Source organism: Hyla sarda, chromosome 1 (genome assembly GCF_029499605.1).
Source record: "Hyla sarda isolate aHylSar1 chromosome 1, aHylSar1.hap1, whole genome shotgun sequence".
Lineage (NCBI taxonomy): Eukaryota > Metazoa > Chordata > Amphibia > Anura > Hylidae > Hyla > Hyla sarda.
In genome coordinates, this window is record NC_079189.1 from 175,011,820 (window position 1) to 175,083,908 (window position 72,089).

Consider the following 72,089-nt stretch of genomic DNA (forward strand, 5'->3'; position numbering starts at 1 on the left):
TATTTCTGTACTCAGGAGAAATTTCGGTACAAATTTTGGGGGTCTTTTTTTCCTTTTAACGCTTGTGAAATGAAAAAGTATGGAGCAACACCAGTATGTTAGTGTAAATTTTTTTCTTTTTTACACTAACAAGCTGGTGTAGCCCCCCAACTTTTCCTTTTCATAAGGGGTAAAAGGAGAAAAAGCCCCCCCAAAATTGGTAGTGAAATTTCTCCCGAGTACGGAAATACCCCATATGTGGCCCTAAACTGTTTCCTTGAAATACGACAGGGCTCCGGAGTGAAAGAGCTCCATGCGCATTTGAGGACTAAATTAGGGATTGCATAGGGGTGGACATAGGGGTATTCTACACCAGTGATTCCCAAACAGGGTGCCTCCAGCTGTTGCTAAATTCCCAGCATGCCTGGACTGTCAGTGGCTGTCCAGAAATGCTGGGAGTTGTTGTTTTGCAACAGCTGGAGGCTCTGTTTTGGAAACACTGCCATACAATACGTTTTTCATTTTTATTAGGGGGGACAGTGTAAGGGGGTGTATATGTAGTGTTTTACTCTTTATTATGGGTTAGCGTAGTGTAGTGTTTTTATGGTACATTCGCACTGGCGTGTTACAGTGAGTTTCCCGCTAGGAGTTTGCACTGCGGAGAACAATTTGCCGCAGCCCAAACTTGAAGCAGGAAACTTACTGTAAACCTGCCCGTGTGAATGTACCCTGTATGTTCACATGGGGGGGCAAACCTCCAGCTGTTTCAAAACTACAACTCCCAGCATGTACTGACAGACCGTGCATGCTGGGAGTTGTACTTTTGCAACAGCTGGAGACACACTGGTTGGAAAACCTTCAGTTAGGTTCTGTTATCTAACTCAGTATTTTCCAATCAGTGTGCCTCCAGCTGTTGCAAAACTACAACTCCCAGCATGTACTGATCGCCGAAGGGCATGCTGGGAGATGTAGTTATGCAATAGCTGGAGGTACGCAACTACAACTCCCAGCATGCTGGACAGCTGTTTGCTGTTTGGGCATGCTGGGATTTGCAGTTTTGCAACATTTGGAGGGCTACAGTTTTAGAGAACACTGCAAAGTGATTTCCAAACTGTGGTCCTCCAGCTGTTGCAAAACTACAAATACCAGCATGCCCAGACAGCAAACAGTTGTATGGGCATGCTAGGAGTTGTAGTTTTGCAAGATCTGGAGGGCTATACTTTAGGGACCACTATATAGTGGTCTCAAACTGCAGCCCTCCAGCTGTTGCAAAACTACATATTCCAGCATGCCCAAACAGCTGTCTGGGCATGCTGGGAGTTGTAGTTTTGCAACATCTGGAGGGCTACAGTTAGAGACCACTGTATAATGGTCTCAAACTGTACCCTCCAGATGTTGCTAGGCAACTCACCGGCTTCCGACGGATCCAGCTGCACGACATCGCCGCCCGCCGATCTCCGTCGCTCGCAGCCTCCGTCGCTCGCCCAGATCGGTTAGTGGATCTTCGGCGGCGTTCCCCGTCGTTTCCCCATCCTTCCCCGCCTATTGTGGGTGGGCAGGACGGGGAAAACGAAAGTTAGCCCCCCCGCCCCCGATCTGCTATTGGTGGTCGCGTCTAGACCACCAATAGCAGGGATAGGAGGGGTGGCACCCCGTCCACCTCACTCCTATCACTTCAGGGGGATTGTGGGTGTCTTAGAGAACCATGATCCCCCTTATATTCCGGGTCACCGGGTCACCATAGCCCCGTAATGACCAGGAATTGCACAGGGGCCGGAATTCTCCATGACGTACGCGTACGTCATGGGTCCTTAAGTACCAGGGCGTCATGACATACGCGTACGTCAAGGGTCCTTAAGGGGTTAATACAGGTACTACTACTCCCATCATGGAACAGTGTGTTCCATGCTGGGAGTAGTAGTTCTACCTAAAAAAAAATGTAAAAAATAAAGAAAAAAAATTTAAAACACACTACATTTTTATTATTGGCATTTTTTTCCGATAAAATTGTGGCATTTTTCTCCCATAGAAGTCTATGGGAGTAAAATAAAAAAAAACGCCTAGAAAAACACCATGTGGGTTTTAAATTTGGTGTTTTTGCAGGCTGTTTTTATTCTTTTTTGGACTTTTGCGTTCCAAAAAAGTGATGGAGATTTTTTAATAAATTTTCGTAGGGTATCATTAAAAAAAATAATAAAAAAAGACAGTAGTGATGGAAATGTATCTTTTTTATAACATCCTTTTTATAAATTTTTAAACAGGGATCAATTTATGTGGGCGGGCAGGGCACTAAAAATGTAGCCGACAATAATAAAAATGTAGTGTGTGTGTGTTTTTCACTTTTTTTTCTTTACTTTTTAAATTTTTTAGGTATTACAGAGTAGTAGTACCTGTACTTTTTGACAGATCTCCCCGGGTCCATTGCGATCCTCCTGTATAATGTATAGATGCGGCCGCTCTTCTATGGTCCCCTGCACTGATGTATATATACACCTATTCATATTTCCCGCAGAGAGCTGTGATTGGCCAGATGGTTCCAGCCAATCAAAACTCTCTGCAGGAAATATGAATAGGTGTATATATATGGCAGTGCAAGGGACCAAAGAAGAGCGTCCAGACGCATCTATACATTATACAGGATACACTCCTGACACTCGATGCGATGGTCCTATCTATAGCAGAGATGCGGAGCGGCTCTCTACAGCGCTTGCATCTCTGCACTATACTCTGGCCGGCCACTCACTCATTCATATTTCCCTCTGAGAGCAGGGATTGGCTGCAACCATCTGGCCAATCCCCACTCTGAGCGGAAAATATGAATGAGTGCTGTTCTATTCACATCACTGGCCGGCTGGAGTACAGAGCAGAGATGCGAGCGCTATATAGAGGATGATCGCATCGGGTGTCAGGAGTGACAACCAGGGCGATATGTCTATTAGTACTAGAAAAGTCTGTTCCATGCTGGGAGTAGTAGTACTAACTAAAAAATTTAAAAAATAGAGAGAAAAAAAAGGGAAACACGCACACACTTTATTAAAAATTAATAAAATTGTTGTTATAAAAAATAAAATTTTGTTAAATACATTTTTTCCCCATCCCTACTGCATCCAAATTTTTTTATTTATTTTTTTGGTACCCAACTATTTTTTTTTTTTTAACATCAAAGGGGCCAAAAATGCAATTTCCACTCAAATGCAAAAACGCCAGATAAAATGTCAGATGCAGGAAATTGCACTGGGAGTTTTTTCTGGCACAGGAAAAAAAAAAGTGGAATCCTAGCCTTAGGGAGGAATTTCTCACCTGTATGGCTTCAGATGATGCCACGCCTTCTGAGGAACACCCCTTCCCAGTCTGTGGAGCTGACTGAGACAGAGCAGAATATATAGCACAATATCAATGTAGAAAACTAAAAAAATAATAAAAATAAAGGCAAGTGGTGGTTTATTATGATGGGGTGTGAACTGGGAGGATTAAAAAAATGTATTAGGATAATGACAGGTACTCTTTAACCCCTTAAGGATGCAGCTCTATTTTGCAAATCTGACCACTGTCACTTTATATATTAATAATTCTGGGATGCTTTTAGCTTTCATTTTGATTCCGAGAATGTTTTTTCGTGACATATTCTACTTTAACATAGTGGTAAATTTTAATCATTACTTGCATCCTATCTTGGTGAAAAATCCCAAAATTTCATAAAAATTTTGAAAATTGAGCATTTTTCTAACTTTGAAACTCTCTGCTTGTAAGGAAAATGGATATTCCAAATAAATTATGTCTACTTTATGTTTGCATCATAAAGTTGACATGTTTTTACTTTTTGAAGACATTAGAGGGCTTCAAAGTACAGCAGCAATTTTCAAATTTTTCACAAAAATTTCAAAATCAGAATTTTTTAGGGACCAGTTCAGTTTGAAGTGGATTTAAGGGGCTTTCATGTTAGAAATACCACATAAATTACCCCATGATAAAAACTGCACCCCTCAAAGTATTCAAAATGACATTCAGAAAGTTTCTTAACCCTTTAGGTGTTTCACAGGAATAGCAGCAAAGTGAAGGAGAAAATTCAAAATCTTCATTTTTTACACTCGCATGTTCTTGTAGACCAATTTTTTGCATTTTTACAAGGGGTAAAAGGAGAAAAATCCCCCTAAAATTAATAACCCCATTTCTCTCGAGTAAGGAAATACCTCATTTGTGGATGTAAAGTGCTCTGTGGGTGCACTAAAGGGCTCAGAAGGGAAGGAGCGACAATGGGATTTTGGAGAGCAAAAAAAGGAATGTAACAAGGGGTAGAGTGAGCCTTAACACCCCACAGATGTTTCACAACTTTTTGTTAAAGTCGGATGTGTAAATGAAATTTTTTTTTCACTAAAATGCTGGCTTTTCCCCAAATTTTACATTTTTACAAGGGGTAATAGGAGAAAATGCCCCCCAAGATTTGTAACCCCATTTATTCTGAGCATGGAAATACCCCATGCGTGGACTGCGGGTGCACTACAATGCTCAGAAGAGAAGGAGTCACATTTGGCTTTTGGAAAGCAAATTTTGCTGAAATGGTTTTTGGGGGGCATGTCACATATAGGATGCCCCTATGGTGCCAAAACAGCAAAAAAAAAAAAAAACACATGGCACAATATTTTGGAAACTACACCCCTTAAGGAATGTAACAAGGGGTACAGTGAGCCTTAACACCCCACAGATGTTGACGACTTTTCGTTAAAGTTGGATGTGTAAATGAAAAAAATGTTTCCAATAAGATGCTGTTTTTTCCCCAAATTTTACAAGGGGTAATAGAAAATGTGCCCCAAAATTTGTAACCTCAGAAATACCCCATGTGTGGACATCAAGTGCTCTGCGGGCGCATTACAATGCTCAGAAAAGAAGGAGCGCCATTGAGCTTTTGGAGACAGAGAGTTTGTTTGGAATGGAAGTCGGGGGCCATGTGCGTTTACAAAGCCCCCATGGTGCCAGAACAATGGAAACCCTCCCCACATGTGACCCCATTTGGAAACTACACCCCTCACAAAAATGTAATAAGGGGTGCAGTGAGTATTTACACCCCATTGGCATTTGACAGATCTGTGGTACAGTGGGTTGTGCAAATGCAAAATTACATTTTTCATTTTCACGGACAACTATTTCAAAAATCTCTCAGACACCTGTGAGGCATAAATGCTCCCTGTACCCCTTATTACATTACATGAGGGGTGTAGTTTCCAAAATGAAGTCCCGTGTGGGGTTCCATTGTTCTGGCACCATGAGGGCTTTGTAAACACTCGTGGCCTTCAGTACCGGACAAATTTTCTCTCCATAAGCCCAATGGCGCTCCTTCTCTTCTGAGCATTGTAGTGCACCTGCAGAGCACTTTACATCCACATATGGGGTATTTCCATACTCAGAAGAAATGGGGCTACACATTTTGGGGGGCTTTTTTCCTATTTTCCCTAGCGAAAATGAAAAATTTATTTTTTTCATTTTCCCATCCAACTTTAACGAAAATTCATCAAACACCTTTGTGGTGTAAAGGTTCACTATACCCCATGTTACATTCCGTGAGGGGTTTAATTTCCAAAATGGGGTCACATGTGTGTATTTTTTTTTTTTTTATTTCAAACCCGCTGTAAAATCAGCCACCCTTGTGCAAATCACCAATTTAGGCCTCAAATGTACATAGTGCGCTCTCATTCCGGAGCCATGTTGTGTGCACGCAGAGCAATTTATGTCCACATATGGGGTATTTCCGTACTTGCATTACAAAGTTTTGGGGTCTTTGTTTCCTTTTACCTCTTGTGAAAATGAAAAGTAAGGGGCCACATCAGCATGTTAGTGTAATTTTTTTAAATATTTTTACACTAACATGCTGGTGTGGACCCAAACTTTTCCTTTTCATATGGGGTAAAAGGAGAAAAAGCCCCCAAAATTTGCAAAGAAATTGCTCCCAAGTAAGGAAATACCCCATATGTGGCCCTAAACAATTTCCTTGAAATACGACAGGGCTCTGAAGTGAGAGAGCGCCATGCGCATTTGAGGAATAATTTGGGGATTTGCATAGGGGTGGACTCGGATGCAAGCGTTACAATTGGATCCGCAATCAAAAATATTCTACGCCAGTGATTCCCAAAGAGGGTGCCTCCAGCTGTTGCTAAACTCCCAGCATGCCTGGACAGTCAATGGCTGTCCAGAAATGCTGGGAGTTGTTGTTTTGCAACAGCTGGAGGCTCCGTTTTGGAAACACTGCTGTACGATACGTTTTTCATTTTTCTTAAGGGGGAAGGGGGGGACAGTGTAATGGTGTGTATATGTAGTGTTTTACCCTTTATTATGTGTTAGTGTAGTGTAGTGTTTTTAGGGTACATTCACACGGGCGGGGTTTACGGCTCAGACTTGAAGCAGGAAATTCACTGTAAACCCGCCCGTGTGAACAAGTGTCCCTCCAGCTGTTGCAAAACTACAACTCCCAGCATGTACTGATCGCCCAAGGGCTTGCTGGGAGTTGTAGTTATGCAACAGCTGGAGGCATGCAACTACAACTCCCAGCATGCCGAGACAGCCTTTTGCTGTTTGTGCATGTTGGGAGTTGTAGTTTTGCAAGATTTTGAAGGCTACGGTTTAGAGACCACCGCACAGTGATCTTCAAACTGTGGCCCTCCAGATGTTGCAAAACTACAAATCCCAGCATGCCCAGACAGCAAACTGCTGTGTGGGCATGCTGCGAGTTGTAGTTTTGCTAGATCTAGAGGGACACAGTTTAGAGACCGCTGCACAGTGATCTCCAAACTGTACCACTCTAAATCTTGCAAAACTACAAATCCCAGCATGCCAAAACAGCAAACAGCTGTCCGGGCATGCTGGTAGTTGTAGTTTTGCAACATCTGGAGGGCTACAGTTTAACCCCTTAAGGACCAGGGGTTTTTCAGTTTTTGCACTTTCATTTTTTCTTCCTTAAATTAAAATCATTGTGTGACAAAATTGATGAAAAAACACCATTTTGTAATTCTTGGGGGCTTCCGTTTCTACGCAGTAAATTTTTCGGTAAAAATTAAATCTTCTCTTTATTCTGTAGGTCCATACGATTAAAATGATACCCTACTTATATAGGTTTGATTTTGTCATACTCCTGATCTGAAGATTTTAGGGGTACAATTTTTGCATTGATCAGACTTTTTGATCGCTTTTATTCATTTTTTCATGATATAAAAAGTGACCAAAAATACACTATCTCGGACTCTGGAATTTTTTTGCGCGTACACTATTAACCGTGCGGCTTAATTAATTATGTATTTTTATAATTCGGACATTTTCGCACGATGCCACATATGTTTATTTTTATTTACAACGTTTTTTTTATGGGAAAAGGGGGTGATTCAAACTTTTATTAGGGAAGGGGTTAAATGATCTTTATTAACTTTTTTTTCACTTTTTTTTTGCAATGTTATAGTTCTCATAGGGGGCCATAACACTGCACACCCAGATCCTTTACATTAATCAATGGTTTCTCATAGGAAACCATTGATCAATGATTCTGCCGCTTGAATGCTCATGCCTGGATCTCTGGCACTGAGCAGTCATTCAGCGATAGGACACCAGGAGGCAGGAAAGCGGACCCTCCTGCTGTCCTACAGCGGTTCGGTATGCCGCGATTTCACCGTGGCGATCACGAACAGCCCGCTGAGCTACACGGGGGTAGTTTAATTTCCCTTTAGATGCGACGAACAACTTTGAACAGTGCGTCTAAAGGGTTAATAGCGTTCGGCACTGCTATCAGTGCCGTGCGCTATTAGCCACGGGTCCCGTTAGAGGCCGTGGCCCCGCGTTATAGAACAGGAGCGGACTCAGGGCATACAGGTACGCCATTGGTCCTTAAGGGGTTAAAGACCACTGCACAGTGGTCTCCAAACTATTATCCTGAAGATGTTGCTAGGCAACTACTCATTTCCTGCAGCAGGATCGCCCCACGCCGTGCAAGCTGGAGGATTGCCGCCGCTGATCACTGCCCGGTAAGGAACCCCCCTGCCCCCGATCTGCTATAGGTCAGTCGCTTCTAACCGACCAATAGCAGGGATGGGAGGGGTGGCACCCCTGCCACCTCACTCCTATCCCTTCATGGGGAACGGGGGTGTCTTGGACACCCCCTGATCCCCCTTATTTTCCGGGTCACTGGTTCATTGAATTCACTGGCAATTTCTGGCGATCGCTGACATGAGGGGTCTCAGGACCCCCCTCGGCGATGTGTCGGGATGCCTGCTGAATAATTTCAGCAGGCATTCCGGTCCAGTCCCCGACTGGCAGGCGGCGGGGACGGAAATTCCCACGGGCGTACCTGTAGGCCCTTCGTCCTTAAGGGCTCATGATGGGGGGTGTATGGGTACGCCCTGCATGCTGACTAGGTTAATGCTAAAGAGTACTTATTTTATAATTTGATGGTTGGTTATGATGTTATGCATTTCTCTTATGATGCAAACAAATCACTTTTAAAGGGGTACTCCGATGCCCCAGTATTCAGAACATTTTGTACTGAATGCTTGGAGCGGGGGTGGGGGTCATGATGTCACGTTCACGTTTTCGTGTTGTTACGTCATGCCCCCTTAATGCAAGTCTATGGGATTGGGCGTGGCAGCTGCCATGCCCCCTACCATAGACTTGCATTGAGGGGGCGTGGTGTGACAACATGAGGGGCGTGGCAGTGATGTCACAACCCCGCCGCCCGCACCCAGTGTTCTAAACGAACGTTGGGTGCTGCAAAGAGATCGCAGGGGTCCCAGTGGCGGGAACCCAAGGATCAGACATCTTATCCTCTATCCTTTGGATAGGGGATAAGATGTCTAGGGGTGGAGTACCCCTTTAAGCCTAACTTTGGAAATGTTTCTGTTATATTTTCTTTTGCAAGACTTTAAAAAAAAATTACAACTTAAATTAAAAAAATAAATAAAAAAAAACAAAGCCGTCAGTTTCAATATATAACAGCAGGTTAAAAATGCCAAGGAGTCTATTCAAATATTAGACTCTACAGGGGTGGGGTTATTTTTATTCATGTACTTTGACAAGGACCAAATGAATATTAGTCCCTACTGTTGAACAAAAACATTCCTCTATACTAGGAGGTAATATTATTATTCGGTAAGTCTTGGAGAGTTCAATAAGTTTGAATTGCTAAAGGGCATTGTGTAATCTCACTGAAAGAAAGAAAATCTGCTAAATATTGGTCTCAAGGAATGTTTATTTCAATAGCTTTTGATTTATTTGCTCAATGATATAACATCTGTAGCCCACAGCTAAAGGCTGGGTTCACACATTGTAAAACAAAAACAAAAAAAGGGCAGTGGAATAGGTATTAAAAAAAAACTGCAGTATTTTTTTTTTTTTATCTAATAATGTTTTCTATTAAAGGGGTAGTCCAGTGGTGAAAAACTTATCCCCTATCCTAAGGATAGGGGATAAGTTTGAGATCGCGGGGGGTCCGACCGCTGGGGCCCCCTGCGATCTCTCTGTACGGGGCCCCGGCTCTCCGCCGAGATAGCGGGTGTCGACCCCCGCACGAGGCGGCGGCCGACACGCCCCCTCAATACATCTCTATGGCAGAGCCAGAGATTGCCGAAGGCAGCGCTTCGGCTCTGCCATAGAGTTGTATTGAGGGGGCGTGTCGGCCGCCGCCTCGTGCGGAGGTCGACACGCCCCCTTCCAGCGGGCTGTCGGAGCTCCGTACAGGAGATCTCGGGGGGCCCCAGCGGTCGGACCCCCCGCGATCTGCAACTTATCCCCTATCCTTAGGATAGGGGATAAGTTGCTCACCACTGAATCACCACTGGACTACTCCTTTAAGGTTAATGGAAAAGCATCTGTCAGTGCACTCATTGTGTAAAAAAAACTGTTTCAAAACAAAGTGTGCTCTTACAGCCGCTTTCCATAGAGCACATGTTAACTGCAGCTTTATATACCTATTTCACTATGTGGACCCAGCCAAAATCTGAGGGCTTAGAAATGAGAAATTTTGTATTATTATATGCAAATATTATATGCACTCTTTTTGGTGTGGTTGGGTTACACTTACTCAATACCCCGCCAGCGGCTGTCCTATCTTAGCACAAAGAAATACCACTTAGCCAATCAAGGCCTGAGGAGGCTAAGTGCTTTGGCTACTAAATGGCCAAGTGGGCATCTTCTATAAGTCTGTAAAGGACCATGGAGTAGTTAGAACAACAGCAAGTGAATGGCAGCCTAAACAATGCCTTTAAAGGGGAATTCCAGGCCAAAACTTTTTTTTATATATCAACTGGCTTCGAAAAGTTAAGCAGATTTGTAAATTACTTCTATTAAAAAATCTTAATCCTTCCAATAGTTATTAGCTTCTGAAGTTGAGTTGCTGTTTTCTGTCTAACTACTCTCTGATGACTCACATCCTGGGAGCTGTGCAGTTCCTATGGGGATATTCTCCCATCATGCACAGCTCCCGGGACGTGACATCATCATTGAGCAGTTAGACAGAAAACTTCAGAAGCTAATAACTATTGGAAGGATTAAGATTTTTTAATAGAAGTAATTTACAAATCTGTTTAACTTTGCGGAGCCAGTTGATATATATAAAAAAAGGTTTTGCCTGGAATACCCCTTTAAATTTGCAGCCGCCCCAGAACATGTACAGTACAACTAAATTCAATGGGAGTAAAAAAAAAAAATTTGTAATTATGGTCTAACTAGTGAAAGGTGCAGTAAACCAAAATGTTAGACTTAAAGGGGTACTCCGGCCCTGAGACATCTTATCCCCTATTCGAAGGATAGGGGATAAGATGTCTCACCGTGGGAGTCCTGCCGCTGGGGACCCCCGTAATCTTGTATTCGCCACCCACCTGTTTGAGCTGCACGCCGCGCTGCCAGCTCACAAACAGCCGGGTGGCGACCACGGGGCCAGAGTATCGTGACGTCATGACTCCGCCCCGTTTGACGTCACCCCCCGCCCCGCTATGCAAGTCTATGGGAAAGGGTGTGACGGCGTGGGTGGCGAATACAAGATTGCGGTGGGACCCCCGCGGTGAGACATCTTATCCCCTATCCTTTGGATAGGGGATAAGAGGTCTCAGGGCCAGAGTAGCCCTTTAAAGAAAATGGTCCTAGACAGACAAAAGGAATCTTTCCTGCTATATCATATTCTCCCATTTACTAAACTGTCTGAGGCTTTTCGTTTCAGAGCCTGATTCCAGAATGAAGGATCAGGTAATCCTTGACTGCTCAGGGTGGGTGGAGTTTTATTAGTTGATCGGGGGATCGAGGTAAATGAGAATGAGGTAGATCGAGGTAGATGAGAATGTCATGAAAGAATGCAAGACAGTTCCTGACACAGACAGGGATGTCAGCAGAGAGCACTGTGGTCAGAAGGAAAAGAACAACTCAACTTCCTGTGAAGCATACAGCAGCTGATAAGTACTAGAAGGATTAAGATTTATGAATAGAAGTAATTTACAAATCTAGATATAGTTGCAGGTGTGTAGAAAAAAGTCGGCCACTCACCAGTCTTCTTATTTCAGCAAAATTATTTTATTTAGCACATACTCACAACCATGTTGCCCAGGGAGAAGACATAGATGGTAACAAACGGGGGGGGGGGGGGGGGGGGGGCATACCACTGAGAGGCTGAGCACCACCTGCTTCTAAAATGTATGCCGCTACAGTGCTTACTACCCAGGGATAACTAACCAAGCTGTGCCAAACTACCTTTCTCTATCTAATTTACAAATCTGTTTATCTTTCGGGAGCCAGTTGATATGAAAAAATATGTTCTCCACCTGAGAACCCCTTTAATGAATACAATGAATACACAAATTGGAAGGAAGGCAGATTTGTCACTGTCATGCCGAGCGCTCCGGGTCTCGCTGCTTCCCCGGAGCGCTCGCGGCGTGCTTCTGTATGCAGCGCTCCGGTCAGCACCGCTGACCGCGAGCGCTCTGCTTCCATGTTCTCGGAGGGGACGCGATCCGAGGTGCGGGACGTGCCCGCTCTCGGATCACGTCCCATGTCTCTCACCCACCACGTCCTCCTTCACTGCCCTTCTGGCGCGCGCGGCCCCGCTCTCTAGGATGCGAGCGCGCCGGCTCTATGAAATTTAAAGGGCCAGTGCACCACTAATTGGTGCCTGGCCCAATCAGTTCTAAACATATAAAAACCCACTTCCCCTTCCTGTCCTTGCCAGATCTTGTTGCCCTAGTGCCCTGAGAAAGCGTTTTGTGTATCCCAAGCCTGTGTATCCAGACCCTTGCCGTTGCCCCTGACTACGAACCATTGCTGCCTGCCCAGACCTTCTGCTCCGTCCGACCTTGCTCTTGCCTTATCCTTGTGTACCGCGCCTGTCTCAGCTGTCAGTGAGGTTGAGTCGCTATCAGGTGGAACGACCTGGGGGTTACCTGCCGCTGCAAGTCCATCCCACTTTGCGGCGGGCTCTGGTGAAAACCAGTAACCCCTTAGATTCCGTTCCCCTGGTACGGCCCACGCCATCACCTCACTGACACAGAGGATCCACCTCCAGTGTCCTCTCTGCATACCAGTCCGGATCCTGACAGTCACATTCTCTTTTGTGGCATCCCTCTTCCATGGCTATTTGATTTTATATTTTTGTTACAATAAAGAACACAAATTCAGTTACGGTATTTCTTCTTTCTTTGTAAATATCCTCATAGGTTATTCTGAAATTATTTGAGGAACTGGCAGGAACACATACAGAAAGTTTTTTGTAATATCAAAAAGGTCAGTACTTTATTTGATTATTCTTAAACAATCTGTTTTTTTGGTATGAAACAAGAGGTATGCATGCAGCCAAGAGAGAAGTACAATGAATTTAACACTTTGGTTGGTTGTAAAAACATATGCCTCTTTATATCCTTCATGAAAGAACATGCAAGGCATCAGGGATTTCTCAAGATAAACTCTGCAGAAAGGAGTGAAATGAAATTGAGGTAAGTCACCTAGGTCAGACATGTCAGAAATTTCAACATTTCACACTAAATGCAATTTCCCCCTCAGCTTAACAGAAAAACAATGTATTACGTAAATTGTTTATATAAAAGTCACTTCATTCTGCAACTCAAGATTCTTCTTTTTTAACAAGTTAACTTTATTACTTAATAAAAGAGAGGTGTCTGGATTTAAAGGAACTGAGCTTCTGAAAGAAATCCAATCACACAATGCTTACACAATATACTCAATAAACATACATAAATATATACTTAAGTAAGGACACGGTGTACATATTATTTAAAGGGGTCAACTTAAGATTAAATATTCCATTTCTCAGTTATGTTAACATTTTACAATCATAATCATTAAAAATGCTGTAACATACTTTTTATGGTGCCCTTTGCTGATCTCATGATTTCCTCTTAGAATGTCCAGCACATAAATCTAGTTGGGGTGGACACACAGGGAAGAAGTAAGCGGTCAGACCATTTGGTCATAGTCCAAGGGCACGACCACAGTAAAGGCCTGTTGGCCACCTAGTCACCAGCTGCACCTCACCACCGACTAAGAGCACCGAGAGCGTCCCCATGACAGCTGTTTTCACTTCCCAATGTTGCTGTCATGCTGTGGCCATGCAGGACGTAATGTCGACAGAACAGAGTGGTATGAAGGCTGGGAACATGGTCTAAGTGGGAAACGTGCGTGTGGCACAGAGCTCCCTTTGATGGTAGTACTTCCTCCCGTGACCCTGGAAGAACTTCTCTACTCTCCCTCCCATCAGAATCCATGTAACAAATGTGAGGAGGAAACAAGAATCTGTAAGGGGAGACAGGGAAGTCTGGAGCAGGACAGAGGAGTCTATGGATGGGCAGAGGGGTCTAGATGGGAAAACAGGAGTATTTAAGGGAAAAGATGAGTTCGGAGGAGGTACTAGGGTCTGGAGGCAATCAGAGGGGTCAAGAAGAAGACAGAAAAATCTGTAAGGGGAAACAGATGAGTTTTGGGGAGACAGAGGGGTCTAAAGGAGGACAGATGAGTCTAGAGGAGGAGGACAGAGTTGTTTTAATGGGGGAAACAGATGAGTTTGGGGGAGACAGAGGGGTCTGGAATGGAAAACAGGAGTCTGTAAAGGGTGGACAGAGTAGTCTGTTGGTCTGCTGGGGAGCATAGAGGTCTAAAAGAGGACAGAGGAAATCGGGGGCAGGGGGTGGGGGGTGAGCAGGAGTCTGAAGTGGGAAAGTGTATGGTAGTATATTTGGGAAACAGTGTGTGAAAGGGTTATGTTCAGGGGGAACAGTGTAAGGCAGGGTGATATTCAGGGGCACATTGCGTGACAGGGTTATATTCAGAGGCATAGTGTCTGCCAGAATTGTAATTAGTGGTGCAGTATGTGGCAGTATTATGTTTAGGGGTGCAGTGTATGGCAGTATAATATTCAGTGTTGCAGTGAATGGATCTTTTCTTTTAGCTCAACAGCTAAAATTAGCTTTCTTTTAGCTGTTTTAGCTCAACACTGTGAGCTAAAACAGTCGGAGCTAGTTTATATATAGAGGATGAAGATCTGCCGCAGAGGCAAAGCATTAAAAATGTCTGAGCATCAAACACTACAAAGGAAAGAAACAAGTTATCATGGACTAGAATAAATCAAGAGGAAAAGAATGTCACTGTCATTGTGTATTGTGTCTGTGTCTCATCAGTACTGTTGTTAAGTGTACGGTCTGTAGTACTGGTGGGTGAAACAACATCTCCCAGTATATCCTTACCATTACTCAGGTCTGGGAGCTGTTTCACATGGTAAAAACTATAGCATGCACTAACCTGACCTAAGTTGATATATTTGAGTAGAAGTCATTTCATATGGCTATTACACCACAGGTATCCGTCACCTCACGTAGGGAACCCAGGTGTGGAGTCTCACAGGGGACCCCTGCTTTATTTGGCCCAAGGGCCATGCGTGTTGTCATTCTGCCCCGGTGAACACACATGCTCAAAAGGTCAGTTCTATTGCCCAGATTTTCTTCTGCTGTTGTGCAGACCAAACAGTAAGCATTATGACACAAGAAGCAGCTTCTTCTCACCAGTATAAGATACATGGCAACATAGATCATACACAAAACTATTTTTTCTTTTTACTTGCCTATAAAACGTTATAGCCAAAGAGCAAATCATAATAAGAATATAGATCCAAATAATAATAGAGAAAAGGAGAAGACCATGTGGCTGCTCTAGATATAAATTCTATGAAGGTCAGTGTGTTTTTCTGCCCAGGAAGATGCTACGTGATTCAATGCAGCGGGTTCCTTGGAGAAGGGAAGATCCCTTAGTCACAATAATAGATGCCAGCGCCTAGAGTGGAAGGCTCATGCCGAAGAACAGTTTATTTTAAAGGAAATTGGATGATTTTTCAAATGTAAAAACTACAGTGATATGAAAAAGTTTAGGCACCCCTGATAATTTTCATGATTTTCATGTATAAATATTTGGGTGTTTGGATCAGAAATTTAATGTTGAGCTATCAAATATCTGAAAGACACAGTAATATTTCAGTAGTAAAATGAGGATTATTGGATGAACAGTAAATGTGCACTCTGCATCAAAGTGAAAGTAGACAGATGCATAAATTGGGGCACCCCAACCAGAGTAGATTTTGAGCAGTGTTTTGGGTCGTTGTCTTTCAATATCTGCTGATATTGAGTGGAATCCATGCGACCCTCAACTTTACCCAGACTCCCGGTACCGGCACTGGCCACACAGCTGCACGTCATAATGGAATCTCCACCAGATTTTACTGTGGGTGGCAAGTGTTTGTCCTGGAACGAAGTGTTCTTTTGACGCCATGCATAACACCCCTTGTTATGACCAAATAACTCTAACTTCGTTTCATCAGTAAACAGCGTCTTCTTTCAAAGTCTTCCAAGCATGTAGCGTAAAAAAGGCTTCTTCTATTTATAAATGAAAATCATGGAAATTGTCAGGAGTGCCTAACCTTTAGCATACGACTGTATCTGAATTTTGGCGTTTGGAATTATTTTGCGTTTAAGCCGTTAATAGACATTAATTTTTTTATTGGGGGTAGTTATGTTTAAAGAAATATTTTTTTTTACTCTTTTCCCACTTTTTTAGAGGGAGGGTAAGAGCAGTGATAGGAGGTGCAGCAGGGGGGAGGAAGACAGCAGTTACAAGAGGTACAGCAGGCTCCTGTGTTGGTGGCGAGGATTGGCGCAGCAGAAGCACCTCACTGCGCTCTCCTACCTTCAATGGCAGCGTACATCAAGTGAGGAGGTTAACCCCACCACAGCTGGCCGCCATAAATAAACAGCGCAGATATGGAATGAAGCAAGCTCAGGAACCGAGCTCACTTCATACTGGCTAATGCCGGACATCACCGATCCGGGTGATGTCCGGCATTAACCCTTTAGATGCCATGATCTATGTTGATTGTGGCGTCCAAAAATGCCAAAATGTCCAAAGTGCCTGTAGCTCAGTGGAGCTGATCAAGACACCCGTCTTAAAACCCGCAGGGTCCCAATTAGCTGAGAGGACGGGTGGAGGTTCCCTACCTGCCTCCGGCTGAGGTGGAGCAGGAGGGAGGGAGGATGACAGGAGGTGCAGCAGGGCGGAAGGTGAAAGGAGATACAGCAAGGTGGAGGGTGACAGCAGTGAAAGGAGGTGCAGCAGGAAGGAGGGTGACAGAAGGTGGAGCAGGAGGGAAGGTGAAATGAGGTAAAGCAGGAGGGAGGGAGACAGCAGTCAAAGGAGGTGCAGCAGGAGGTAGGGCAACATCAGTGACAGGAGGTTCCACAAAAAGGACAGTGAAAGGGGGTGCAGCAAGAGGGAGGGTGCCAGCAGTGACAGCGGAAGCAGCAGGGGCCCAGGGCTGGCTAAGAAGAGTTGTTACATGTGGGAAGCTGCAGGACAAGGAAAGGAAGCCAGGCCAAGTGTAAAGTCGCCCTCCACACAATCATGGCAGAACGTTCAGCACCCACCTGGTCAGTGGTGGAAGTGCAGGGAGCTCTGCCCGACCGCCTAGAGATGTGGACTTCCTGCCCCAGATCTTCTTGGAGGGTGCACACACTGTGGCGGTGGCACAGGAGCCTCACTCGAAATAAGAGAAAGCGGGTGAACTACCACTGGCCACTGACAGGGGCAGCACCTAACAGCTCGAGTATCAGCCATCAGATGTATGTATCCAAATATACATCATCCATAGGTCAATTTAAGTTAGTGTCTGTGAACAAGGAAGCAGCAAGAATTTGAAATTCCCAATTCACAGTGCCAAGTATAGTGTCAGCTACTGTGTCTCCCTAAAAAAGTAATAGACTTTCCCCTCCCACCATTATTCACTTCCTTGTCTGGCTGCACAAAGAAGCCCATCTGAAGAGGAGGCAGGACTACCAATAGGGCAAACACTTTGCTAGTGATCAGAAATCAAGCAAGAAACCTGGCACTGCCTTGGGATATAAAACACAAAGTTCACTGCTGTCAGAGGGCTGAGCGTTTAGTTTTAAACAGCTAATACGCTGGCGGTGCTCATGCTAGGACAGGTAAAGTGACAAAAATATCCGTAGAAGATAAGGAAAGATGCGGATCACTCCCCGGTCTGATGCTGTGAATTTTATTGAAGGATGAATACAATGGCTACATACGGGTCAGTGTTGATGGCAGGGCAGGAGGTGTTACAAAGCCCTGTCCGAAGCGATGGCGCCGTTTCACGCCCACAGGGCGTTTCTTCAGGCCTGGAATTTACATTATGTTTGCAGGTACTGCCTCTTTATATAGACCAAATGTATATAAGTGTTTAAAATAGTTACATATAAAAACATATATAGTACATAAAAACAATAGAGGACCGAACCTAAAACTTTTAAAGAAAGGCTGAGAACTCGTTTCTCTCATTCAAACCTAATGCACCTACTGCATCGAGCTCCGTTATCCAGCGGGCTTCCCTTTGGAGCAGTGTCCTGTGTCTATCGCCTCCATTCTCATTTATTTCGATTTTCTCTAACCCAGCAAATTTAATACATTTAAATTCTCCTCCATGGACCTCTCTTATGTGTGTTATAAGTCTGGTTACGCCTTTTCCTGTCATAATGGACCTTGCATGTTCTCTTATTCTTTCGAATAGCCTCCTCTTAAAAGTGTCCGCAGGGACAGAGTAGGCAATATACTACAAATGTAGTTTTACACGTAATCAGTTGTTTAACCTCTATTGTTTTAGGACCTAGTCTGAACGTGCACTTATTAAGATTGTTTTCAAACATCGAACAGTGGCCACATTTGAAATTACCCTGAGGTCTCCTATCTGTAAGCCAGTCAGTCTGTTTTTTCTTTTTATTTGCTGTATTTTTTATGTAATCGCCTAGAGTTTTATATCTTTTAAATGTGATGATTGGTCGATTATGTGCTATCTTCTTAATGTCCTGATCTTGCTCTAAAATATACCAGTTTCGATGTACAATATTAGAGAGGGTGTTATTCATAGGTGAATTACAAAACGAAAAAACTAATTTTTCCTTTCTGTCATCATTTTTATTTTTAGACATTAACTCCCTTCTTGATTTTTGATCAGCTCTGGTGAATGCTTTTTTTTACAATGTCTGTGGGATATCCTCTAGCATAGAGTCTTCTACTCAAATCTTCAGACTGCTGTAAAAATTTGTCATGTCTGGAATTGATACACTTCAGTCTAATGAATTTACTGTAAGGGATGCTATCCTTCATCTTTTTAGGATGGGAGCTTGAATAGTGTAGCAAGGCATTTTTAGCTATTCCCTTCCTGAAGCATTTTGTAACAATTTCATTATTTTTGATTGATATCTCAATATCCAAAAATTCTAATGTGAGCCTACCATATTGATAAGTAAAAGTCATATTGACTTGGGTAGTATTATTGAAATATCTAATGAAATCCTGAAATGAGTCCTCTGTACCATCCCATACGACTAGGATATCGTCAACAAAGCGTTTGAATAATTTAATTTTATTTATGTATGGATTATGTGTGGTTAGAATAATCTCTTTTTCTAGTACAGAAAGAAACAGGTTGGCAAAAGTGCAGGAGACCGGAGTCCCCATTGCCGTACCCTGCATCTGTCTGTACCAGGTGCCCTCATATTGGAAAGCATTATTTTCCCAAAATTAACCTCAAGGTTTCCTCTATGAAGTCTATGAACTCTGATGATTTTACTTGACAATATAACACCTCTCGGATCGCCTGCACGTCCGCATCGTGGGGGATGCGGGTGTACAGGCTCTCCACATCTATAGAGGCGAGATGGTATCCTGTCTGCCAATAAAAATCCTCCAAAATCTCAATAAGATCTCCAGTGTCCTAAATATGTTGGCATTTGAATCAACATGGGGGATAACAGCCAGTCTAAATAACTGGATAGAGCCAATCCCTGCCACTATAGGGTGACCTGGGGGATGGCTCAGTGACTTGTGCACTTTTGGTAAGATGTACCAATCTGGCCGTTTTGGATATTCTGGGAATAGTTTGTTTGATGTGGTTTCTGATAGTACCCCTTTTTCTGTTTGCTTTTTTAAAAGTGTTCTCAATTTATCTTTTATTTTATTTGTTGGGTCACATTTTAACTCTTCATACACCACAATGTTCCCTAGTTGTAGAGCGGCTTTGGTCTCATAATCTTCTCTATACCAGACTACAACAGCACCTCCCTTATCGGCTTTTGTGACCACTATTTTTTCATTTCTTGCTAAATCCCTCAGAGCATCCAGCTCCTTTTTGGGTAAGTTAGGTTCCACTTGCAGGTAAATGAGTGCCTTTGCGTCTCTAAGGATAGCTTTATAGAAAATGGCGATCACGCTACCAGGTATGATTGGAGGGTTAAATTTTGATTTGTTTCCTTTTGTAAAAGGCTTCACTGTGACGACCTCTTCAGGGTCCTCGAAATTACTTGTGGGATACTTTTCACCATTACTCAATTCCTCTAACATTTGGACCATCTCTATGTCGTCTACAGTGAAATCTTTTATAATGGAAAACCCTAATTTACCGATTACACATGGAACATCACCTTCCTTAGTCGATTTTTCTGCTGCTGTACTGTTTTTATTCAGACCCAAAACTTTGCTAGTGATGCTGCTCCCTGATGACTGTAATTTTTATATATTAACTATACAGCAAAAATAGCTATATATCTAATGCATCCAAATTCCTAAATCCTGCCAAGCTAGGTTTGGGAAGTCTATCAAGATGAAAACCTGTTGACCTGCAGAAGGAGCAGCTCAATCTGGTGGGAAACCCCTAACCTATTAACCCTTCTGGAACTGGAGATGGGCAAAAGCATTACCAATCTTTCTCAGATAACCCACCAGCTCACTGTCCTATATCTGTTGCTTATACTTGTGTCTTAAAGGGAAACAGAGATGAATCAACCCAATTAACCTGAATATACAAGTGGCTAGTGTGGTCCTGAGTAAAGCATGCTTTCCTTACCGCCAATCCGTTTGCAATATGCAAATGAAGTATTAAAGGGGTACTCCAGCCCTAAGACATCTTATCTCTTATCCGAAGGATAGGGAATAAGATGTCTGATCGCTGGGGGCCCACTACGCGGGGGGATCTCTCATGCAGCACCCACCTGTCTCAGCTGCATGAAGTGACGATAGCTCCGTGTCTGAAGACTCACGACCACGGGGCTGGAGTATCGTGATGTGATGATTCCGCCCCCTTGTGATGAAACGCCCCACCCCCTCAATGCAAGTCTATGGGAGGGGGCTTAGTTTGGGTTGTCCCTGCAAGGTTTTACCCCACAAAGTTTTCTTCTGGGGCCCTGCAAAAATGTCTCCACTGCTAACAATTGACTAAGCATTATGGTTTTTGGAAGGGGGGGGGGGACAAAAGTGCAAAAACAAAAATTGTCCTGGTCTCTGGTCTTAAGGCCAAAATTGGCTTGGTCATCAAGGGGTTAAACTCATGACCACTACTTTCTGGTGTGGTGGCCCAGTACAGGAGTTGCACCTCTGTATCCTAGCTGCCCTGTCTGGCAGACTCCATCCAGTGACCCCTGAGAGCACTGTGGACAAGACAAAAAAGAAATTCAAAAAGTAAAGAATTTCCTCTGTAGCATACAGTTGCTAAAATGTACTGGAAGAGTAAAGATTTTTTAATAGAAGTAATTTACTAATCTATTTAACTTTCTGACACCAGTTGATTTAATTAAAAAATTTCCACTGGAGTACCCCTTTTAGGTAAGAACATACAGCATCCTTAAAAGGGTTAAACAACAGATTTTTGGCATTAAACAGCAGATTTTTTTTCTTTTTGTTATGCTTCCAGTACCCTCATCATTCAAGGGGGTACGAACCGTAAAGACAGACCATGTGACTGGTGAGGCCCCTGGAGAAAATGGGCCTGCCATTGAACCCATTCCATTTGCTGCCGGGGTGGTGCATTGTCATAAAATAAACAAATGGCAGTATTGACCTTAGGGTCATGAAAAACAAGAGGGAATAAGCAACTGAAATTTCTGTCCTGGGGCAAACTCAGATGCCAGAATAGGAGATCTATTTAAATCTTTGTATGGGGACCCCTTTTCTTCTATGTACGATACTGACATCACTGATGGGGCCAAGTTAAATGGGTTATTCACCATAAGGTGATTTTAGTAGTACGTACCTGCCAGAACTGAGTATTTCCTGTTGAATATCGTTCTCTAAACTACACATCCCATTGTTCCATAGTTTGTAAGTATGAGGTCACTTTCCTCCCTCCCACACGTCAGCTACCCCACCCATTGAAACACACCTGTGCTCCCTTCAAAGCAATAAACCAGTGTTTTCTAACCAGGGGGCCTACAGCTTTTGCAGAATGATCTCTCGCCCACCCAGCAGTCACTCCACCCATTGAAGCAGGACAGACTCCCTCTGATCATCAGGTCTCGACGCACTGCAACCTGGAAAATACAGAGACACGAGTCATTTTGTATGCTGTTAAAAAGAAACATTGGGGCGATAATCACAGAAGAATTGTGAGAAAACCGTCACACACAGGTACAGACACTATATTATGAACTATACTAATTTTACAGCCCCTGTAGCATAGTCAAATAAAAAAAAAAAATCAGCAAATACCCCGTTAAGGGTGCGTTCACACGCTATTTGTTCTTGTGGGTTTTCCACTGCGTATTTGAAAGTGGACGGGCTCTTCTCGGCTGTCCGTAGCAGATTTTCCGCTGTGAAATTTACGCTGCGGAAAATCCGACACAGTCCCTACTGACTTCAATGGGGCTTGCAGCGGATTTACTGCAGCGTAAATTCCTCTGTGGAAAATCTGCTGCGGACAGCCGAGAAGAGCCCGCCCCCTTTCAAATACGAAGCGGAAAACCCGCAAAAACAAAGAGCATGTGAACGCACCCTAAAGCTGGGTTCACACCACTTTTTGCAATACAGTTACCGTACACGTTTTCAATGCGAAAACCATACAGAACCATATTGAAAACTGACTGCATTGACTCTCCATTGAAAACCGTAGGACAAACGATGCATCCGTTTTCCGTCTTGTACGGTTTTTTTCAGGTTTTTTTCTCGTACCCAAAACCGTAGCCTACGACAGTTTTTTGTCTGGGTAAAAAACAGTATTAAACTGTATACGTTCTTTTTTTTTTTTTACATGGGAGTCAATGGATCAACTGTATGTGCGTACGGTTCCATCCGGTTTGCACCATATGGTTTTTGACTTTGAACAGTTTTTTTTTCTTGGAATTTCAATCAAACAAGTGGAACTTTATTCATAATGGTATGAAAAGTTTAAAATGTTTAAGATTTTTTTTCTTAAAAAACGGATGCAACCGGACATCATTTTTCAAACCATATAAGGTTTTCAACCGTATGCGGATTAAAAATTGTACATACGTTTTGATACAGTTTAGTCCGGTTTTGAGGAATCCGTTCATCATCAAAAAGCTGATACGGAACTGTATTGCAAAAACGTGGTGTGAATACAGCCTAAGACTAGAGCGAGGCCCAGAAAATATTGGCACAGAAGCCGCAAAGTAATGACTCCATTTGTTATTTTATAGCTAAGCTTTCTGCATACAATATCAGGGGGCTGGACAGGGTGACATGCCAACGTGTTGGGCAATGGAAAGTCGCACCTCAGTCACGTAACCAAAATATTTGGGCAATTGGTCTGAGATCTGCTGTTATGGGCAGTCACATCAATGCTGGCAAAGGCGCATGTAACCAGGTTGCAACTAAAAACTAAATTGTCACTACTAGTGTAGTGGTCTCCAAACTGTAACCATCCAGCTGTTGCAAAACTACAACTCCCAGCATGCCTGGACAGCCGTTGTCTGTGTGGGCATGCTGGGAGTTGTAGTTTTGCAAAAGCAGGGGGTTTATAGTTTGAAGACCACTGTCCTAGCCTCTGTCCTAGCCTCTCTACCAATGAGATCGATGTAAAAACACTATGTCAGTTTGGCCACTAGATGTCAGCACCTGACAACTGTAAATTTCCTTTAAAAAAAAGGAACAAAATGTATAAAGTGTGTGTGTGTATATATATATATATATATATATATATATATATATATATTATTTATTTATTAAACAATTTAAAAATATGATAGTGATGATGTTCTGTGTATGTAATGTGGACAGTGGCCGCTAGTTAGTCCTGTCCAAAAATAATAAGTGCCAAATAGACGGATGAAATGCTCTTTTATATAACATTCGGTTCCTTTCCATCACAGGACTACACGAGTACACACCACGGAACGTTATCCCGAGTCCCCACTACTAAAAACAAATTGCATCTGCCCTTTCTAAACATGTCCCCCGAAGTGTATCCTTACGCATGACGTCATCCCGTCTGAGTTTGCGAGCCAATGGCAGGGCAGCTTTTGCCGTACGCAGCGTGGTGACGTCGCCGGTAGAAGTGGAAGGCGCGATTTCTTGAATCCAGCTCAGGACGCTTTACGGTAGTGCTGGAAATGGCGGCGCAGTTGACAAGAGAGGGGATTACGCTGAAGGGCAGCGCCGAGATCGTGTCCGAATTCTTCTGTGAGTATCCGGGGACACGGCTTCACAGGCAGCAGCCCGTACATCTGCAGCGGTGTCTGGCAGCGTCCAGCAGCTATATACCTCACAGCTTCAGCCTTCTCTTATTAGACGTTAACTCCTAAGGGGATGTTCTGCTGCTCTAAGGATGGAGTGCTATAATATTAATCGCTATGAGGGAGATTTATCAAAACCTGTCCAGAGGAAAAGGGGCTGAGGGCCCATAGCAACCAATCAGATCGCTTCTTTCATTGTAAGAAGTGATCTGATTGGTTGCCATGGGCAACTCAGCCCCTTTTCCTCTGGACAGGTTTTGATCTCCCCCAATATGGCTGTGTATTAATACTATGGACCAGTGGTCTCCAACCTGCGGACCTCCAGGTGTTGCAAAACTACAACTCCATGTGTGCCCGCACAGCCAAATGCTGGGAGCAACATCTGGAGGTCCGCAGGTTGAAGACCACTGCTATGGACGATCACTGCAGATGGCAGCACCTCGTGAATACATCTGACGTTTTACTATTTTGTGCGTATGTGGCAGGATAAGGTGTTTATATAAAAAAAAAGTCTCTAATTAAAACTATGCAAATTTGGGTAGGTAGTTATTTTTTTAATTGCCATTTTCGGACACCTATAACTTTTCTTTTCTCATTTTTTTTTTTTAATGATCTGTAGTTTAGTGCTGGGCGGTATACCGGTTCATAACGGATACCGATGTGTTTTTTCTTTAATTAGTACTCTGGTGCAGAGTATTCCTGCTCCGTCCTGCCCGGGCTGCAAAAAAAATGAAAATAAACCATCTCTCACCTTCCTGGGTTCCCGCGGAGCGCCACTACAGCTGATCGGTTCTCCGGTCCATCCTCTTCATAATTCAAGGTGTAACGAAGCGTCACATGGCGCTCAGCCTATCGCCGGCTACCGCGATGTTCTGCCTCGGCCGACGATAGGCTGAGCGCTGTGTGACGCTTCGTTACACCCGGAATTATGAAGAGGATGGACCGGAGAACCGATCAGCTGTAGTGGCGCTCCGCGGGAACCCAGGAAGGTGAGAGATGGTTTATTTTCATTTTTTTGCAGGACTGAGCAGGAAACTCTGCACCAGAGTACTCCTTTAAGAAAAAACACATCGGTATCTGTTATGAACCGGTATACATGAATTTTTCACATACTGCAATACCGTTTCCATAGCAGCCAACTCCAGTGCGTGATGACTAGAGATGAGCGAACTTATAGTAAATTCGATTCGTCACAAACTTCTCGGCTCGTCGGTTGCTGACTTTTCCTGCATAAATTAGTTCAGCTTTCCGGTGGGCTGGAAAAGGTCGATACAGTCCTAGGAAAGAGTCTCCTAGGACTGTATCCACCTTTTCCAGCCCACCGGAAAGCTGAACTAATTTATGCAGGAAAAGTCATCAACTGCTGAGCCGAGAAGTTCGTGACGAATCGAATTTACTGTAAGTTCGCTCATCTCTAGTGATGTCGTAGAGAAACGTCCAGCCGCACAGCATTTCTGGGAAGTGTAGTCTGAGCCGCACTGAACTGATGGTGAGGAGCTGGGAGGGGACTATAACTCCCAGCTGGCATGTGATTTCCAGGCGGGCGCGGGAAACTTGAGCAGAACTGCGGAGACATGGAGATTTCCCGGGCGGCCTGACCCAGACCCGGGCTACTAGGCCTGCACGATATATTGCAAAAAAGTGTGATTATTTACCTGTTCCCCGGCCACTGCGGTTTCGGTGACGGCGGCTTGATGGCAGGAGCTCTGGTGACGGCAGCAGGGGCTCGTGGCAGCGGCATGGGCTCCTTTGGTGGTGGCGAGGATTGGCACAGCAGAAGCACCTCACTGCGCTCTCCTACCATCATTGGCGCCGTACATCAGGTGAGGAGGTTAAAGGACATGTCCGGTGCTCCCTTTTCTTATTGTATCCGTTCCGGGCTGCAAAGAAAAAAGAAAATAAGCTTTCTCTTGCCTGCCTATGCTCCCCCGTTTCTCCGGTACAGGTGTTCGGTCCCCGGGCTGTATTCTTCTTACTTCCTGTTAGCCCGACACGTCACACAGAGCTTCAGCCTATCACTGGCCGAGGTGGGACATCGCTGCGGCCGGTGATAGGTTGAAGCTCCGTGTGACGTGCCGGGCTAACGGGAAGTAAGAAGAATACAGCCCGGGGACCGAACACCTGTACCGGAGCGCTGGGGGAGCCTAGACAGGTAAGAGAAATTTTTGTTTTCATTAATTTTTCAGCCCGGAACGGGTAAAATAAGAATAGTGAGCACCGGACATCTCCTTTAACCATAAATAAACAGCGCAGCCCTGCAGATCTGCTATGGAATGAAGCAAGCTCAGGAGCTGAGCTCGCTTCATACTGGCTAATGCCAGACATCACCAATCCGGGTGGTGTCTGGCATTAACCCTTTAGACACCATGATCTAAGTTGATTGCGGCATTCAAAAATGCCAAAGTGCCAGTAGCTCAGTGGAGCTGATCGAGACACCCATCTTAAAACCCGCAGGTCCCAATCAGCTGAGAGGGTGGGCAGAGGTTCCCTACCTGCCTCCGCCTCGTCCGATCGGCGCCCTTTGGCTGTCCTGGCATGCTGGAAGATGTAGTTATGCAACAACTGGAGACACACTGTTTGGAAAACACTGCCCTATGGGGACTAATAAAATTGTGAGAGAAAAAAAGTAAAAAAAAAAAAAAAGGTATGAAATGTTAATAAGCCCCTCCCCTAATAAGTTTGAATCACCCCCCTTTTTCCCCATTTTGAAATAAATTAATGTAAACAAAAATATACATAACCATACATGATTTTTGGTCACTTCATATACCAGAAAAAAATTAATGTATTAAAAAGTGACCAAAAAAGTTAAAACATTAATGGTACCGATAAAAACTACAGATCACAGCGGGAAAAAAATGTGCCTCATACAGCCCGGTATATGGAAAAATGAGAGAGAGAGAGAGAGGTCAGAAGAGGACAATTTTAATCATAGGAAGGGAAAAAAAAAAAAAAAAACCTCAAGACAAACCCCCTCTCGGTCCTTAAGGGAATACACATACTTCCAGTGTTCCCCTCCCTGTGGCTGCGCTGCACAATAAAGCAACACAACAACGCCGGAGAGTGTGCGGACTACACTATACCGGGCTAGGAGTGTGTGCGGACCAGGGCTGTGGAGTCGGTAGATAAATGTTCCGACTCCTCTGTATTAATATGTGAATGTATTTATAAACACTTACAGTTGAATCCAAGAAGCTATTCCACAAAGTTCTTCTAAGCTCTTCTAGCAGAGAGAGGTAGTTGGGCAGAAGCTGCTGCCTTCTTCTTTTTGTGTGCTGATCTGCTGCTTAAGATAGGGCAGTGGGCGGATCCAGGAAGGGGCATTTATTATAAAACATGATTTCCCTAGTAGAATCCCATAGTCATGTTTTAACGTTTAAGCTAACAATCGGAGTTTACAAGTTTTTATAGCCTTAGCTGAATGGCAGCAGTTTTTCCAAAACATTTACTTAATCCCTTATCAGTGAGAGGCTAGGTTACCCATGGGTTCCCTGTAACAGCAGAACACAACACTATGGAAAATATAAGTATAGCCACTCCTAATTGTGCGTTGCGTGCCATATAATGAAGCACATGAAAAGCATGCTTCTTCACGGTCACTTAACGTGTTCATTTTGCAGTTACGTGAGGCACTGCATGCATTGGTCTTTATTCTTAGTCATCAATTATAACTTTTAGTGAATTGGGACATTTAAACTTTATTTATTTTTTTTATTCCAATCTAAATTTAGTCTGTCGGTGCATTGTTTGCCGACTCCAGGTGCCCAAAATTTCGTCCGACTCAGACTCCATAGCACTGGTGCGGACTACACTATACGTGGCCAGGAGATTTTTATTTTTTTTCTTAGAAAATGGGGTGATGTAAGCTATCGAAGTGGCACTCCAGGGAAGTGTGTGTGTTATATATATCTCTATAATGATGATTAAATACCCGAAAAACAAGGATTCTATGAGCAAGACCATGAGATGGTTGTATGTGGGAGGGGAGGAAGACCAACCTTGAGAGAGGAGACAATTAGTTTCTTTTTAATCTGGGACGGTCTCCAATGATTATGAGGGCTGGGGGATGTATTTTTGTGATCATGTTAGAAAATTCTGTATATGTATTTTAAAACAATATAATCTATGACGTATATCTAGTGTATAAAAGGTAGGTAGCCATTTTAAATAGATCTGCACATTTTTGATATTGTATCAGCTTGTCTGCGAATTTATTAATGTAGCTTCTCATTTGGCCAAATTATACCTCTCATCCTAACTTGGACCCACACAGGTGACCTGTAAGCGAATATTTTATTGGTCCAGAACACTTGCCTCTCCCCTTGCCTACATCTCCCAGCAATCATTGCAGCTCTGCTCACTCTGAGAGCAGCCCCCACCCTCCTGCTCTTAGCAGCAGAGATAAGTACAGTGTGTGATTGGCTGAAGCTACACACACCTTCCAGCTCAGCACTAAAGAGTGTGACTCATCAGTTCAGGACAGAAATCCTAGTCTCTCTCTCAGAAGGGTGGGGGCTGCTTTCAGAGAGGGGCGTGGACAGAGTGGATGACATTCAAATGTAATTCCCTTGCCTCACGCAGTGACGCAAGAAAGGGGAAACTGCTCTATATAGCTAATAATCATATTTAGACACACCAGGACGTACATTTATGTCCTGTACATGACGCGTGCACCGACGTGGTGCTCGCTTCATGCACAGTAGGTCCTATCAGTAGTAGTATTGGATGTCTGCCATTAACCCCTCAGATGCAGTCATCAATACTAATCATGGCATATGCGGCACTTGTAATGAATGATAGGATCGCCCACGTTGCGGCTGCCTTAACTGTGGTAGTCCCCTCTCTTACTACTCAGAGATTGCAAACACAACATTGACTGTGGCAGCTAAGGGATTGCTGGCTGTGTATTAACACTTATGTTGGTGCTATGTATATATTTATAGTGTTTATTTTAACAGTGATTCTTTGTCGTCAGATTTTGGCATCAATAGTATTTTATATCAGCGTGGGATTTATCCATCAGAGACTTTTACTCGTGCACAGAAGTATGGCCTTACCCTGCTAGTCTCTACAGACCCAGATCTTAAGAACTACTTGGATACAGTGGTGGAGCAGCTGAAAGGTACGCGTTCCATTACTATTTTATCACACACTGGAGCTCCTGAATGTTCTTTACAGGCGATATTAAAGGACACCGGTCTGTCTTGTGCTGTCTGAACCACATGCAGCAGGAAACATAGACAGTGGCAATAAAGCAAACTATGATTTATTCTAAAATGCTTTGGCATTTCCAAAAAAATCTTAGTTTTAAAAGCTGCTGGGTAACTAAGCATAGTGGCTCACGAGTGACATGTCTCTCTATGTACACACAGGCATCTGGGTGACCATCCAAGTGTGGTGATTCCATTATTTTCTTGAGGAGCTGTAGTTATCTACAGGGGTACAGAGCTCTGACCCTGATGTCTTTATTCCCCTTAAAGGGGGTACTTCGCTGCTCAGCGTTTGGAACAAACTGTTCTGAACGCTGGAGCCGGCAGCTCGTGACATCATAGTCCTGCCCCCTCATGACAACATGCGCCCCCATCCCCCCCAATACAAGTCTATGGGAGGGGGCGTGACAGCCGTCAAACGCTGAGCAGTGGAGTACCCCTTTAATGCTTCAAGATTTCTAGGGCATAAGAAGGCTTCCTGTACCATCATGGCTGTACACATGTCTGAATGGTACTATATGCAGAGTACCTGCCTAAGTATATTTGTTTCGTCTATTAAAGTAAGAGTTTTATTTCTATCCTTACAGATTGGCTGTACAAATGCCAGGTCCAGAAACTAGTGGTGGTGATTTCAAGCATCGACAACAGTGAAATTCTTGAGCGTTGGCAGTTTGATATAGAATGTGATAAAACTGTGAAGGATGACAGGTAACTGAGCTATGCCATGGAATGCTTCGGTGGAGAAATTCAGAGGGCTCAAAAGGTACACTCATGCTTGTAAATGATCGCACCCCTGAAATTTTTCTAGAAAATGAAGTATTTCTCACAGAAAAGGATTGCAGTAACACATGTTTTGCTATACACACGTTTATTCCCTTTGTGTGTATTGGAACTAAACCAAAAAAGGAGGAAAAAAAAGCTAATTGGACATAATGTCACACCAAACTCCATAAATGGGCTGGACAAATTTATTGGCACCCTTAACTTAATATTTGGCTGCACACCCTTTGGGAAAAAATAACTGAAATCAGTCGCTTCTTACACCTTTCAGCCGGAATGTTGCTCTTTTCTTTGTAGGCCTCATTCTGTTTTCGGTAAACAGTAGAATGATGTTCTTTACCAAAAAGCTCTGTCTTGGTCTCCTTTGCAAATTGCTCCAGGTCTCTCTTATTGGAAGGGCGCCTTTTCCCAACAGCAATTTTAAGATCTCTCCACAGGTTTTCAATGGGATTTAGATCTGGACTCGTTGCTGACCACTTCAGAACTCTCCAGCGCTTTGTTGCCATCCATTTCTGGGTGCTTTTTGATGTGTGTTTGGGGTCATTGTCCTGCATTGTCCTGATCTCGGACGCAAACCCAGCTTTCGGACACTGGGCTGTACAGTGGGACCCAAAATCCATTGGTAATCCTCAGATTTCATGATGCCTTGCACACATTCAAGGCATCCAGTGCCAGAGGCAGCAAAACAACCCCAAAACATCATTGAACCTTCACCATATTTTACTGTAGGTACTGTGTTCTTTTCTTTGTAGGCCTCATTCTGTTTTCGGAAACAGTAGAATGATGTGCTTTACCAAAAAGCTCTATCTTGGTCTCATCTGTCCACAAGATGTTTTCCCAGATGGAATTTTGGCTTACTCAAGTTCATTTTAGCAAAATGGAGTCTTTACTTTTTATGTCTCTGTGACAGCAGAGGTCTCTGGGTCTCCTGCCATAGTGTTTCATTTCATTTAAATGTCGACAGTTTCCACTGACACTGATGTTCCCTGAGCCTGCAGGACAGTTTGAATATCTTTGGAACTTGTTTGGGGCTGCTTATCCACCATCCGAACTATCCTGCGTTGAGATTTTTCATCAAAGGGAATAAACATGTGTATAGCAAAACATGTGTTACTGCAATCCTTTTCTGTGAGAAATACTTCATTTTCTAGAAAAATGTCAGGGGTGCCAACATTTACGGCCATGACTGTAGCTTATTCTGCCCATGTTGCCAGAAAATACCAGTGTATGTACCAGTTCTGCATTTCTGGTGGGATAACAGGATCCAGGCAATTATTACATTCCATATACCCAGATTTTTTGGACTATAGGACATACCCAGGTTTTAGGTGACAGAAAATAGAAAGAAAATGTTTCACATAAATGTGGATGATTTGGAGATCTTCAGTTGAGAGCTGTTAGATTTTATTTATTTTTTTGCTAAAAAAAAATGAATCTGATAGTCCATAAAATATGGAATATATATGGCAGTGATATAAACAGACAATTGGCAGAGTGTATCCAGTGGATAGGTGACAAACGCATCAGGCTGGAATACATTATAATTCAGCTGTCCATTTCGTCTTAATATTTGTCCATATTTGTTTCAGTATTGTCAGAGAAAAGTCTCCAAAAGTTATTCAGGAAGAAATCCGATCAGTCATCCGACAAATTACAGCCACGGTTACTTTTCTGCCACTGCTGGAGACTGCATGTAAGTTGTGTATAGTGCTTGTTTTCCCAGATTTTCTTTTTGGGATTAAGTATCGGCATTGTAAATGCAGTCTAATAGAATGACTGCAATGTTTCGGAACAAATATGACTTAGGCTGCTTTCACACTATGAGGTTCTCCCGTTAATACACGTACGTTTGAAACCTAATTATTAACACACGTTAAACAACCCCATTAAAGTCAATGGGTTTTTTCGTTTACCCTTTGTCACACGTTATAGCCCGTCATGACTAATGTACGTTAGTTGTGACGGGAGAAATAACGTGACATGCACAAATTTTTCGCACGTCACAAGAAACGGGTATATTAACGTCTGTTATTTTTAACATTGAAGTCTATGGCCGACATACGTTAGAAAATACACCCGTTAATGCTCGTTATTATAACGGACATTATTTTTACTGAGCATGCTCAGAAGAGGTGACATCAGTAGACTCCTGCAGTACTGAGGGACTACTACTACTCCCATCATGGAACAGACTTGTTTCCATGCTGGGAGTAGTAATTCCCCACTGCGGGAGTCTGCCGACAGCTGGGGAGGTTACATTAGTGTTTGTACTACTACCCCCATCATGAAACAGACTCTGTTCCATGATGGGGGTTGTAGTACATGGGCTGAGGCATTGATCGCACCGGGTCTCACTTCTGACATCCGATGCGATCAGAAGTTATTAAGCAGGGGAGCGGGCGGCATGGTCCGCAACCCTGCGATGACTATGTATTTTTTACTTTCATTTTTAAATTCCCTGATACCCCCGCCAGCGCATTTGTCCTAATTTTCTATTGCAGCGCAGCTATAAGTGACAACCATACCAGAACATATTCAGCAGCGCCCCGCCAGATGATCCTGACAGACTATTCATTCATAGCGCCGGCAGCTGTATATGTATATAGATGTGCTGGCGCTTCTATATACATATGCAGCTGCCGCGATATGAATGAATTGTATACCTGTCAGGATCATCGGCCGGACGGCTGCTGGATGCTCTCCTGACATATACTTGTCATGTATAGCGCATTTGTACAGAGTTATATATGTCAGGAGAGCATCCAGCAGCCGCTCGGCCGATGATCCTGACAGGTATACAATTCATTCATATCGCGGCAGCTGCATATGTATATAGAAGCGCTGTGGGGGGCAGATAACGCCATATGTCTGCCCCCCCAGCACATCTATATACATATACAGCTGCCGGCGCTATGAATGAATTGTCTATCTGTCAGGATCATCTGGCGGGGCGCTGCTGAATATGTTCTGGTATGGTTGTCACTAGAGATGAGCAAACTTACAGTAAATTCGATTCGTCACAAACTTCTCGGCTCGGCAGTTGATGACTTTTCCTGCATAAATTAGTTCAGCTTTCAGGTGCTCCCATGGGCTGGAAAAGGTGGATACAGTCCTAGGAGAATGTTTCCTAGGAATGTATCCACCTTTTCCAGCCCACCGGAGCACCTGAAAGCTGAACTAATATACGCAGGATAAGTCATCAACTGCCAAGCCGAGAAGTTTGTGACGAATTGAATTTACAGTAAGTTCGCTCATCTCTAGTTGTCACTTATAGCTGCAATAGAAAATTAGGACAAATGCGCTGGCGGGGTCACAGTATGCGCTGGCGGGGGGTATAGATATATACTTAAATGCGCTGGCAGGGGCTAGATATATACTTATATGCGCTGGCGGGGTCACAGTATGCGCTGGCGGGGGGTATAGATATATACTTAAATGCGCTGGCAGGGGCTAGATATATACTTATATGCGCTGGCGGGGTCACAGTATGCGCTGGCGGGGGGTATAGATATATACTTATAAACGCGCTGGCGGGGTCACAGATATATACTTATAAATGGGCTGGCAGGGGTCATATTTTTATTAATGCAGGGGCTAGATATATAGCGCTCTATGCGCCCCTCCCCCCAATAAACACTTTTATTATACATATGTCCCCTCACATTGTCCATTTTTAAAACCCCAGGGGGATCCCTGATTGGCTCTTCAGTACTGGCCATTCAGGGATCCCAGCGGGGAATTAAAAAATGAAAGTAAAAAATACATAGTCATCGCAGGGTTGCGGACCATGCCGCCCGCTCCCCTGCTTAATAATTTCTGATCGCATTGGGTGTCAGAAGTGAGAATCCCTCAGCCCCTGTACTACAACCCCCATCATGGAACAGACTGTTCAATGATGGGAGTAGTAGTACAAACACTAATGTAGCCTCCCCAGCTGTCTGCAGACTCCCGCTGCTAGGGATTTACTACTCCGATCATGGAAACAAGTAGTAGTAGTCCTGGCTGTGGGAGTCTGTAGGCAGAGGTGTAAAAACGTCCAGTACATGACAGAGGTTTTTTAGCATCCCTTAATTCACCCATTATTAAACGTCTGTTAATAATACATAATAACATACGTTTATTAACGGGTGAACTTCATAGTGTGAAAGCAGCCTTACTGTTATAGTAGTTCACCTTTTTTACATGATGTTTGCCAAGTGCAGTACAAGAAATTAAGTGATAGAACCTATATTTATATAACAAAATGAACAGCGAAATGCATTTCTTTAAGAGGTGGATAATTCATATATAGTATACACTAGGCTGCAATAATTACCATGCAGGTAACTAAAACACAGTAAATGGTCTTTCTGAAATGGAGTAAAACCCCAATCATGATACAGAATAAATACATTGAAAAAGTTATTTAACCCCTAGAAAACACAGGATGTATATGTACACCCTGTGCCTTCTCCCACTTTTTTCGTCAGAACCACTGTAACAATCAGCCACCCCTGTGAAAATCACCTCCAAATGTACATGGCGCTCTCACTCCTGACTGGAGAAATTGCATTACAAATTTTGGGGGTCTTTTTTTCCTTTTACCTCTTGTGCAAATGAAAAGTATGGGGGAACACCAGCATGATAATGATGTAAAAAATTTAATTTTTTACACTAACATGCTGGAGTAGACCCCAACTTTTACCTTTTCATAATGGGTGAAAGGAGAAAGTCCCCCAAAATTTGTAAGGGAATTTCTCCAGTACGGAAATACCCCATATGTGGCCGTAAACCTTTGCCTTGAAATACAAGAGGGCTCCGAAGTGAGAGCACCATGCGCATTTGAGGCCTAAATTAGGGACCCTACGACAGTGTTTCACAAATAGGGTGACTCCAGCTGTTGCAAAACTCCCAGCATGCCTGGACAGTCAATGGCTGCCCGGAAATACTGGGAGTTGTTGTTTTGCAATAGCTGGAGGCTCCGTTTTGGAAACGGCGCCATACCATACATTTTTCATTTTTGTAGGGGGGGTGGGGGTTAACTGTGTAGGGGTATGTGTAGTATCTTACTATTTTATTTTGTATCGCGTACTGTTTTTATGGTACATTCTCACGGGCGGGGGTTTACGGGGAGTGTCCCGCTGGGAGTTAAAGCTGCTGCGGAAAATTTGCTGCATCTCAAATGGGCTGTTAACCCTCGCCCGTGCGAATGTACCCTGTACATTCACATGGGGGGGACCTTCAGCTGTTGCAAAACTACAACTCCCAGCATGCCCTTTGGCTGTCCGTGCATGCTGGGGGTTGTAGTTATGCAACAGCTGGAGGAACACTGGTTGCGAAACACTGAGTTAACAGAAAATGTTTTGCAACCAGTGTGCCTCCAGTTGTTGCAAAACTACAACTCCCAGCATGCCCAGACAGCCGAAAGGCATGTTGGGAGTTGTAGTTATGCAACAACTGGAGAACAGTTTTAAAAACCACTTTATAGTAGTGTCCAAACTGTAGCCCTCCAGATGTTGCAAAACTTCAACTCCCAGCATGCCTGGACAGTCTCTCTTCATGCTTTCAATTGTAGTTTTGCAACATCTGGAGGGCTACAGTTCGGACACCCATGTATTGTAGTCTCCAAACTGTAGCCCTCCAGATGTTTCAAAACTACAATTTAAAGCATGAAGAGAGACTGTCCAGACATTCTGGAAGTTGTACTTCTGCAACATCTGAAGGGCCACATGTTACAGAACTACAACTCCCAGCATGGCTGGACTGTCTGGGCATGCTGAGTTGTAGTTTTGCAACATCTAGAAGGGCTCAGTTTGGAGACCACTGCACAGTGGTCTCCAAACTGTGGCCCACCAGATGTTGCATAACTACAACTCCAAGCATGGGCTTGCTTGGAGCTGTAGATTTGAAACGCCTAGAAGCAGCAGTGAAGATCACTTTACGGCAATCTTCACTGGTGCATCTGACACTGCTGCATCCACTTTCCTTGCGCCGGTCCCTACTGCTTGCCGCCGGTGATCAGGTAACTGTTGTCCCAGGGAGCCAGGGCGTACCTGTATGCCCTAGGTCCTTAAGGGGTAAACCACACAATGAATGGCGTAAATGTGAAAAATGGAAGGACAATTTTAAACATACTTATTTTCTTACAAAAAGTTATATATAACATGTTTTTTGTTATAGTAAAGGTCATTGTAATCAAATAGACCTGCAGAATAAAGATAATGTTTAATTTTTTTACCGAAAAATGCACTGCATAGACGTGCCCAAAATTTGCCCCACAAGTAATTTTTTACTGTAGAATTTTGTGGTAAAATGTCATTACAAATTACAATTGCTGACGCAAAAAAAAAAAAAAAAAAAACTTGTGTGGTCCTGTAGGTGAAAGTGTTAAGGCTATTGAAGATGAGGAGGAAAAAAAGTAAAAATGAACAATCATGTGGTTGACGGTTATCTAGGGTTAGAAAAACTGAATTTATTTCTTTGAAAAAACTGCCCCACACCTGGCCTCAGGTTGTGTCATATTGCAGTTTTATTAAAGTGACTGGAGCAAAGTTGTAATACTACAGACTACCTGAGGATAGGTATGGTGCTGTTTTTAGAAGGCTTGGCTCTGTTCCTTCTTTTCCTGGGAAACCACTTTAAATAGGCCATGCCACTAAATATTTAGTTAAAGGGGTACTCCGCTGCTCAGCGTTTGGAACAAACTGTTCCGTACGCTGGAGCCGGCGCCAGGAGCTCGTGAAGTCATCCCCGCTCTCTCATGACGTCACGCCCCGCCCCCTCAATACAAGTCTATGGGAGGGGGCGGGGCGTGACTAAATGTTTTGAACGCAGCTAGAATAATGGGCAGTAGAGGGATGTCCTCAATAAATCTCCCAAAGGTCGCCCATTCAGTATAGTCCCTAGATAATGGTAGGTATGAGTGTACACTGTATTACTGCTAGGTAGAGATACTACAGTGTGGTGCCCCCTGCTGCCACTTTTCTGCAATTGTTTTGAGACTGTACTTACTGAACATTGTTTTATTCGCCAACTATACAGGTGCCTTTGATTTACTAATCTACACAGATAAAGATTCTCAAGTGCCAGAGAAATGGGAAGAGTCTGGTCCTCAGTTTGTTTCCAACTCTGAAGAAGTCCGGCTCCGCTCCTTCACTACTACAATCCATAAAGTCAACAGCATGGTGGCATATAAAAAAATAGACTGTTAATAGCAAATTGTATTTTATTACTCCTCAGCTTTTCTAACTTTTTAATGCAGTTTTCTAAAAAAAAAAAAAAAAATTGTCAAAAGGTCTTTTGTGGCCACATCTTTGCATATGACTTCTGAAGCTTTGTAATGGACTTGGTCCTCTCCATGCTACTGCATTGGCTTAAGCTGAGAGGTTTTTGCTTAGTTTAACAATTTAGGTTAAACTAGCTCACTGTGCCTATAGTAATAAACTTTATTCAAGTACCTGAGTCCACCATATTAAAACTTTAGGTAATGGTGAGTTTTGTGTCCAGCCCAGTATATCAGTCCTCCTATGCTTGTGATCCTATGATATGCTGCCAACTCCGCTCTAAGTGGTACTCCTAGGGATGAAGTATGTCGATTATATGCAGCTCTTCTCCAGTCAAGGAATACAGCTGACAGGTTAAGGATGAAACAGCTAATACAACCCCAACACGTCAATTACGGCTTCAGAATATAGAATTATTAGTCTGCATGTGTTTGGAGGTAAACTGTAAATGCAAAAAAATCTCATAAAATGTATTTATTTGTTTGTCAAAGTTTGTGTTCCCTGTAGTTGCTGTTACAGTATAGTATTTACATTATAGCACCTCATGGATGTCTACTTGACATGTCATACATTGCCCCTCATAGAATGCACTAGACCTAACGGTGTATCAGTTATTGTTCAAGTATGTCTTGGGCCAAGGTTATACATAATATTTATAAATAAATGAAGAGTTGCCCAGGATAAAATGGCTTCCTACTTCCAAATACTGCACCATAGCAGTCCACAGGTTGTGTGTGGTATTGCAACTTAATTGGGTTTTCTGCTTATGTACGACTTTCCCCCTATCTGTTTGGATATGGGATAAGTGTCTGATTTCAGGGGTCAATCAGACCCACCTGCTGAGACTAACTGGTCTTGGTGGTGGCGGCGGCCAGCTCTGCCAATTACCAACTGTAGCGATGTCATGCCTCAACCGGTGATTGACGGAGCATGCCGTCACTACCGAGACCAGTTCATCTCAGAAGTTGGTGGCCAGAGGAGAGATCTGAGGTAAGATCTGGCAAAGTTCTGGAGACCACAGCGGATCCCCTGCAGCTTATTCTCTGTCCTGTAAATAGGGGGTAAGTTTTACATAACCACAGTTATTGGGCGAATAAGTATTCGTAGGAAAGCTTGTTCCCTATAACTGGCCTGTGTAATAGGTTTGTTATAGTTTGTTGGCTGATCAGATCTTTTATGGAGTCTTAGCAGTCATTATCAGCCGCACATCGATCTGTGTAAATGGGGAATGTGCATCTGACAATGATAAAAATAACGTTCGTGAATTCACTGTGTGAAAAGGGCTACATGTTGGGTCATCAGACCTATGGTCGGGCCGGCATGTGCGGCCATAATACGAATATAAATATGTCCGTATTATGCTACTATTAACGCATCTTGGTAGTGAAGTGCACAACTGTGGAAGATCAGAGTTAACTTCTTATTTTGCACAGTTGTGCCCTTTACTATTAAAATGCCCTGCTGGGAGACTGCTGTATTGTGAAAAGTACTTTTCTGTGCTTTTAGGTCTTACAGGTTTTCCAGGGGTCATTATAGACTGTTTTTAAACTTTGTATAATTTATACTAATGTTTTATAAGGCTTTAGACTGTAATATGGACTGATTACTAGAGATGAGAGAACTTACAGTAAATTCGATTCATCACCAACTTCTCGGCTCAGCAGTTGATGACTTTTCCTGCATAAATTAGTTCAGCTTTTAGGTGGGCTGGAAAAGGTGGATACATTCCTAGGAAAGAGTCTCCTAGGACTGTATCCACCTTTTCCAGCCCACCGGAAAGCTGAACTAATTTATGCAGGAAAAGTCCAACTGCGAGCCGAGAAATTCGTATCGAATTTACTGTAAGTTTGCTCATCTCTACTGATTAAATTCTTTGAAATTAACACTGAGTATAATTTTGAAATGTCCAATTATAATTGTGAATATTTTATGTGTTGCTTTCATGCATTGTCATGTCCTCCACTTATCCTGTAAATCTTTAAAAAAAAAACAAATTTATGTAAATAAAAGTGTGAATTTATTTTCACTGTCTTTAAAAAGTAACAAGTCCCCTCACACACAGATGACAGAGTAAATTAATTTGGTTTTTATTTTAAAACATATATATTTACTGACAGCAAGCAGTTGAAAGGTAACTACATCATACATTCACTTTGTTTAAAAAAAACTTTTGACCTGTTGTAGAGACGTTTCAAAAGTTTTGATCAGTCTGGGTCATGTCTGAGAAATCAGACCGCAACAGATAGCTAGAACTAGCAGGCCGTAGAGCAGCTGAGCGGGACACTTACAGTAACTTAGTGTGGGATTATCTTGGTCAGCCGTGCTCTTCTATTAATTGGCAGGGATCTCTTCAAACCAACCCCAACCGATCAAAACTCTCTAGGACATGTCAAAAGCTTAAAAGCGACAGGTAAGTAACTATGCCCCGTGGTGCAACCAGCCTGGAAGACCTCCTGATTGGAGGATATTGTGATGGAAAGTTCAAAGGACCATTGTCTGTAAGGTCATGTTCACATGTTGGAATTTTGGCACGAAGAGTCCCGTTGAATTTAAAGGGGTACTCCTCTGACCCTGCGTTCGGGACATTTTGGTCTGAACACTGGGTGCATGCTGCGGGGGTTGTGATGTCACGACCATGCCCTTGTTACGTCATGCCTCCTCGAAAGTCTCGGAGGGGCGTGGCTGTGACGCCATGACCCTTGCAGCCCACACCCAGCATTCGGAACAAAATTTTCCGAATGCTGGGGCAGTGTAGTACCCCTTAACGGGATTCTGCTGCGCTGTGCACACAGCGGAATTTCCGTTCCAGATGTTTTTGGCACAATTTCCCATTTCTGTGTCCCCAGAAAGAATGAATAAGTTCATGCTTTCTGCGGACACTGCACTGAATGCAGAGCCGTCTGATGCTGACACCTACAGCTTGCACAATGTCCGCACAGAGATTCCATAGTGTGAACATAGCCTAAGGGACTGAATTGGAGAACACCCTCTTTCCATTCAAGTGGAATAAAGTAAGATTCTCCTCTGGGACGAGACCGGGTTAAAAAGGCATGAACCATCGCTGGTAGCATCACGTCTGTGGGTAAGGCATACTCAATCTCTGACCTGTAGAAATGTATAAGTCATGATTAGGTTCTCCGTAATTAAGTTTTAGGTCTTCAAAGTGGAAAGTGGCGGTCATTGTAGAGGTCTTTTGTTAGTATACCCTTGTTCTTTCAGAAGGAGAGGTCAAGGTCTGCAGCTACACTTTATTACATCTAAAGGAATCAGGCAAAGAACACAGTCCGTGGAAATTAGTTGTAGTTGGCACCATGCCCAGTCAGATCTTCGAACCGCCTGTGTGGGAAGATTCATTGGTGGAACCAGCAGTCAACTTCTAAGGCAGGGTGTCTAAGAACTGTCTCAATTTCAACCCGATACTTGTAGGGGGATCAATGCCACTTATGGGAAAGCAGATATAGTAGGTAGGCCTGATAAGTAGAGATGGGCGAACTTACAGTAAATTCGATTCGTCACCAACTTCTCGGCTCGGCAGTTGATGACATATCCTGCATAAATTAGTTCAGCTTTCAGGTGCTCCCATGGGCTGGAAAAGGTGGATACATTCCTAGGAAAGAGTCTCCTAGGACTGTATCTGCCTTTTCCAGCCCACGGGAGCACCTGAAAGCTGAACTAATTTATGCAGGATAAGTTATCCACTGCCGAGCAGAGAAGTTCGTGACGAATCGAATTTACTGTGAGTTCGCTCCTCTCTACTGATAATCCTTAACGTCTGGTATCCCCAGGCCACCCACCTTTCTGTGGTGTCACAACACACAATGAGTGGTCCTGGGCCTTTTTGTTTTGCCATTTAGGGTGTTTTCACACGTACAGTATCCTGCACACTTGATTCACAGGATTTTATGCTGCAGATTTCAATGTAAACGAAATGACTGAAAACAGCTTCAAATCCTGCGCATCAAATACGTGCTGGATACTGAACGTGTGAAAGAACAGATTCAGCTTGTTGGAGGAAAGAAGGCACTTTCACCAGATGTGTCCTGAATAGGTAAAGCAGCTTAGGGAGTAGGAGAATTTTCATATGGGCTATACCCCCAAACCAGGAGGAGATACACTTGGAGAGGCAAAGGGCATCTGTTTGAATAGTCTCTAATAATGGAGTGAAGTTGAGGGCATACAGACACCTATAAGCAGTACAGTCACTATAAAATAATTGCAACTGAAAAAGATTAGACTTCAGTGTAGTCTACATTTCAAGTACCACTTACACTATATTGAGGAAAGTAGTAGTTTAAAGTAAGGGTCACATGTCACCTTGGCTACCACCGGGATTACAATCTATCATTGATAGATGATGTGAATGATTTGTCTATACTGTGTTAAACCATTTGAGCACCTTGTAGGGCCATGATATGCGGTGCCTCCGACCTCTGTGCCCTGTTATAGCAGCTACTGCAAAGATATATATAATGTACAATAGAACACTGCAATTGTGAAGAGAGATTTAAACCTTGACTATGAATTATTTAGAACTCCATTACTGCACAAATTGTGAGTCCATTTGCCGTGTCATAAGGTCATCACATGAGATCTTTACACTAGACCCCTCCTAGGCTTAAATTTACTCAAAGCATATACGATCCATCTATGTGGTTTTAGTTTTTGTTGCGTTTGTCTTGCAGCCTTGGCAGCAAGTACCTTTATTATTTCATTGAGCCTGTTTATTAAGATCTCATCTAATGTACACTAATACCCTTTAACAGGTATGGTAATTATATAGCAGTAATGCAGTTCTCTATCATTTAATGTTTACATACATATTCTTTGTGTTTGCAGTGTCTTTAGAAGTGGACAGGGTGCCAGAACAGTAAAGCACAAACTCCCCCGTGTTGTCAGTGTTGATCTGGTTGTGTGAATTGTCTATGGACTGTCGGCTCTGAGTAGCCAATTCTAAGAAACTGTAGGCTTCTAGTTAGGGAGACTCTGGGCTTTGTGAGAATTACGGCTCGGAAATTGAATGTGCCACCAGTAGACAGATGGAGATTGGTTGCCTTATGACCTTATTCCAGTCCTGTGAGTATATGGAGGTCAACATGGGGGTCCAATAACAAATGAATGGCTTGTTTGGTTTCACCCTAAAAATCCTTATTCAGTCGCATGTTGTCCTGTGATCATTCATGGAGCTTTACCTGCACAATGAGTGGTGCTTTATTTTAAAGGAGTACTCTGTTGGGAAACAGGTCCCGGAAAGATTTAACCCTTCCAGTACTTACAAGCTGCTGTATGCTCCACAGGAAGTTGTATAGTTCTTTCTGTCTGACCACAGTGCTCTCTGTTGACACCTCTGTCAGTGTCAGGAACTGTCCGGAGCAGGATAGGTTTGCTATGGACGGTTCCTGACACGGACAGAGGTGTCTGATAAGTACTGCAAATGTTAAAGGACATCTGCAGCGTGATTAACACTTATCCCCTATCCACAGGATAGGGGATAAATGTTTGATCGCGGGGGGTCCGACCTCTGGGACCCCCTGTGATCTGCTGTACGTCGCCACGGCTGTCCCGTGCAGGGGGCATGCCGGCCGCAGCATGACGTTGCAGCCGGCATGCCGCCTCCATACATCTCTATGGCAGAGGCGGGGAGGCAGCGGGACAGGGAGGAGACGGGGCGTCACCGTCGACCTCTAGGTCGACGCTACGCGCCTTAGTGCTCACCATGAGCGCTAATGGCGGCGCCCCATTAGGGAGATCACGGGGGGTCCCAGCGGTCAGACCCCCCGCAGTCAAACACTTATCCCCCCTGGATAGGGGATAAGTGTCATACCGCTGCAGTTGTCCTTTAACTTTCTGGCACCAGTTGATTTGAGAAAATGTTTTTTCCACCGGAGTACCCCTTTAAGGAGCCTTTACAAGGCTTAATCTGCTAGACGGTGATGTATTACGGCTGCAGGTTGTCCTATTTATATGTGAGCTTAGACTTGTGCAGTTAGACTGGTGGATCAGAGGCTTAGCCTGAAGGCTGTGAAGAATTCCTGTGAATTACATGAAAATGGCCGCAGGGTGGTCTCCCTGTTTTGAGAGGACTTGCTGGGGGAGATTCTCAAAAACGACTGTCATTTTTGTTCCAGCGATATTGTTCACACCATATTTTTCACCTCACGTTTTCAAAGGTCTCTTGTGCTGCTTTGAAAATATGTGAAAATTCATTTTCGTGCCACTTTTTTTTTTTTTTTTCTTTTGTTTTTTGCCAATTTAATTTTTTGCAGCCATATGGGATGTAAAATTTGCCGATTTCTCTTTCTTTTTTTTTTTTTTTTGCGACAAATTTTACATCCCAGAAAATTCTGGTGGAAACATCTCAAAATATTTCATGTTTACTAGTGCCCAGACAAGCGATAACTGTATAACTAAAACATTTCTGAGCTTAAATGTGAGTGCAGGTGCAGTGACTAAGAAAACATTAAAATATATATTTTTTTAAATAAAATTTTTTAATTACTTAACACCTTTTCCCCCAAAAAACTAAGAAAAAAAACAAAACTCCAACCATTTCTGTGATTTCTACACCATGAAAAAGCAGGTGTGAAATTTTTGATGTAAACTGGACTCTCGCTCCTGAAAATATCATGTAAAGCAGACAATATACTTGGACACGCCCACTTTTACAAAACTGACGTGATCAGTGTAAACCGCGGCACAAAGCTCTTTGAAAATGTGGTAAATTCGCTACTAATATGTAGGGCAATAAATAGCCACTAGATGTCACAATTGTTTCACAGTTATTTCATAGCTATATAACCTACATATGACTTTTCATTAGCTATGTTATTTACAGGTACAGTAGTTTATCCACTGTCTGAACACTTTGCTTAGATGTGAGCAGTGGTCATAAGCAAGAGACCATATAGGCCATGTTTGCTACATCTACATAACAATACTTTTAAAAAGCATACTTGGGGGATTAGCCTTAATAATGCACACTGACCACTCATCCTACAGCGCCATGTGTGTCATACCATCACAGCTCCCTCCCAGCTCCATGTGCTATAACTATGGGATCATGATATATACCGTATTTTTCGCCGTATAAGATGCACTTTTTCTTCCCCAAAACTGTATACGGCGAATACACCCCTATCGCGGCGGTCCCTTCGGCCATCAACGGCCGGGACCCGCGGCTAATACAGGACATCACCGATCGCGGTGATGCCCTGTATTAACCCTTCAGACGCGGCGATCAAAGCTGACCGCCGCGTCTGAAGGGAAAGTGACACTAACCCGATTTCACCGCGGCGGTCCCGAACAGCCAGATTGAATAGCCCAGTTAGTGCTTACAGGACACCGGGAGGGACCTTACCTGCCTCCTCAGTGTCTTCTCCGTTCAGGGATCCCCTGTATGGCCGGCGCTCTCCTTCCTCATCATCACGTCGTTGCGTACATGCGTCGGCGTGCGTAACGACGTGATGGCGGCGACGGAGAGCGAGGATACCCGGCCGGCAGCAGAGACGTTCCAGAGCAATGGGGACACGGCGACAGCGATGGAGCGACATCCAGGGCAGCGGTGACGGGTCCGGAGCGGCAGGGACACGTGAGTATTACCTCCTATGCAGTGGTCTTCAATCTGCGGACCTCCAGATGCTGCAAAACTACAACTCCCAGCATGCCCGGACAGCCAACGGCTGTCCGGGCATGCTGGGAGTTGTAGTTTTGCAACATCTGGAGGTCCACAGGTTGAAGACCACTATTGGGTTCAAAATCTTAATTTTTTTAGATTTTGCACCTATAAATTAGGTGCGTCTTATACGCCGGTGCGTCCTATAGGACGAAAAATACGGTAGTAGGTATAAACCTCCTCTGAGACTGTGTTCATACTTTGCCTATTTTTGCTGTTTCTTTCTGTTCTTGCTGTAATTTTTCCAAAAACATTGCAAAAATGGACATTGTACAGCAATTGTGCAAAATTTGTAAAATCTGGTAATTTATAGTCACTGCGAAACCTAAAACTAAAATGCAGTAAAAAAAATGTGTGAAAAAATACTGTAGGAATTGGACATGTGAGCACAGCCTACATATTTACATACTTTAGTTAGCATGGTCGAAAAAAGACATACGTATATAAAGTTCAACCAGACGCCAAATCATCATAAAACACCTTCATTGTGATTACTTTCTTATGGCAGTATTTCTCCAAGAAACACACTTAGAGTAGGAATTGTCATGAAAACTGCACAGTGTGAACTGACACCAACCCACTTATGAGTCTATTGTGTTGTTCACTGCGTTCACCTAGTAGCCTGATGAGATGACCAGCTGCAATAATCAAATGCCAGAGCAAGAGGATTCATGGGAAATGTAGGCTGCATTACACAAGCCTATCCCATGTACACCATAGCATAAAAAAGAAGTAAGCAAAAAGCATACACAAAAACCTCCTGCGTAATTTCCTATGAGCAGACACACAGGGCTTCCTGGCAGCAGCCCTGTGTGTGTGAGTTTTGGACTCGGGCCCAGTCACGTGAGTGCGCTGGGCTCGCCTCCAAACCTTACTGCACACACAGAGCTTCCGTTGGGTAGCCCTGTGTGTCTGCTCATAGGAGAATATGGAGCGTAAAATACCCTTAACCCCTTAAGGATGCAGCCCTTTTTCACCTTAAGGACTGAGCCCTTTTTCGCAATTCTGACCACCGCCGCTTTACGAATTAATAACGCGAAAACGCTTTTACCGAAGATTCTGATTCAGAGATTGTTTTTTCGTGACATATTCTTCTTTATTTTGGTGGTAAATTTTCGGCGTTACTTGCATCCTTTTTTGGTGAAACATCCCAAAATTTCATGAAAATTTTAAAAATTTAGCATTTTTCTAACTTTGAAGCTCTCTACTTGTAAGGAAAATGGAGATTCACAAATAAATTTTATTTTTATTCACACATACAATATGTCCACTTTATGTTGGCATCATAAAATGGACACATTTTTGCTTTTTGAAAAAATTTGAGGGCTTCAAAGTAGAGCAGCAATTTTCAAAAAATTCATGAAAGTTGCTAAATCTGAAGGGACAGATGTTACAGAACTACAACTCCCAGCATGCCTGGGCAGTCTAGGCATGCTGAGAGTTGTAGTTTGGCAACATCTGGAGGGCTGCTATTTGGGCACCACTGTAACAGTGGTCTCCAAACTGTGACCCTCCAGATGTTGCAAAACTACAATTCTCAGCATGCCCAGACAGCCTTTGGCTGTCTGGGCATGCTGGGAGTTGCAGTTTGACCTTCCTAGTGGTTGCCACAGTAAAGATCACTTTACTTTCACTTTCAATCCCCCCCCCCCCCCTTCCCTACCTGAGCCAGGATCCAGCAGTCTCCAGCGAAGATCCGGGATCTCCAGGCATCTCCTCCTGCAGGTACCGGCCTCCATCTTCTTCCCGTGATCCCCTCGACATCCAGGGGTGGGCAGAATGGGGGGGTTGGCAACCTACTCTCCTGCTCTGCCATTGGTCAGAATCAGTTCTGACCAATGGCAGGGGATAGGAGGAGATCGCAGGTCTGCGACCTCACTCCTAGCCCTCAAGATGATCGGGTGATCGGGTCACCAGAGACCCGATCAGCCCGGAATAGCAGAAAATCGCATGTCTGAATTGACATGCGATTTTCTGCGATCGCCGACATGGGGGGGACCCCCCCTGGGCGATGTGCCGGGGTGCCTGCTGAATGATTTCAGCAGGCATTCCAGTCCGGTCCCCAACCGGCTAGCGGTGGGGACCGGAATTCCCACGGGCGTATGCATACGCCCCACATCCTTAAGGACTTGGGATGGTGGCTGGTCTCACAATTCTTCTGTGATTTTTGCCCCAATGTTTATTTTTAACAGCATACAAAATGACATGTCATCTCAGGTTTTCCCAGGTTGCAGTGTGGCCCAAGACATTACATCACTAGTCAGGTGTTCAGAGGGAGACTGTCTTTGCTTCAATGGTTGTAGTGACCACTGGATGGGAGGGAGATCATTCTGCAGTGAATTGTAGGTCTGCAATAGCTGGAGGCACCCTGGTTAGGGAACACTGGTCTATTGTGTCGTACGCCTCAGGGGTATGTAGGGTAGTTGGGGTGTTGCTGTTCTGGATAATAAAGGGCGCTGTTAACCCTTGTCACTCGTGAGGCCAGGGTGAGGGTTAAATACTGTAATGGTGCTGGGCCTATCGCCACCCTTCCCAAGAGCGATAGGTGAGTGCGTAATAAATGGATTGTCCACAACCACTGTTTAACTTGAAAACTTGCAGGAACTTTTAATGAAGACTTTTGGTAGCAGGCAATATCAATAACAGTCCAGATAACAAAGTCTATTTGTAGTTGAGCAGCGATTGACAGTTGATTAGGATCAGATAAGCTCAGTTTAGCTTTAGGAAGATTCTGTTGCATAGATCCACTGGATTTAGGGGTGCGTTTAGGTCCAGTGATCTTGCGGAGAGTAGCGGGGAATTATAGATATATAACCGCTTTAGATATATAACCGCTGTGGTATAGGCCGAGGCTGCAAGGCTTTGGCCTAGTAAATGTACTTGTAAGTTACGGAGGTCCTACCTCATTCAGTGACAGCAACCCAAGAGAGCGATCAATGGCCGCAGCTCCCTTATATGGGCAGGGGCTGGCCATTTTAGATTGGTCCATAACAACTGTCACTCACCGTTACATGGCATTATGGGTGAACATGTGACTTAAGAACCACCTAAGGTCCTTCAACATACCATAGAGTTCTGAGTAGCTGATCACATGACCTATGGTCCTGCGACACCGAACAAGTGAATAATGAAATATACATATTTACAATGACAATATTTATAAATATTAACTTACTAAGGGGTGACTAGGGGTTAAGTAGGGAAGCGACCCCCACAGTCCTAGGGACTCTGACTTTGGGGACCCCCCACCAAGGCACAGTATGAAATACGGTGCCGGGACACCACAATTACATTGAAGGCAGCTCAGGTGTGTTTCAATGGGAGGGATGGCTGATGTGTGGGAGGGAGAAAAATGGCCTCATACTTACAAACATTGAATCATGGGACTTGTAGTTGTAGGATGGGGAACTCCAACAGGAAATATCTATTTTGCAAAAAGATTGGCACAGTGTTATGGTTGACTCACAACACAGGTAAGTACTAAAATTACCTTATTGTGGATATCTGCTTTAAACCACTACTTAGCCCTATTTATAGCTGACAGAGGTGATTAAAGGACTCAATGGTGTTTGCAAGTTTATTTAGTAAAAAAAAAATTATTCACTGTCATTAAATATCGTAGGGTGCCCTGATCAAACATCTTTTTACAGTTTCGTGATACACCCTCCTAGTTTGTTTGACAGTTCAGTGAATCAGTCAGTTGGGCATCAACTTAATTTTAATAATGGAAATGGATATCCAGTGATGGGTCGGATTATATAGTCAGGGGATGTGAGGGCAGCATAGATTCCACAAGGTGCTGAAATCATTCTGCAAGAATATTGGGTACTATGGACATATAGCATCTTTAGTTCCCAAACATCATTAACTGTAGGTACTGGCATGCGGTAAAACTCCTTGTCCCTAAGAAGCTCCATAGGATTAAGATCTGGGATCCGTAAAAGCTAGAGAAGGGGTTGTCAAACCTCAGATTCAAAGCAAAATGCCAAAAGTCATACTTTCCTGCCCCAATCCACCGCAGTTGCTTCTCCAATGTTCCTGGTCCCTTACTTTCACCGCTGCAGTGGTGACTCTCTGTGCTCGGCAATGTTCTCAAGCTCAATAGAAACGTTCGCTCTGTTCATTTTGGGCTGAAATTTTGCTGCATTCTCAGGCTCAGCTGGGGTCCCTGTGGTCAGACCCCAATCATCTGCTTATTATCCCCTTCCTTAGGACTAGGAGACAACTGTCTAAAAAGAGAATACCCTTTGCGGAGTTACAATATTTTGCTTTTATTCTCTTAAGCTAAAAAAGGTACTTGATTTATTCTTCTCTGTTTATTTTAAAAGCCAATACCTCAGGATCCCTGTCACCAAGCTTGTTTTTCTGTGGGAACTCACAAAACATTTTTGCCCATATCATGCATAGTGTTGAGCGGCATAGGCCATATTCGAATTCGCGAATATTCGCGAATATATGGACGAATATTCGTCATATATTCGCGAATATTCGCATATTCGTTATATTCCCGTTTTATTTTCGCATATGCGAAAATTCGCGTATGCGAAAATTAACATATGTGAATATTAGCATATACAAAATTAGCATACGCGAAAATGCGCATATGCTAAAATCCGCATATGCGAAAAGTAGCATGTGCTAATTTTTGTATATACGAATTTTCGCACGCCAGTCTCACACAGTAGTATTACAGCCTTCTTTACACCACATAAACTGGAAGCAGAGAGGGGTGATCACTGTGATGTGTACTGTGAAAAAAAAAAAAAAACGAATATTCGTAATTACGAATATATAGCGCTATATTCGCGAAATTCGCAAATTCGCGAATATGCGATATTCGCGAATAATATTCGAATTGCGAATATTCGTGAGCAACACTAATCATGCACACTTACCATCACTAGTCCTACAGGGCCATCTGTTTTATTCCAGCTCAGCTGCATCTATGCATTTCCTTACTTTACCTGGGCACCATTCAGACCACTAGAAAATAACATGGCTTTATGTTACTCAGGAAGTGGCCTAAACATATATGAAAATAAGGTGATCTTTTTAGATTTGCAATATGGATACATAAGACAAAGAATGCATTAAACTTTTGGTATTGCACTCTGGGCACAACACTACCTTTGCACTTTGTAAATAGAGATATATTCTTGGGTATATGTGTAGTCTTGGGTATATGAACGTCTAACCGTTCCTACAGGCCTAGAGCGTTATGTCAAAGTACTGTAGAAGAGAAGATCTGTGAGAATCCTGATCATCAGAAATTGACATTGCTTCATGGTGCTCCCCGTTGTCAGCTATAGCACAAGACTGATTCGGGCAGGAGTATAAAATAATAACAATTTATTATAACCAAATGCAGGCCAACACATTTGCTATTGTGGTGTCCCAGCACCCAAGGCTGTCCTGTAAGCTGCGGATCTCCTCGGGCATGTCTTATGCACATATGTTGGGCCCGCTAAGAGACAGTCTGTTATATTTAATATGTTCCAGCACTTTATGATATACTTTAATATGTTTGTCATATGCACTGTATAATATGTTATTTATGTATGTTGTACCTTTTTAAGAGTAAGGAGCAGTGTAAACCAGATGACCCTGACTGCCCAATGGGAACCCCTAAATTCTGTAGTATATAGTGTAGTGAAGGAAGAGTTGCCCCAGTTGATTTCTGGTTTAGTTCCTGACTAGTGCTGAGCTCAAGTGTGGTAAAGAGGTGAAGTCGTGTGTAGAGAAACTCTGAGGGAAGCGCAAGAACAAATCTCTTCTCAATTCTACCCAGCCATTCTGCAAGTGATCCCCCGGACAGTGAAAAGTCAAGCCCTGGCAGAGAAAGCAATTGGACCTTGTCAGAATCCTAGCCAGTGTGGAGAATCTATAGTCTCTAATCTCAAGTCAGTATTAATCAAGTGGGTGAAAAGCACCATAAGTCCCAGCAAGGCAACAAGGCTCCCAAAGGGTTACACTGCATCCCTTCCTCTCTTCTCCAGACTTTGTGTAATAACATCTGCACCCTGCTCAGTAAAAGGCAGTGATCCGTGACCCGACGTCTCCCCGTGTCTGGCCCAGGAGAAGCTGTCGCCACCTTGGACCATGTATAGGCTAACGGTGCACTGGCGTCACTAAGTGATTAGGTATTCCTTGCACCCCCGTGTCACCACACTACAAGCCATGTGGAAGACACAACAAGCATGTGAAAGTAGATGCTTTGTCATATAAGACCAAAACAGAACTTTATGTGTGGTAGAAACCCACCTCTGCCCATCACCCTGAGTACACCATCCCAACAGTGAAACATGGTGGTAGAATCATGCTGTGGGGATGCCCCTCTTTGGCGGGTTCAGGTAAACTGGTCAGAATTGATGGAAAGGTGCATGTAGCCAAATATAGTGGTCCCTCAACTTAAAATGGCCTCAGGTTAAAATGTATTCAGCATACAATGGTCTTTTCTGGAGAATTGTAATTTGAAACATACAATGCCATGGACAGTTCACATCTGCGAAACATGTATTACTGAAGTGCATGCACTGACTGGCTGTCTGGTAGCGCCTCCCTACAGTACAGGGAGATACTACATGTTCTGTATTACTCTTGGCCTGCGCCAAGGTTAGCTGCACATTTGGACACCAGGTGAGGGCATCTCCATTTTACTTTTTTAGGACATTGCTAGTACTGTACAGGACCCTAAAGAAGCTTCTGTCCTCTACATAGACAGTGGTTTACAGCTCCCAGCAGCTCCTTCTCATTTTTATATGTAAGGACTTGCTTTATCTGTATTAGTTTTTTACTTATTTTTCTTTAACCCTCACCTTTTCCTATTTTTGGATTACATTTTGGGGTTTCAAAACCAATTACCAGGTTTCCATAGAGTTACGGGCTCAGCAGACAATGATTTTAACATACAATGGTCAAAGGTCATCCTGGAACCAATGAATATTGTTACTTGTGGGGCCACTGTACAGGACAATCCTTTAACCTCTTGAGGACGAAGGGCATACCTGTACACCCTTGTCCGCTCCCCTTCTTTGACCCGCGTTCAGGAGCTGAGCGCAGGTCATAGTGGGGTGGTCATAACGGGATTAATGACATCAATCATTTCACCGCAAAATCTACGGGGAAAGCAAAAAATATATATTTGTGAGGCAAAACTGAAAAGAAAAAAAAAGATAAAACACCATTTTGTAACTTTTGGGGGCTTCTGATTCTACACAGTGCACTTGTTTTGGTAAAAATGAAACATCATTTTTATTTTGTTTTACTTCTTTTAAAAATTTTTTACTTTTTGTATGAAAATTTCTATGTTTGAAATTGTCCTCTTCTGACCCCTATAACTTTTTTATTTTTCCATATACGGGGATGTGAGAAAGCTCCTTTTTCCTTTGTTTGCACCGTGATCTGTTGTTTTTATCGACACCATTTTTGTTTTGATTGTACTTTTTGATTTACATTTTTTTAAGGTATACAAAGTGACCAAAAATACATAATTCTTGATGTTGGTCCTTTTTACATATATGTATAGCATAGCATTGATCAGTGTTATGGGTGCTCCATTGCTCTATCCTGCGGAGGCTAACTGGAGCCTTGTAGAACCGATTGGGCAGCAAGGAGGCAGATAAGGGCCCTCCCGCCATCCTCTCAACTGATCGGGACATAGCGATTTCACCGCGATGATCCTGATAAGCTCCACTGAGCTGCCGGGAGTGTATATTTAAAAAACATTTTTAGATGCCACAATTAACTTTGATTGTGGTGTCTAAAGGGTTAATGCCGGGCATCAACGCGATCGGTGATATCCGGCATTAGACACGGGACCCTGCTATGACGCTTGCTCAGCTCCTGAGCCTGCGTCATAAAAGGGGAGCCGGCACAGGGCGTACAACTACACCCTGCATCCTTAAGACGTTAATGTCCTAAAATGGCTCAGTAAAAGCCCATAACTGAATCCAATTCAGAAACTGTGGCAAGACATGAAAATTGCTATTTACAGATGGTTTCCATCCAGCCTGACTAAGCTTCAGCTTTTTGGGCAAGATGAAGGGACAAACATTTCCATTCCTAGTTGTGCAAAGCTGGTAGAGACATACCCCAAAAGACTGTAAACAGTTGTAAAATAAAAGCAGCCATTTAGACTACAGCAGGCAGCCAAACTTTGCTGTGTCGCTTTGCATAGATTATGCCACTTTGGGGTTAAAATAACTGAATGGTGTTGCGATGCAACCCACAAGTGGCCATAACCCTACAGCCTCATAGAATCCATCATGGGTAGATTTCTTGTAACAGTCAGGTCATGATTTTATTAGGCTTACTATGGACACAGTTTCTTTGCATTTTATACAGAATCCACATGGGGACAATAGAGGTGCTCTGTCCGGACCTACTGCTGTTCTTATGAACTGAACTTAGAATATTTCAGCAACCTATAGTGATCTAAGTCTGGTAGAGCTAAACTGTGGAAAGTCCAGGGATTGCAGCTATACTATGAACTCATATGTAACCATACTACAGGCGTTTACAGGTGGCCTGAGTGCAGAGCCATTGTGCACAGTAACAGTGGCCTTTAGTTCTATAAGCAGTTGAAGCAGCTCTTTCTGGTATATTATAGGAACAATGTTTACAGTGTTTAAACTTTTACAGCTGTCAGTAGCGTATATGCAGTCTGGTGCCTACCTGGTAAACTGAAGATATAGTATCGAAAAATGAATGAAGTGTGGCTGCTCCCATAGAAATCCTGTTAAAAGGGTACTCCGGTGCTTAGACACCTGATCTTGCACGCGGCACACCGTTTGTAATCAGTCCCCGGAGAGTGTTTGCTCCGGGTCTGATTAACGGCGACCACAGGACCGACGGCGTGTGACGTCACGCCTCCCCCCCCATGTGACGTCACGCTCCGCCCCTCAATGTAAGCCTACGGGAAGGAGGCATGATAGCTGTCACGCCCCCTCCCATAGACTTGCATTGAGGGGCGGAGCGTGAGGTCACATGCCGCCGGCCCCATGTTCGATAGTAATCAGACCCGGAGCGAACACGTCCCGGACACTGATTACAAACAGGGTGCCGTGTGCAAGATCACGGGGGTCTCCAGCGGCAGGACTCCCGCGATCAGGCATCTTATCCCCTATCCTTCAGATAGGGGATAAGATGTCTAAGCACCGGAGAACCCCTTTAAATAACGGCCTTCACCGGCATTAAAGAGTGAATAGGGGCAAGTGAATAGGTAAAGTGGCACTACTCATTCTGCTCCAGTGATTGAAGATTTTTAAGGGGCTATGGTGGCAAGCTCCAACAATAATTTGAAGTTATACCACTGCATTGCCACTTTATTTAAGACACTTACCTTTTCACAATTGGGGCCTCCTTGGATTGGAATTAGACACTTGATCCTGGAGTGCAACATAAAATCATCCACATTTCTCTAGATCTAGTTCAGTGTTCAACTATATAAGAATGGAAACAATTGAGTGTTCTGAGAGAGCTTTGACAGAGGCGTAAGTATCAGTGCTAAACTAGCCAGAACCATGTCGGCTAAATCTGCCAAGTATACCAAGACTGATTTGATAGAGGTAAAACATCCAGCAAAAGGGGATCCCGTGGATGTAAACAACTTGTGTACAAAGGGGGCAATGGATGTCATGAATCTTTCTGATGGACAGGATTGTAGTCAAGCAGGTTACAGCCATATAAAACACCTGTAATGTCCATTTCTGTGTTTTTGCATTTTTCTGCTTTGGGTCCTGTTCAGACATTAGGTTTTGTCCCTGGTTTGGGAAGAGTTAATGTTTTCAGCCTATGGAATCCCGGGTCGGGTTATTTAGACCCTAGCTCTGCTGAAACTCTATGGCCCACATTAATCATTGTAGTGTAAGCGAAGCATTTTTTTACACCTTTTTTTTGTGTGTGCTGATAATGTGTAGGAGCACCAAATTTATTAAATGGTCAAAGAGCATTTGATAAATTTTGTGCAGGTCCACATTTTCTGAAATTTCTCTCTTCACATACACCAAAAAGCTACACCATGTCTGGGCTGGTGTAGTTTTAGAGACTTTTCAGTGGCTTTGCACTTTTTTGCTTTTTCACAAAAAGGTGCAGTTGATAAATCCCTTCCATTTCATGTGTATTGCCAAAATCAGTGGATTGCAACTCAAAATCAGCAGAAATATGTAAACAAAAAAGGCGCAAAAGCCCTGCTTGCCCCTTTTTTGCCCCTTTTTTAGACACAAAAAACTGTCTAAAGACAGTAATAAATGTGGGCCTATGCTGGTAATTAGACCTGTACTCTGACCATGTCTTGTTTATGATGCACCTTAGCTTTTGTCTGTCTGAGCACATATCTTGAGTTTTAAACATGATTATCTGTTCTGTTTGATATATAGATTTTAGCCTTCTTTGTTTTAGTACATTTGTCGGGTTTTAGTATTTTTTTTATGTATGTATGTTCTGCATTTGCTTTGTGTTGCCTTAGTCTGCATTCACACTGTGCGTTTTGGCAGTTCTGTTTTTACCTTGTTGATTCTGCAACTCCGAGGATAGGGCTTTGGGCTTATCTGTCTATATAGGAGTGAGTGAGTCTTGTGCCTGTATCCGTGTTTGCTTGTATTTAGTATTTCTGTTTCCTCCTAGGCCAGTATCTTGATCACTCGGTGAAGAGTGCCCACTGGCTAAGAGCCTATTTGGCTTTGGTATTGATGTCCCTTCATGATGGAGTGGGTTGTCTAGTGTGTTCCTTGTTCTGAGTCACAGTGTGAACAGTGCTCTTGATTTCCTGACCTGTTAGTATGCTATATCCTGCCTTGTTTGTATTTATATACCTGTCTGTTGGTTATTGTATTCCTGTTATGTCCCTGACTTGTTCCCCTACTTTGTACAGTTCCGTTTGTTTTGTTGACTTCTACGCCCATGCACTTTAGCGCAGGAAGGGACCGGCTCCAAGTTTTCGATCCTTCTTTTATAGTGGATGGGCAAGTAGGCAGGGAGAGTGTTTTTTAGGGATAGCTTAGGGCTCACTTCTCCCTGCCCCCTGTTCATGACAACACCTTTTAAGATCCAGGTAAGGTGTCTGACTGCACAACCAGTCATCCCCTAGAAAGGATAGGCTATAACAGAACACAAACTATTGCATTGCCATTGCAAATGACAAAACAAGTGAAATGGGCCAATATTGCTGCACAACAATTTTATCACTGTGTGGAATCTATGCCATGAGAAATTGTTGTGTTTCTCCAGGCCAAGGATGTCTGGTGTAAAGTCCTATAGTATTGTCAATTCCTATTATTAATTACTAAACACAAATTACCTTTTGATCACATGATGTGGTCAAATGACACTCTGCAATGGTTCTTCAGACACAGTAAGAAGCAGACTATGAATGGAGGCTCCTGGTTACATCGGTGTATAGTTGGATGGCTGTACATTTCCACATACACCGAAGTATGCAGGGCTGTGAACTGCTACCTTCAGAGACTTTGCAATCTGCCACCTGAGGCAAGATGCTTATCTCTCCTCACGGCAGATGCAGCCCTTTTTCTTAGCCAAATGCCCCTTAACCTGAGTAAACTACACCCATGAATCCCCATAGGAAAATATTGTGCAACATAGTTAAGACAGCACATGTCTTCTTATATAGACATGGTATGTACACGTAGTAGAAGCTGAGAAACTATGCATTAGCCTACCAAGAATATAAGCCATACTGACACCCCATGGAGCTGGCGAATCCACCTGAAGCATTGCAGGGCAGTGTTTTTAACAACCAAATTACACAGTACTCTACTGGTCAAAAGTACCAGATTTTCACATTTCTCACCAGAAAATTCATCCTGTGTGAATATAACCTTACCTTTACCATGTCTTTAAAGCTGGGTGGACATCAGTAGCCACAAGTCTATGTACCTACTGGTTGATACCTGTTAAGTCTGACACAAAGTTAATGGTGATCCTAGTCACTTGTAATGTTGAGCGTGAATATTTGAAATTCAAATTTTTACCGCAAATATCGGCACTTTGCAGTTTTGCGAACATTTAGAATATAGTGCTATATATTTGTAATGACGAATATTCGTTTTTTTTTTTTCTTCTTCACAGTAGTACACATGACATCAATAATGTGTACTGTGTAAATAAAAAAAAGTGATCATCCCTCCCTGCTTCCAGCTTGTAGTCCAAATAAGGCTCCAATAATATTTATGTGTGAGTCGGTGTGGAGTGCGAATATTTTGTATATGCAAATATTCACAAATATCGACACTTCCAGAGGACACTGATCCTTCCCTTCTTTTAGTAGTGTAAGGTAGGTTAGTTTAGCAGATAGGTTCTAGTGTAGAGTATAGTGTTAGTTAGTTGAAAGATATAATTACTCATGTGCACTATATGAATTTCATTACGATTTTCGCATGGAAAAAAAAATCAAAAAACATAGCGAATATGCAAATTTTGCGAACATTTGTCCATATATGCACAAAATATTGCAAATTCAAATATGGCCCCTGCCGCTCATCACTAGTCACTAGTAGCTAAACTGTAGAAAGCATAGTGTTGTACTAAATACAGAGAGCACAATACCGTTACAATGTGGCAGTAATGTTCCATCATTAATACGATATAATAGTAATTTTTCCTTTAAGTTCAGCCATTGCCACTACTGATTAAAGACGACCTTGTGGGCCTAAGGCTATGGTTAACACAATTTTGGGTTATGTTAGGCTAAATGCAGACCATACAACCAGCTTCAAACATATTCACAAATAAGTATTTTCTGATGTTATAAAAGCATAGAGGATTGTGGAAAATGTCCAAGAATATTTATAGGCCTGGTTTAGAGAAATATTTACACAAACTGTGCTCTGCGAGGTGCAGGCATTTTCCTTCTCTATACTTTGTGTTCAGCTCCTGGTTATTTCATAAAGCGAAGTTACTCATTTCTTCTGACCAGATGCTAAGTTTACGATAGATCACACATAGTACATGGCAAACCCATGGTTGGTCTTGTCTTGTGGTCAGAGGCCGCTACATCTGGTCACACGTATGCAGCCCTAGTAAACAGCACGACCCTTTTTTAGCATGGGCAATTACAGCCTGTGGAAAGGACACATGGGGCGAGGACTGCTGATGTGTCACTGCCCAGAGCTGGGTGCCAGGACTATACAAACCTTTATTTCACTTGAGCACAGAAAAGTCATTTCTTTATTCATATAACTGTAAATTTGATGGCAATAGTGAGTATATTATACAGAAGTTATTACCGTATTTTTCGCCGTATTAGACGCACTTTTTTTTTTTGGGGGGGAAAAGTTGGTGCGTCTTATACGGCGAATACACACCTATCGCGGCGGTCCCTGCGGCCATCAACCACCGGGACCCGTGGCTAATACAGGACATCACCGATCACGGTGATGCCCTGTATTAACCCTTCAGACGCGGCGAGCAAAGCTGACCGCCGCGTCTGAAGGGAAAGTGACAGTAACCCGGCTGCTCTGTCGGGCTGTTCGGGACCGCCGCGGTGAAATCGCGGCATCCCGAACAGCTTACAGGACACCAGGAGGGACCTTACCTGCCTCCTTGGTGTCTGCTCCGTGCCGGGATCCCCTGCATGGCCGGTGCTCTCCTTCGTCGTCATCACGTCATCACGCACGCCGCCCCGTCATCCAATAGGAGCGGCGTGCGTAGCGACGTGATGGCGACGACGGAGAGCGAGGATACCGGGTAGCACAGACATTCCGGAGCGACCTGGACACCCCGGGGACGCGGCGACAGCGTTGGAGGGCGACATCCAGGGCAGCAGTGACGGGTCCGGAGCGGCGGGGACACATGAGTATTACCTCCTATACCAGTGGTCTTCAACCTGCGGACCTCCAGATGTTGCAAAACTACAACTCCTGACATGCCGGGACAGCCAACGGCTGTCCGGGCATGCTGGGAGTTGTAGTTTCGCAACATCTGGAGGCCCGCTGGTTGAAGATCACTGTGACCTATACTTTACATTGTATTCTAGATTTTCCTCATTTAAAATTGGGTGCGTCTTATATGCCGGAGCCTCCTATAGGGCAAAAAATACGGTACATTATTAGGATTTCCTGAGCTGTTTTTAACAGCATTTGGTGATATGCTTTATGGCAGGACTCATGGACATAGACGACAGCTACTGTCCTATTCAGATGAATTGTGGCCTTTTCAGAGGGAGGGGGAGGCTGTTCTCTTAGCAAAAGCTATTGTGTGTATCTATTTACTGGCATAAATAAAAACTGTAAATGTAATAACTGTTCTTGTCTCTTCTATTACTGGCCCTAGTGGCCAGAATGGAAACTGCAAGATTTTCAAATTATTATAAACATAGCCAGACATTCTTAAAAAAATATGTTTGACATCTAAACCTGATTTAAAGGGTTATTCCGCCCCTAGACATCGAAAGGATAGGGGATAAGATGTCAGATCGCGGGGGTCCCGCCGCTGGGGACCCCCGGGATCTTGGCTGCAGGACCCACCTGTTGTGGCTTCCGACCCCGTGTGACGTCACGCCCCACCCCCTCAATGCAAGTCTATGGGAGGGGGCGTGGTGGATGTCACGCCCCCTCCCATAGACTTGCATTGAGGGGCAGGACGTGATGTCACACGGGGGCGGATTCGTGACGTCACGATCTCACGTCACCGTGGTTGGGAGCCGAAGCCTCCAGCATTTCCGGAAGCCGTAACAGGTGGGTCCTGCAGCCGAGATCCCGGGAGTCCCCAGCAGTGGGACTCCCGCGATCTGACATCTTATCCCCTATCCTTTGGATAGGGGATAAGATGTCTAGGGGCGGAGTACCTCTTTAATCAACAGGTCCTTTTCTGATGACACATTCTCTTTAAGACTAGAACCGGACGTGAATAGGCTTCATTTTTGTTACTCCCTAGAAATATTTAAAGGGAATCTGTCAACTCTAGATCATGCCTGAGCATTTCAGAGCAAATCAAAGTGTTCTGGTAAACTATAGTCTTTGACCAGCCATGTTAGCCTCACTTCTCCTCCGCTACAACTCCCATCAGTCACTTTTTAGAGCTCTCTGATAAATTCATTTTTTAGAGTTCCTTTCTTAGGCCCTCTTAATAACTTATATCATTCCATACTGAGGGCATCTCTTCTCAGCATTCTCATCCATCACTTTTCAAAGCTCTCTGGTGTATTCATTCACCTGCAACTACAGAGAAATAGAAAATGTAGAAGTTATGGATGTTAATAATGTTCGTGGCACACATGCCAAAGTAATAATAGCAAGATATCAAGCTGCCAACTAAGGAATGTGACTTGTGTTCTAAGAAGAGGTCAGAAAGAACTGCCGCCATGGCTCTTCTAATGTTTTCACCCTTCAGAACTCTTAATAATGTTTGTTCTGTGCACCGGGTCTTTGCATAAGCATGTTACATAATGGTATACAGTATATCAACAATACAGAAAATTCCTTCATCATAATATCCCTATTATTAGCAACAAGGTGCATGGTATATTATAACATGATACATGGCATTTAAGTATTCTAATACTCAAGGGCTATGGACAGATTTAATTAGGTTGAATTATTTTTACTTACCGTATATACTCGAGTATAAGCCGACCCGAATATAAGCCGAGGCCCCTAATTTCACCCCAAAAACCCAGGAAAAGTTATTGACTCGACTATAAGCCTAGGGTGGGAAATACATCATCCCCCCATGTCATCATCCAGAGCCCCGTCATCATCCCCCTTCATCATCACGGCCTGTCAATCCCTCCAGCCATCGGCTGTCCAGGAATGCTGGGAGTTGTAGTTTTGAAACCTCTGGAGGTCCGCAGGTTGAAGACCACTGCGGCCTTCATCATCATCCAGACCCCCCCTTTAGTTTTCTACTCACCTCCCCTCGGTGGAAAGGAAGGGTGAGCTGGTCCGGGCCATCTATGCTGCAGGGACCGTCCGGTGGGGAGGGTTATTCGTTCCCGGCTGTCCATTTTCACCGGGGGGGGCCCCTCTTCTCCGCGCTCCGGGCCTGCCCCGGACTAGTGACGTTGCCTTGACGACGACGCACAGGGAGGTTCTTGCGCAGCCTCCATGTCTTTCTCCAAGTTGGATGTGGTTCTGCAGCTCAGTTCCAGTGAATGGAGCGAAGATGTAATACCACACCAAAAGTAGAGACAGGGAATGGGCTTTGAAAGAAATTGAGTCTGTTTTTTGATTTCTGGATAACCCCTTTAAGTTTGCCTTTAGGAAATAAATGAATAATAATCAGTGCAAAGTTGTCCATAACCTCTAAATTCTAAAATACAAACCAAGATCTAGAAGCAGACATCTTTGAACAAAGTTACAGCCATAGTCCAGTCCAAAAGGTCTGTCTATATGAGCTCTGACCAATCACATTCACTGTTACTCAGCTGTGAACATGTTAAGGAATTTGTGAATTTCTAAACATCAGAAGTGGTGGAGAAGAGCAAGAATCCCTAATAAATATCTTCATCAAGAAACACAAATGAATATATTGCAATGGTGTTTGGTACTCGGGTTTACTACTGGATAGGGTGATCGCCAGGGTATAGGGCCTTGTACATATGGATGCTGACCAGTATTCTGCCTCATAAGTTATAGGGTCTGGACTTTATTGAAGCAGGTATATTGTGGTTCCATGTTAGAACTAAATACTTAGAGCTAACATAGTAAGAGCATGGCAGTTCCCACCTGTAAGTGAATAATGGAACAGGAGTCTGCATCCTATCACATACTGCTGATGTTCTATATGTATGTATTTAGTGGGGTTATGTCTAAAATCGACATCTTTTCTCATCTAAGGTTTATCCCTTCTCCTTTTGTAAATGCTTTATACAGCAACTCTGCTCAAATGTAAAAACACAAATCCTCTACAAACTTACTGGACAGAGTACTAAGTGTACACAACGAATGATTACAACCTCCACTCACTGGCCACTTTATTAGGTATACCTGTTCCGTTGCTTGTTAACAAAAAAATATAATCAGCCAATCACATGGCAGCAACTCACGGCATTTAGGCATGTAGACATTGTGGTCGAGACAACTTGAAGGAGAAAGGGAACTCGAATTACTTTGATCGCGGCATGGCTGTTGGTGCAAGACTGTTGCTTTATAGGGTCAGCGCCCGGCAATTACCAATTACCTGCGCGTTGGCCCTTTAAATCTCAGAGAGCCAGTGCGCGCACCTGTCCCCTAGTGCACGCGCACTGGCTCTCTGAGATTTAAAGGGCCAGCGCGCAGGTAATTGGTAATTGCCGGGCGCTGACCCTATAAAGGGGACTGACTTCCCCTTGACCCCTGCCGGATCTTTGTGTCTCCTAGAGCCTTAGAGAAAGCGTTTCCTGTGTGTTCTGATTATCCGTGTAACGTACCTTCCTGCTAAGGTCCTGACCTTGCTCCTGTGCCGCCAGCCTCTGACCACCATGCCACGTCCCTGACCATGCTCCTGTGCTGCCAGCCCTGACCTTTTGCCTGACCTGACTACGAGCTTGCGTTATCCTTCCTGTGCCACGCTACACCTCGGCAGCCTGTGTGGACGAGTCATTTCAGGGGTAGCAAACTGGGTTCCTCCTGCCACAGCAAGTCCATCCCGCTTTGCGGCGGGTTCTGGTGAAAACCAGCAGCACCTAAGACTCCCTGCTACGGCCCACGTCATTTTCCACACAGGTCCAGCGGATCCACTTCTCCCTCACCAGCCGTTACACAGAGTCCATTAGAGTGACAGACAATGGACCTAAACAATCAGTTGCATGGGCATTAACGGACCTGTCGGATATCACTAACTTTAATTGGGGTCCGTCGGGTTTCCGTCAGGGTCTATTGTTTCACAGGAGTTAAGCAAAGAAAAAATTAGGACATGCAGGAATTTTTTTCTTCTCTCAACTCCCCAACTTTGCAGAGACACAGCTAGCAGGGCTCCTCTGAATGGATCTCAACACTAATGTGAACCCGTCCTAACAGAGAATGGTCGGGCAAAAAAACAATATCCAGTGAGCGCAGTTGTGTGAACGAATGCCTTGTTGAGGTCAGAGAAGGTCAGACTGGTTTATTATGACAGAAAAGCAACAGTGGTTTCTTGAACATGACAATGAGTTGACTGTACTCCAATGGCCTCCACAATCACCAGATATCAGTCCAATAGATCCCCTTTGGGATGTGGTGGATGTGTAGCCAACAAATCTGCAGCTACTGCGTGATGCCATTATATCCATATGGACCAAAATCTTAGAGGCACTTTGAAGATAGTATGCCACAAAGAATTAAGGCAATTCTAAGGTAAATGTGGCTCCCATTACTACAACCCATAAAATACACCCATGAGTTATTTATAGCAATCCTAAAAAGCAATAATATCCTGCAGCTGTGTTTATTCTGAGTTAAATGAATTGAACAATATAACCTTTTTTTATATTTAGTGCCAACAAATACATTCCCATGCCCAGAGGGCACAAAAAGGTTGCTTAACATCTACAATTAGGCTACAAATTCAATAGTGTCTCCGTAGAAAGTCATTGGAGAACTATTAGAGAACATGTAGAAGACAAGGCACAAATATTATTAGCATGTATCTGAGATTTTATGGATTGTGTTGTGAGTCAGACATTATCCCAGACATTTCATGTTAGAGGGCACAGAGCACAAAGATCTATTCTGACAGCAACAAATGCAATACCATGTCTAAATAATAACATCGTCTGGTTACACCAGCTTTGCCTTATGCCTTCCCATAGCTCTGTGGCTCCTCATGGCTTTCCTGAGCAGAAAATAAATGAATCATGTAGACAACAGCAATAAATTATGAAATGCATGAAAAAGCAATGGAAATTTTTGATCTTTGCAAAGCCAGTTATTTCCACATGCCTATTAGGGTAAGTGATAAGCCTGTATATTGATACATTCAAGGTCATTGTTAATATCAAACAACTGGATGCTGTCTACGTAAATGACAAGATTAAAATCAGATTATAGAAGAAAAGGTTTTACTTTCACATAAAAGCATTGGAGTTTTTTTTTTTTTTGTAAATTTCCATGGATAAATCTATTTTGTGTAGACAGACAGCCCATAAGTGTCCCATTTTATTATAATTTAAATTTCAGTGCAGACATTGCCCCGAGTGCCAGCAGAACTATCTCATAGACAGCAATGCATTTCCATGCTGACTCCACAGAAAGAATAGTCATGTGTATTCTTTCTGCAGACTCCAGAATTGGGATTGGCAGATATTTCTGCTGCAGAAATTCCGCCGTGTGCATGAAGCAGCAGAAACCCATTAATATTAATGGCACTCTCCTGCTGCGGAATCTCCATGTGGAATTCCGCATGGAAATTCCAATGTGTGAATATACCCTAATACAGCCGGAATTTCTCATGATGCTTCTGACTTGAGACTCATCACTGCACTTGTTCATAGTCATATCTAAGAGTAGTGACATAAAATTTCAGTTCCATAACTCACACTATAGATTGTCAGGGTATTTCTATGTGATGCTACTCCAGCCTGTCTCTTGTCTCTAGTCCTCATAGGGATTGACCAGAAGGCCGTCCTCCTCGTATAAAGAGCCAAACAATTCTAATCAACCTTGTGCTACCTTAGGAGTTTATGTAAGAGTCTCTGGTCCTGTTGTTGGTATTCAACTTTATAAAAAATACAACAGCTCCCGAAGCATGTGTGTTTTGGAGATGCTCTGACCCAGTAGTCTAGCCATTTATATTTGTATCTAAGCCATACAGACTCTTACACTTTTTCCTACTTCCAACTCATTACCTTTAAGAAGTAACAATTACAGGTGTCATTGTCCTGACCTCAATTGAAACTTTGCCTATCGGTGGTTTTAAAGCACAACTGTCATCAGAATTAACCCTCTAAAACTATGCCCTCTATGTAAAAGCCTCTTAGTAATGTAATGCAGCCATAACTTGGCTGCTTCCTCTTTGTCTGGAGTCAGCAACAGTCAAATAGGCAAAACCAGGGGTCTGCAATACCTACAGCCGCCATGCCTCTCTCCTCTACTTCAGCGCTGGGGCAGCTGTGTAGTTGCCACACTGGTCCTCATCCTATGCGCTGTCAATCTCTCCTAAGGTGTGGCGAAATGTCTTAGCAAGTGTATGTTCCCAATGCCTCCCAGCTCCGTGCCCATGCGTGGTGCTAGAAGCAGAGAGTTAACAAGCTCTCCACGCTGTAGAAGATATCACTGGAGCGTGTGCTGGGGTTCTGTGTTGCGGACAACGAACAGAAGCTTTTTTAAAAAAATATAAAGACACAAATAGAGCAACGAAAGGTATAACTGCATTGCACTACTAAAATGCTTTCACATACAGGGCATAGTTTTAGAGGGTTAAATTCTGGTGACAGTTGCGCTTTAAAAGCTCAGATGAAGTAATTTACATTGATATCAGGACAATGACAACTGTAACTGTTATTTCCTAAAATTAATGAGTCAGACGTAGGAAAAATGGGCAAGTGTAAGAGTCTGTATGACTTAGCCATATCATAATGGATAGATGAGCATCTCCAAACCACACACACCCTCCAGGAGCAGTTTTTTATGTATTTTTATAACCCCTTAAGGACACAGACCATTTTGGCCTTAAAGCGGTAGTCCAGGATATAAAAACGTATCCCCTATCCTGAGGATAGGGAATAAATTTCAGATTGCAGGAGTTTGACCGCTGGGGCCCCCACAATCTTCCAAACAGGGACCAGGTTCTTTGTTGAAAAAGCGCGCCAACCACTGCAAGAAGCGGCAGCCGACACACGCCCCCTCAATACATCGCTATGGCAGAGCCAGAGACTGCCAAATTCAGTGCTCTGACTCTCAAATAGAGATGTATTATAATGGGCAAAAGAGGCAATTTTTATTGGCGGAGGGGCTTTTTCTAAATTTTTAACTTTTTTCACATTTATTTTACACTTTTTATGTTCCCATCGGGGACTATTTATAGCAACCATCAGATTTTTAATACTGTTCAGTGCTATGCCTGGGTCATAGCACTGATCAGTATTATTGACAATTTTCTTCTCTGGCCTGCTTGATGTCAGACAAGAAAAGAAGACCCTGGGAGAGCGGCAGAGGCAGTTTAAGGGGACCTCCGTCTGCCATCTTGGCTGATCTGATCCCGCGCCCGTGCTGCGGGCGGTCAGATCAGCCACTTAAAGCACCCCATTGCCACAGATGCTGTGATCTGTATTGATAACAGCATCTGAGGGGTTAATGGCAGGCATCAGAACGATCGCTGAGGTCCACCATTATCGGTGGGTCCCTGGCTGCTGATAGCAATTGGGAACTGTCGTGCATTATGTGAGCACTGCTCCGGTGTTCACGTCATGAACAAGACGTAAATGTATGTCCTGCTGATTAAGTCTCTTCGCATCAGGATGTACATGTACGTCCAATGTCCTTAAAGGGGTTGTTCGCTGCCCTGCCTTTCGGAGCTCCGCTCGCAGCTTCTGGAAGTTCATTACTCCGAACGCTGTGTGCAGGCTTCCGTGTTAGCGGCCGCCCCCTCGGGACGTCACGCCCGCCCCCTCAACGAAAGTCTATGGGAAGGGGGCGCGACCGCTGTCACGAGGGGCCGGCCCTTTAAGGGCTTAAGAAAGATGTTATTTATACAAAACTGAGTGCGAAAGAGGTTCTTCTGCTCTCACTTTGACAGGTGTCCCTGCTCTTGTATGAGTGATTTGGCCCAAAGCTTATTCCAAAGTTTGGATTTGGACAAATGTGGATTACTCAACTAAAAAGCTTTCACATACAGGGTATAATTTTAGGAGGTAAATTGTGGTGACAGTTGCACTTTCACCTTACAATTAATTGTATTTAGAATAGGATACCCTATTTATATTATTTTTGTATTCCTTTATTCATTTCTGAGGATTAGAAAGTACTACCAAATATTCGGCACCACCATAAGGAACCAGCCATAACTCACAAATCACTGTCCCCTGAGTGGCTCACAGTTTCCTAATAGAGAAGGACCTGTGTGTTTTTGGAGTGTGGGAGGAAAACAGAATCTTTGGAGGAAACTAACGCAAACCCATGGAGAACTAAATATACTCCATGCACATGTTCAGTCCTGCAAATCAACAGTAATAACTACAATTTTGCTATGCTCCTACCGCCATCAGTACAAGTATCTTTTACAGGAAAACACAGACTTGATTTACGATGTTCTGCTGTACAGTGACCAAAACAGTTTGGTTTAGAGCAAGAACATCTTGTATGATTTACCAGGCATGCTGTCTAATACAATAACAATGTGATTCGGATGGGGCTTTACAAAGCATAATAGTAAAAACTGAGATCTATAAATCTTTGACTTCCAAACAATAATGAAAATTAACACTGAATAATGCTACGCCAGAAAAAAAGAAAAAAAAGAACTGCTCACAAGAAAATGACATTCCCAACTGCAAATGTGCAGGTGCTTCTTCCTCCTCCTCCTGCATTGTAATTTATGGAGTATAATTCTACTTATTAATATAAACACCTTGGGGGGAATTTATCAAAAGTGCGCCTGTGATAACATTAAAAAAAATCATAATTTTTTCACGTGCACCCACTTTTTTCACATTCTCTGGTATGCTCCAGAACAGCTCTTGTGGCAGGGTTTCCTGAAAAAGGGGCAAAGTCACCCGGGTACAGAGTTTACCATGGTCTATAGTTGAAATCTCTACCAGCTGAATGCTGACAGAAATTTCATTGCAGGCACACAGATACTCTGGATTTATGTAGAGGCGTGTTGCAATGCGGCCGAGACCTGACATCACTAGTCAGCTGATGACAGGGAGCCTGTCTGCTTCAATGGGTGGAGGGACCGCTTGGTGGGAGAGAGATCAATCTGCAACTCATTGTATTTTTGCAACAGCTGTAGGCACCCTGATTGGAAAACACATGTCTTTTGAATGGATGCAGCTCATTTATGTTTCAATGGGTGGTGTGGCTGATGTGTGGGAGGGAGGAAAATGGAATTATGGGTTTTGTAGGCAAAAAAGAAATCTCACAACATTTAGCCCCAATACAAGCGCAGATCTTTCCTGAGCATGCCCATTACTGTCTGCCAGGTACGTACTAAAATAAAAAAAAAATGCACATTTAGAAAAAGCAACATTGCACCACACTTAGAAATCTATGTTGCCTCTCTACCTGCACAGGGACAGTGTTACTGCAGCGGTATAGGCCTTTGCATTTTCTACAAAGGTGGAAACATGCAGTTGTCTAAAATGTTTACAAGGTCATAAAACACACAGTTTTGGATGTTTTTTTGTGTAGAAAAACGTGTCACCGCCCAAAACCCTGGACCCATTGACTTCAATAGAAGTGGGGGAAACATGATGAAAAAAAGAAGTGACATTGGAGGCATTAAAGTTGATGGGAGCTTCAGGGCTGGTTCCCTGCACTGTCTGGGGCTCAAAGAAAGAGACAGCACTGCCCTTGTGAACATACCCTCAGGGGCATCCCAACATGAACAGATGCCCAGTAGATTTAAATGTGTTATTGGGTGAGATGCAGGGCAGATGAAATTACCCTAGGGGCAGATGGCATTAACCCCTTGTAGTCATGATGCCAGGGCGTGATTTATCCTCAATACCACCCGAAGGTATACCCCTGGATCCTGGGCTAGGCACAGGGGGCAATTATGACTCCGATGCCAAGTTACGGACAACGGTAGCTTTACTGAGGTTAGACAGGTGGAAAAGGCTATACAGTTCAGCCAGGCCCACGGGGGTGACCAGTGACTGCCGAGACCTTAAAGACTTGCCTGGACTTGTAGTAGAACGGGACAATTTAGCGCAGGCCAGGCTGACTTGACAGATGACTTTGACTTGACTGACTCATGACTGACAATGCTGTGACTATGTCTTACTTGTAGCTTGTGGCTGCAGACTTGACTTGAGGCCTCCTATGACTCCAGACACACTCCTAGACTCGACTGCACTGGACCTCAGCAACAAGAGCTCTAAGCTCACTGATACCTCCTGGGTAACAATCACATGACAACTGAATATCACATGGGAACATTTCTTAAAGTTATAGCACTTCTTTACACACTTTACAGCATAATAAATGGCAAAACATTTGTACATGAGGGGACAGGGGGGCCCAGGGGACACTGAAGGGTGGCTGCATGACAGGGCAGCAAGGGTATGGGGCAGCAACTCCCGTACTGGGCCACCACATAAATGAACACTCCAAAATCTGTTTTATATCAAGTGCATGGCCTGAGCTGTGATGCACAACTTCGTAATTTTAGAGTTATGTTATTCCATGAAATACCCGTTTAGCCTACAAGCTATTCCCCTGTGTCTTGTTCATCAGCCTTCCATGAATTTCAGCCACTACTGCAGAAAGACAAGCTTGGGTTCAAGACTACAATCCTCAAGCCTATTCACTAACTCTCCAGGCCAACACTCTTCTCTAGCACCTTCTGTAGGTTCTCCGTACCCTACCCAGTACACTGCCTCTTAAAGGGAACCAATCATCAGATTTTACCCTATATAACGCTTGGGAAAGCGTTATATGGAGTAAAATCTTTATTTTCACCATTCCCGGGGGATGCTCCTGCCCCCAGGGATGGTGAAGATATGAAGTTATAAACTAGTCACCGCCACCGCCATAAGTAGTCACCTGGGCGGGGAGCTCTTCTCATCTACTCCCGTTCTTCGGCCGGCAGCGACGCCCCCTCCGCTTGATTGACGTGCTGCGTCATCACTCTGCTCCGTCTGTTCAGTGAGCGGGACGATGACGCGGCCCATCAATCAAGCGGAGGGGGCGTCACTCCCAGACGAAGAACGGGAGTAGATGAGAAGAGCTCCCCGCCCAGGTGACTACTTACGGCGGCGGCGGTGACTAGTTTATAACTTCATATCTTCACCATCCCTGGGGGTAGGAGCATCCCCCAGGAATGGTGAAAATAAAGATTTTACCCTATATAACGCTTTACCAAGCGTTATATAGAGTAAAATCTGATGATTGGTTCCCTTTAACATCTTTTAAACCTCCTCCTACTCAGCATGCTGTCTCAACACACCAATGTTGCCCCTTTCCAGTATTGGGATCTTCCTGGGCTTATGCTGTTATCTGCACCTCCCCCTGTGGCTAACAGCCCAGAAAACCATTCCTATTGTCAGCCACTGCAATCCAACTTGGTGCCACTTGGTATTACAATCTGATATCCTATAGACCTGCAATAGTATACATAGCACAATATATAGTACAATAGTATTCTATGAGCAGTTTCTCAAATAGTCTCCATCTAAAGTGATAGGGAACTATTAAAAGGGGTACTCCTGTGGGATTTTTTTTTTTTTTTAATCAACTGGTGCCAGAAAGTTAATCAGATTTGAAAATCACTTCTATTAAAAAATCTTAAACCTTCCAGTACTTTTTAGGGGCTGTATACTAAAGAGAAATCCAAAAAAGAAATGCATTTCCTCTGATGTCATGACCACAGTGCTCTCTTCCATTTTAGGAACTGTCCAGAGAGGCATATGTTTGCTATGGGGATTTTCCCCTGCTCTGGACAGTTCCTAAAATGGACAGCAGAGGTCAGCAGAGAGCACTGTGGTCATGAGATCAGAGGAAATGCATTTCTTTTTTGGATTTCTCTTTAGTATACAGCCCCTAAAAAGTACTGGAAGGATTAAGATTTTTTAATAGAAGTGATTTACAAATCTGTTTAACTTTCTGGCACCAGTTGATTTAAAAAAAAAAAAAAAAGTTTTCTGCGGGAGTACCCCTTTAACTCTTGAAAGATGCCTACGAAGTGAAATTTGGAAAATCCCCATAGCAATGTTTGCCAAAATGTTGCTGATTCATGTGGCCAAAGGAATGTATTATCTATACAGCGAACCCCTTAGAAAAGGTACAGACAGATTTTAAATTAGAACAGATTCAATGCTTTACAGTATTTGTGGGGATGTCTTTTGGCTATAGATTTTCATGTAGAAATCCTGTGTAGCAGCAATTCCACATTTTCTCTAAACAGATGAAGAAGAATGGGGGAGGGGAATTAAAGTGCTTAATGCTTTGTTGTTAAGAAAGGAAGCTTTTCATTTTTATGATTATATCCCTTGCTGGATAATGGCGTCATACTTAATATAAGCACTTCACAGATATTTATACAACATCAGCCATAACATTAAAACTTTACATGTTGTGTAGGTCCTTCTCATGCCACCAAAATACCTATGACCCATAAAACCAAGACCTCTCAAGGTGTCTTGTGGTATCTGGCACAAAGACATTAGCTCTGACCTTGATGGATCACACTCTTTTCTAGCACATCCCATAGACGCCCAATAAGATTGAGATCTGAGGAATTTGGAGGCCATTTCAACACTGAACTCTTTGTCATGTTCCCTAAACTATTCCTAAGTGTGGTAGGTTGCATTATCTTGCTGAAAGGGAATCATTTTGCCATGAAAGTTTATACTTCCTTTGCAACAATGTTAGGTGGTACATGTCAAAGTGAAGTTTATTTGATTTTATGACCTTTCCCCCAAATATGGTGCAAAGACCACTATGCTGATTCAGACACTATTTTTTTTTTTTTTTTATAGGATGACAGCAGTACTAACCCCTATAAGGGTAGATTCACACCACGATTTTGCTATGCAGTTTTTGGATACTTTTTTTTTTTTTTTTTTTTAGGAAAACGGATTCCAAAAAACGGACCTAGCCATATTCAACCGTTTTCCTTAAAAATCAACCGTACATGGTTTAAAACAGTGAACGGTTACAAATTAGTAGTCCGGTTACATACAGTTGTATATGGTTGTATATGGTTTTTATCTTGAGAAATCCTTATTTTCTTTGAAAATGTCAATAAAGTTTCAGTTGTTCTTGTTACTTGTTCTGCCTGTACTGTGCCGGCTATGCAGGTCGACCGGTCTCGCCTGACACCTCAAGAGAGGACACGACGCCGCATGGAGAATCTCTGCCTGTACTGTGCCGGTACCGAACACTTCCTGAAGGATTGTCCTATCCGTCCTCCCCGCCTGGAAAGACGTACGCTGACTCCGCACAAAGGTGAGACAGTCCTTGATGTCAACTCTGCTTCTCCACGTCTTACTGTGCCTGTGCGGATATCTGCCTCTACCTTCTACTATGGCCTTCTTGGATTCCGGATCTGCAGGAAATTTTATTTTGGCCTCTCTCATCAACAAGTTCAACATCCC

General features: G+C 43.5%; 1 protein-coding gene and 1 long non-coding RNA gene across 2 annotated transcripts; one reads left to right on the forward strand and one right to left on the reverse strand.

Moving 5' to 3' along the window:
• Nucleotides 1–16,823: 16,823 nt before the first annotated feature.
• On the reverse strand, nucleotides 16,824–23,870 carry LOC130303250 (uncharacterized). The gene is made up of 3 exons (XR_008853352.1): nucleotides 23,742–23,870; nucleotides 21,695–21,842; nucleotides 16,824–17,023 (listed from the first exon to the last, which is right to left on the reverse strand). It is a non-coding gene; the product is annotated as an uncharacterized LOC130303250 (long non-coding RNA).
• MAD2L1 (mitotic arrest deficient 2 like 1) lies at nucleotides 23,768–38,956 on the forward strand. Its single transcript, XM_056551764.1, has 5 exons — nucleotides 23,768–23,949; nucleotides 28,978–29,124; nucleotides 29,800–29,920; nucleotides 31,582–31,685; nucleotides 37,013–38,956. The coding sequence occupies exons 1-5, from the start codon at nucleotides 23,880–23,882 to the stop codon at nucleotides 37,180–37,182; spliced, it is 612 nt and encodes a 203-aa protein (XP_056407739.1). The 5' UTR covers nucleotides 23,768–23,879; the 3' UTR covers nucleotides 37,183–38,956.
• The last annotated feature ends 33,133 nt before the right edge of the window (nucleotides 38,957–72,089 follow it).

Excerpts from the sequence above, each read along its gene's own strand:
- MAD2L1 (XM_056551764.1), top strand. The coding sequence starts at position 23,880 with ATGGCGGCGCAGTTGACAAGAGAGGGGATTACGCTGAAGGGCAGCGCC. Across the intron at positions 23,950-28,977 it reads GATCGTGTCCGAATTCTTCT|ATTTTGGCATCAATAGTATT; the intron begins GTGAGTATCCGG and ends CTTTGTCGTCAG. Across the intron at positions 31,686-37,012 it reads GCCACTGCTGGAGACTGCAT|GTGCCTTTGATTTACTAATC; the intron begins GTAAGTTGTGTA and ends CCAACTATACAG.